This window comes from Uloborus diversus, chromosome 4, assembly GCF_026930045.1.
Source record: "Uloborus diversus isolate 005 chromosome 4, Udiv.v.3.1, whole genome shotgun sequence".
Classification (NCBI taxonomy): domain Eukaryota; kingdom Metazoa; phylum Arthropoda; class Arachnida; order Araneae; family Uloboridae; genus Uloborus; species Uloborus diversus.
In genome coordinates, this window is record NC_072734.1 from 163,347,804 (window position 1) to 163,419,021 (window position 71,218).

The following is a 71,218-nucleotide window of genomic DNA, read 5'->3' on the forward strand; positions in this document are numbered from 1 at the left end:
ATGGTGCTTTTGCAGAGGGAGGCGAGGGGAAAATAAAATCAGCGTAACACCAAAAACAGTAAAGTGAGAACAATAAGCAATCGTGATTGCTCAAAAAGTTCAGAAAGGAAAAAAAAGGTGCAAAAACGGAAAAAAGAAAGGAAGGGGGAATTAAAGGCTAAGGAAAATTCGACAACTTAAAAATAAGAAAAAAAAAGTGTCAAGCTCGAGGGGCGCAATGGCGCATAGATTGGAGGGAACATCGGGCCGATGGGCCGGCAGGCCAGTCCGCCCCTGACCTAATACCGGCTAAAAGTGTGTTTTTAACACTTCAATTAACAACTTATACAGGATCTGCTGTTTTTTGTAAAAAAAAAAAAAACATTGACACATCTCATCATGCGCCTGCAAGCGATCAATGCTTGTTCATTTCTTTAAACGAAATTGACAGCTGAAATTCAGCTTTGTTTTAAAGAATGTTCCTTGTTTGTTTTATCACTGCTATTTTGCAACTGTGTTGTTATAAACTTCTCTGAAAAGGCAGCGTCAGCACTTTTCTCCCCGATCATGATTTAAATAGCAAAAAAAAAAAAAAAAAAAAAAAAAAAACATATATCAGCGAAATGATCTTAAACTGCAAACGGATAGGGGGGAAAATGTGATCGCTTCAGATAGGGTTACCAGCTTTAAAATTATCGCCATTCATCAGCGTCTGGCGTTAAACCTTTATAGCAAATTGATTAGAAAATACGCCCATCTTTACGGTGCGATGTTTGAATGTTAACTTCGGAGAAAATGATATGGGTTTGAATTTTCGATGCTAACAAGGATGATTAACTTTAATAAAAAATTTTATTTGCTGTTTTTATACTTTTGATGCCTTCATTTTGAAAAATACAATCTGTTCACATCCGATATGAGAATCATATTTTTTTTTCTTTTTTCAAGCTAACGTTGTTTTATTAGGATGCAAATAAATGAAAAGTTTCTATATTTCTGTTACAACGCTTACCTCAAGTTTTTAAGCGAAATTCCATTTTCTTTTATGAGTCAAAAATTAAAAATGAGTCAAATCTGTTGTTTAAAATTATTTTTGCTTCAACTGTGTCGGCAGGTATTAATGATATGTTTATCATAAGCATCTAAAATGCAATTCTAAAGTAATTTTACAAAAATAAGCTCTTTTACAAGCCGTTTTTACACTTTTGATGTCTTCACTTGGAGGATTGCGTTCTTATTGCATCCGCTATGGGAATCGGATTTTCGAATTTATGATGTTTAGTACGCTTTGTTAAGAGGTAAACAAATAAAATAATATATATATTTTAAAATCACGAAATTTTAAGTTTTAAATGAAATTCTGAGGTCTTTAGGAGTGTCTTAGGTCAAAAAGTTAAATGCACAACACCTGCCTTAATTTTATTATTTTGTTTCAATTATTTTAAATACTTTATACATAACATTTCTAGAAAAAGTTAACATAATGTAAAATTTAATGTATTGATACTCGAGGGGCGCCCATCTCCCAGAGAACCGCTGCTGCATCCTCCCCCCCCCCCCCCCCCCTCAAATGCTAGAAAAACTCTCAAGAATGATATTCTCAACAGAAAACATGAAAACACCCAACAAAAAAGTTTCATTGATGCAGTTAGCGACATCTCGAAATTTTGAAACTTCATTTCGTTTTTACAAAAAAAAATTTTTTTTCACACACAAAAAAAAAGACCTTGTAAAAACTCCTGGGCGGACCCCTGTTATTTTAATTTTCTGTGGTACTGGTGAAAAAGAGGCACAGAGGTGAGTTTAACCCTTTGTGACCCGATGAGACATGGAATGGATGATAGGACATTGATGGGTAGTCCACTTGAAAATATCGCTTAGTGAAAATTAAATTTGCGCAATTTAGGGTTTTTAGGTAACTCTCAATTTTAAACTCGAGTAGAACAAAACTTTTTTAAAAAATAAATTTGATACAAGTTGTTTTTAACGAAAAATGTGTAGTTTCTAATGTAGTTAAGAATTAGTAAGGAAGTTAGATTACACAAATGTTGTGTTTTCTAAATTTAAAGAAATTTGGGTCATAAAGGGTATGACAAAACTCCTGGCTCACGGCACAATTCGTTAATGGAGAACACGGTTAAATATGGAAGCTCGGTTAAATAATGAAACTAATGAAGCAATCAACAAATTAGTTAATAAGAATCGATCCTAAATAAATTTAAAAATGATCACTGGCTTAAAATAGTTTTTTTTTTCATTTGAAAAAATAAATTTGCAATTGGTATCTACTTATCAGAGCAAACACCTAACAAACAAAAATGATAAAATGCGAAAAAACTCGGGCTGTAACCGAGCAAATCAGCTCTCTGCAGATTAGTTAGGAAATGTGCACATTAGCGAATTTTAGGCTCTAGCTGTAGCATGCAAGAAAAAAGAGAATAATAAAATAAGGACATTATTAAAGCAAGTAAATGTTTAACAACTTCTTTCTGAAAGGTCCGTATTTGTGATTGCATGCAATTTTTACCGAGGGTCCATTTTTGCGCCAGCTATTTTTTTTTTTTTTTTGAAAGACATGTAAAATGCGTTTCAGAATTTTGGAAAGGACAGATTTTTGTGAGGAGGCACTCTCTGGGACCCAAAAGGATCTTTAACAACAAACCTTCAGACTCGTTTGTTGATGCGAAGAATCTTTTTCAGGAAAGATTAATGTGTCTCATTTTCCACCGTTTCTTGTTCCTTTTTTTATCTGATTTCTCAGTTATCACAAGCGCGTGGAGTAAGTATTTCAGCACCGCAGATGTCTTTTTGATGTGGATAAATTGACCTTTCCACGGGGTAATGAGGATGAAAGATGTCTTCCCGTGGCACTGTATATATAGCATTTCTGAAAGGAGGTCATTTTCCATTTATTTTTGAATTGTCAGAATGAATTCCACAGTGCAAGGAAACTCAATTGGAAGATCACTGAACGTTGCATGCCTCTTTTATGGGATGTGTTTCGTCATTGTTTTTTTTTTTTACTTTTTTGTTACTGTTTACTTCAATTTTGATATTTGATGAAGCTTCGTAAATTATGTTAGAAAATGAGGCTGTCAATTATTAAACTGCGATGCACGTTTGTTGCAACAGTGGATGATTATGAACTGATGTGGTGAAAAAGGGCGTCACTACGGGAGGGGGGGGGGGGACGGTCCGCCCTGGGTTTCCCCCGTGTGTGTGGGGGGGGGGGGGGGGTGACTCTCAAAGTGGAATTGCAAGTTTCTGAAAAAATATGAAGCTGAAATGCATTTTTAAGACTACAAATTTGAAAAAAAATTCTAGTGGAAACCCCTTGGAACCCCCCTCTCCTGCAATCCACATCATGGGATGAATACTATACTCAGGATTAGGTTTATATTGTCAGACTGAAAATTGTATGAATTTCATGCGCTTGCATAGAATATTAAGGTGGGGGGGGGGGGGGGGTTACAGTTGCAATTTCAAAACAGTGATTTTTTTTCTTTTTTGTTTCGTCTTGTTAAATATTTCAAAAATATAGCTGCAGACTCTCAGAATGTCAGTGCTGCTTGCTTGGGGTTAGTTAAACATACTATAGACGAATAATGAAAAAAGAAGGGGCTCAGGAGATCGAAGCTGCTATAGGGACTGTACTCTGTGGAGCTCGAATTGATGCTCAACAATTGAAGTCAAACAAGAAAAGATCTGAGAACTTAAGGGAAGGAGGAATTAATATTTTGACTACATTCAAATACAATTTGATTTCAGATAGATGTCAGCGGAGATACAGTGAATACCGCAAATCATCTTTCTCAAATGGTGCTCCGAGAAAAGCTCTGTTATCGGCTTGTTTGTGGATATTTTAAACAAACATTTATAGAATATTTTTAAAATCATACATAATAATACACAAAAGGTTTTAATAAAACCATTTTCGTGATAAAAATTCGTAAAAAAAAATGAATTTTTCGACGCTGAAAAACCTGCCCCCTCCCTCTTAATTTTTTTTTCGTTTGTGTGTGCATGGGGGGGGGGGGGGTAATCACACCACAAATTGCCGCCCCGGGTGTCACCCATGCTAGGTACAACACTGGTTAATAGTAATTCTTTTCTGTTCGTTGTGTATCTTTCACAGCGAATTTAAATATCTTTTAAAAATGTCTGACATTTTGAGACGTGCTTTACTTTTCACTTTTGTAACATTTAAATTGTCTTGAATCAAATACAGCAAAAGAAAAAGGAAAGAAAGAACAACAGTGATACTGGTAAAAAAATTATAATCATATTTAAAAAAAAAAAGAGATAAAGCCGCACCAGAGCAAAAATAGCATTACGTCATTAAAAAATAAAATAATAATGAAATCAAAAAAAAAAAAAAAAAAAAAAAAAAATGCATTCGTGTTTAGGAATTTTGGTTTTGATTTGTGTATGATAACCCGATTGCTCTTTCCATACTTTTATCGGCAAACGAGCTTAACAGGGGTCTGCCAAGGAGTTTTTTTTTACAGGGTCCGTTTTTTGTGACAAATCAAATTAATTAGCGAAAAATCAAACAATTTTGTTAAAAAGCAAAAGAAATTTCCAACTTTATAAATGTAGCCATGTATTCGGGGAGAGAGGGGGGGGGGGGGATTGTGGCACAAACTGTGTCATTGAAATTTTTAGGTGAGTGTTTTTACGGTATTTTTTTTCTCTTTTCTGGGAAGAATACCATTTTTTGGGGGTTTTCATAGTATTTGCGGTGGCATCGGTCTCCGGCAGATTTTAACGCCTGATGTGTAAATATCTATATTCCATTTTACATTGTGTCTAATTAATATCAACTGGATATGTTATATGAAAAGTAAAAACTTTAAGTATAGTTAAAACAGAAGTAAAATTCAGACATTTAACTTTTTGACACATGACACTCTTAAAGAACTCGGAATTTCGTTTAAAACTTTTCCTTTTGGTGATTATAGTAAAAATAAAAGAAAAATTTATTTGTTTACCTGTTACCTCTTAACAAAGCGTAGTAAAAATCAAAATTACGAAAAATCCAATTCTTATAGCGGATGCAATTTTCAAAGTGAAGGCATCAAAAGTATAGAAACGGTATTTAAAATAATTTACTTTTAGTAAAATTATTTTAGAGTTACATTTCAAGGATTTATGATAAACATCCTCTTATATATAATCCTTTTATATATAATAGCCGATGATCGAGTAACCCGCGCGAGTGCCGCGATGCTGTGGCGCGATTTCAACAATGAAACTCGCGCCACGGCATGATAATTTGATAATGTGTTTTGGTTTTGGTAATGTTTAACATGCATGGAAGGGCTTGATTGCGACAAGGCTGAACTCGATCCCTCAACTTAACAGTTTTACTGGTAAGACTCATTTCAGGGGAATGAAGAAACGAAAAAGTGGTCAACAATGAACGGCTACCTACTGGAGTTGAGGGTTAATCCACTGGAGTTAGGGTTACAATTTTAACTACTAAAATATCATCAAAAATGGCTTCGTTCAAATATAAAAGCAGTTTTCACCCGTCGTACCATGTCGGGTGACTCTAGTATTATTAATATCAATCGACGTAGAAGCAAAAATAAAATTAAACCTCCGATTCAACATATTATTATTTTAAGTAAAGATAATTTTCCTTTCTTTGCTTCCTTACAAAGTGTAAAAATATAAATACTTTAACTCTGAAAATTTTCGCGAATATATTTTAAATTATATTTCATCAATAAAATTTCAACGAAAATAGGGCACATATACGTCAGGAGCTAATTTTACACAAAATGCGGTGTTATACAAATTTATACGAATAGATTTTACCATAACTATATTTCTTCTTCGCTACATTTTTAATTTAAATTTTATTGGCTGCTTTAGAATTAACCTTAATATGAAGATTTTAAGATTAACTGCAATTATTGAGTGTTGTAATCAAGAAATCATTTACACTTATTTTGTTCCATACTTTTTAGTGAGAACCAAGCTTATAGAAATAGTCTTAATAAAGAAAAAACCATTAGATTATTTCATCGAATCTTTTGGATTGGTGCTTTCGCGCCAAAACTTATTTGAATTTGCCGTTTACCCTCAAAAGTGTCCAACTGAGCTACGGGTCTCGACTTACTAAATTGTTATGTTCCTTTTACTATTTTATAACTGAGATTGAACAAAACACTATATTTCTATTTTTATTTGAAATTGATTACATGAAATTGTTAGGCAACAAAATCGTTTGCTGACAGTTGCTATTAGTTAAGTTAAAAAGCAAGCTAGCTGATTGCCATAATGGCAATTATTTTTTCATTAGTATCTTTTTATACATGTAATCGAAACAATTGGTAGTCAGTTTTTAAAAAATGCAAGGAGAGTCAGTGAAAAGGAAAGAAAAAAATAAACCCGGAGTCGGAGTTTGCATGTTTTCTAACGACTCCGACTCCTTTACCCCAAAATCAGTCCGACTCCGACTCTTTGACTCCGACTCCACAGCCCTGGTTAGAAGTACTTTAATGCAATGAAAAAATATGTTCTGATAACGCATAGATAACACCTCCCCCCCTCCTCCCGTCCAGTTAATTCAAAGGTTTTCATTGTTCGAAGAAGTGCAAGATGGCACTGCTTCGATGGCAATGAAGTTGCAATTTCTAAAAAACTACAAAATCGCTACATTGGACTCAAACTTGGCGCTGGGTTTCAAAAACTTGAAAAATTTTATTAATTTGTAGAACAGTTCGTTCAAAATGTTGCAAACATGTCCCCCTTCCACACTGCGTCAGTCAGTACAATATATGTGTCGATTTTTTGTAATATGAAATGATTAATAGCTTAGTTTACGAGAAGCCAGAATACAGTTGAACCCGCTTAATGGAATAGCCATTTTGCCACAAAACAATATTCTAATAAGCGGGATATTCCATGAACTGGAATCCAAACAACACATTACATTGGTTTGGTACATTGAAAATGTGATTTTAAGCGGGATATTCAATGAACCGATATTCTAACAAGCGGGCTCGACTGTATATCTTTTGCACTTCTTTGAAGGGTATGTGGGACTATTTTCTTCATCATCGAAAACATTCTTTCGCGGGAACCAGCTGGTTTGAAGGCATTTTTGCTCGGCAGCCGAGTTATGTTATGTCCCAAGTCTATCCCGTTGGAAACGTGTGACTCAGAAACGGTTCTCCAGCACCCAGGTGGAATGTGTCATGGCAGAAGGGGGGATTACGATGTTAGTCAGCGAAATTGATGAGTTTTTCCTGCCCTCCCAAATGGCCTAATGACTTTCTGAGGTATGAAGCGGACTCCCCGCCTCCATCTCAGATTGAAATCCTGTGCAGACTGCATGGCGATTCAACGGACGGCGATGAACGCTTGATGGTGGAATGATATCACACAAGTTCAGGATTCATGTGGTGTCTGAGTCTGCTGATGCATACATACACTCTGGATGCCTTGCCCTTTAATCTAATCGGATTTCTTTGTGTGTGTGTGTGTTTTTTTTTTTTTTTTTTTTTTTTTTTTGTCAATTTCCAAATGTAAGTCAATGGTGAATATTTCATATGAATAAAACTGTAGGATCCCGTTAACGATGGGACACGTTCTTCATCATTTATAAGATCACACAACCTCCCTAAAATGTTTTAAATTTATTTATTTTTTGTACCGAACGGGACAGTAGTACAATATAGTTAGTCAGTTCTGTTGGAAAAAAATGTTTGGGGTAGCTCACCTTGGGATTTGGGGGAGGGAGGGGGGGGGGGGGAACTCAGCCAAAAAAAAGTAAGGTTAAAACCACTTTACATTTGCATCATTTTTGCTATAAAAAACTATATTTCTCTACAACTACAGCACTGGTTATAGTATTATTGCACGTTGAATTTAATGGTCACTACACTGCCAATTTTGTATGAACTACATCACATATTACTGAATATGTAGAATGTTTAAATTACAGTCAACTCTCGACAACTTGAAGTCCCAAGGGACCTACTAAATCGTTCGAGTTATTGGTAGTTCGAGCTATGGGAAGTTTTCACAACAGTCTCAAGAGTTTGGGACCCAATGAAAACTTTGAAAAAACTTAATATTCGAGTTATAAGCTTCGTGTCATCGAGATTCGACTGTATTGCATTTAAATAATTAAAACAATTTACACCTGGTGCTGTCAACAGATTGATCCCGTAGAACTAATAATAAATAAACACAGACAGAAAGATCAGCAACGAGATTAATAGCAAGATCATATTTAAAAGTTTTCGATTTTTTAAAACGCATTTTTGAATGATTTATTAACATTTTAAAATTTTAGGAATTGGTACATCAGCTAAACTAAAGGTTCTAGGTTTACCCCCCCCCCTCCCCCGTTACGACCGTGGCGGACTTCATCATTTATTTTTAAAATACTTTTATTCCTTTGTGGGGTGTATACTACAAGTTGATAACTACATTTCAGTTTATATATATATATATATATATATATATATATATATATATATATATATATATATATATATATATATATATATATATATATATATATATATATATATATATATATATATACTGCTTTGTAGTTCAACAAATAGTTTTTTTAAACGATTTTTGGTTTATGTAAAGACTTGATTTTATGTTATTGAACGAGCTTTTATGTCTTCTTTCGAATAAGAAGTTGCAACAAAATTGAAACATTCTATTTTTTCTAAGTTTGTAGCTATCTAGTTATAGTACTCAGCCGATGACTTGATCATGGAGGAACACCCGTGTTCGAAAGCGTGTTTTTTGCGAAGGCGTTCTAAAATTTCCTCATAATTTAATACTCCTGCGATTTTTGCAATAAACATGTTTGCAATGTTTGTTTCGTTATTCGCCATATGCAGCTTCTGCACCAAAAAAGTGGGGGGTTAAAAGAGGTGTGGGAGTTTGGGGGTGTGGTTCCAAAACTGATTTTTTTTTTTCTTTTCTTTCTTTTTTTTTTCTTTTCATTCATTCATTCATTTTTGTTTTTTTTTGTTTTTGTTTTTGTAAAATTGGGCAAATATTGTTGATTAAATAACTTCTTAAAATGTGAAATATGGCATCAAAAGTCGGGACGGATGGCCACCGTACACTTTCCACTTCCATTTTAAAGTTCCATTCTTATAAAATGATGCAAAAGTCTATTTATTTGAAATTTTTAGTTACTTTCGTGAAATAAATGAATCTGCCCAAAAAAAAAAAAAAAAAAAATCATTTTTAAATCCATCATTAAGTTTTAACTCTGAAAAATGAGGGGCAATTCCCCTCCTTGCCCGTACGAACCCGCCTATGTTATTCGCAGTTCTAGAGCCTGGGTACGTCACCTTGCAAAGATCTAAGAATTAGCGTAAGAGTTAGACACGTCATTTTGATTTTTTCGGGGGGGGGGAGGGGGAGAGTATATACTCAATGCATATAATACCGAAAAACATCAAAAACCACGCCCACTTACTAATTTTCTAAAGTCAGGGGGGCAACCCTGATCCCAGATCGGATCCAGAAAATGTTCAAGGAGAGGGTGATTTTTTACTCATTGCTCTTCAAAACTGCATTTTCTGAAGATTTTCGAAGGAGTGTAATAAACTCCATCGCTTACCTTTAAGTAATCAAAGATGTCTACAGATGTGTGTTTTTCAAAAAATCCAGGGGGAGCCCGTGGACCTATCTTTAATATTATCGAACAAAGATCATCTAAAATTGAGGTTTTGGAATTTCAATCTCGAAAAAAATACGGTAGAAAGTTCCGGTCCCTACCTCCAGAGTAATAAGGGATGGACTACGATAGCGTTTTTAAGACTTCAGATCCGGGGAAAATTGCAGGGAAGAGTTCTCTTTCTCCTAACACCATCGAAGATGATATAAAATTGCTGTTTTTGGAAGTTAATATCGAAAATATAAATGAAGAAAGTTCCTGTATCTCGTTCAAGAAGGGGGCGATCGCCCCCCAGCGCCCCTCCCTTGTATCCGTCCTTGCTTGACCCTCCTAAATGACGGGTCTGCTAAGACCGTAAGATAAAACAATTCAATTTTACGCGGACAATACAGATGTCTCTTTGGACTGTCATTGTCTTTGTTTTATCTCTTTCAGCAGCCATTGGCCAGATACTGCAGCGCCTCCAATAGTTTATTTGAACTGTAAATTTATTTTGAATGTTAAATGATTTTTTTTCGTGTGAAACGGCCAATTTTACTTCATTTGAGTCTTTATTGTTTCAGCAGAACATTTTAAAGCCTATCCTTTCAAGTATATTGTTTGTTTCATTAATCTCCTTTAAAAATTTCCAAGGTGGTAATCTCCTTCCGTAGTTCGTAATTACACCCCCCCCCATCCCCCTTTCGTCCGATCAATCGGCTACTTGATCAGTTTTTCTTGCTCTTTTTTTAACATTGCTTTCTTTCATTAACGGACTTAAACGAAACTTTTCCTTAAGATAAACAAATACCTTTGTGCTGAACAGTAAAGAAATAACGTCAAATAAGCACAAATTGCTGCAATGAATTGAGTTTTGAGGGCAAAATCCAGGCCCCTCATTTTCAAAAATTTCCGGTCGGAGCAAAGGGGTTTATACTTAATGTAAACTACTCCGAAAAACAGCAAAAACCACGCCCACTTACTAATTTTCCTAAGTCAGGGGCAACCTGACCCCTCTAAATGACGAGTCTGCTAAGACTGTAAGGTAAAACAGTTCAATTTTACGCGGACAATGCAAATGTCTCTTTGGACAGTCATTGTTTTAGTTTTTCCTCTATCAGCAGCCATTGGCCAGAGACTGCTGCGCCTCCAATAGTTTATTTGAATTGCGAATTTTTTTGTGTGAAACGGCTAATTTTACTTCCTTTGAGTCTTTATTGTTTCGGCAGAACATTTTAAAGCCTATCCTTTCAAGTATATTTTTTGTTTCATCAATCATTAAAAATTTCCAATGGGGCAATCTCCTTCCGCTGTTCGGAATTACAGCCCCCCCCCCCTTCCGCCTGATCCATCGGCAACTTCATCAGTTTTTCCCTGCTCTTTTTTTAACATTGCTTTCTTTCACTAACGGACTTAAACGAAACTTGTCCTTAAGATAAATAAATACCTTTGTGCTGAACAGTACAGAAGAAATAACGTCAAAAAAGTACAAATTGCTGCAATGAGTTGAATTTTGAGGGCAAATTCCAGGCCCGTCATTTTCAAAAATTTCCGAGGGAGGGGGAGGAATTTCCGGTCGGATCAAAGGGGTTTATACTCAGTGTAAACCATTGAGAAGTGTAAACTATACCGAAAAACAACTGAAACCACTCCCACTTTCATGTTTAATACAATAATTTTCATAGAAGGTGGGGGGGGGGGGAATTGACCTCTCCCTGATCCTTTTCAGTGATAGGCCTGGTAAAATCTGCATTAAAATTTCATCAAGAAAGTTCTCCCGCATCTCTTGAATCAAGCATCATTACTACGCGTTCTTGGTTCACTTCTTCTGAATGTTTATTTTTGTTCTTATTAGGTTACTTGATCGATTTGAAAAAGTAAAAAAATCGATACTTGTTTATTTTGGATGGTTCTATTTTGCGTTCGCTGAACTTGCGGGAGCAAACTTATTTCGCCACTGTTAAAATTCCGCGCCGGACCGAGTTCGTTAGGAAGGCTTTTTAACTTGCTCCACGAGTCAGAGGCGGGTTATAAGTCAAGGTCAAATAACTCCGAAACAAACGGTGCGATAGTACGGGCTCTTACACCTCCCCCTTTTCCTTCATTTTTTCTGCAGTTACCAGATTTTCAGCTACGGTATGCGTTAGCAAAAATTCGTTTCTCCTGGCGCGCCGGAGGGGGTTTACCAACATATTAACATTTGCAGTAACACTTGATTGTTTTTTGCTTTACGAAACGAGCTTTTCTGGACTACTACTTTGCATAAAAAAGCCGCTATATATTTTTCTTTTTTTCCTTTTCGGTAAAACTCGGTCATTGAGGTCGTGAAGGATATCACTTTTTCAATCTGAATGTAGATTTTTGTTTCTAAAAAACACATAATTTTCGCACTTGGTTCTGGGCGGGGGGAGGGGGATGACCCCGAAATCAGAACCCCCTTAAAAATACCCCTGTGACCCTCCCCAGGTGGCTACCATTGCTTGGTGCAAAACTCCATGTTTTGATCCCTTTCACTATATCTACTTTTTCAGAGCTATTTTCTCTGAAAATACCGGAATTTTTCGTACTTATAAACGAAATTTCCAAGTATACTGGGATGTCCACAAGAAGAGGGAGGGGTGCATGGTAATTTTATTCGCGTTTTGATCTCTCTTTTTTTTTTTTTTTTTTTTTTGAGGGGGAGGGGGCACTCCTGTAATATTTATAAATGAGTGTTCAATTGACTTAACTTCAGATACTTTAAGGAAACTTGCAATCAAACTATGTTTCACAAATAGATGTTTTAATCAATTCAATGAAGAGAGAAAAAAGGAAATGAAGTAGAAATCCTTATGTAGAAATTAAATACACAACAAGTCCCTGTTTGAATAATAAACATTTCTTAGCATTTCATTTACTCATTGTTCCATGTTTTGAATTTCTTTTTGGGTTCTAGCAAAAGAAGTACACGAGCGTTTTGTCTTCAGAACTTATTTTAATATGTGATTAGTATTAGTATTTCTTAATTTAGATGCTATTTTATTTCATTATGTTATTTCTTCCCTTTTTAATGAGTAATAATAAATAAATAATGAATAAAGAGTGATTCATATTGATGTATTTGAATGATGTTAATCTTTTGTTAAAAGTAAACTCCAATTGACTCAGGTCTCCTTCCCTTTTTATCATGTGAAGCCCCTTTTGCAAAAAGGTTGCAGAAACCAGGGATGCCCACCCCCCTAATATCAAGGGCACCCCCCCCCAGTATCAGGAAGACCCCTCCTTCCCCCCCAAGGCATGAGCTTCCCAAGAAATGCAAAAAATACCACTCAAAACAACCCTTCCTAAAAATTTCAATGGCACAGTCCTGTGCCATGAGCCCCAGGTGGGCACCCCTCCAGAAACCTCTAATCGACAACTTTTGGCAGGTTGGATGCAGGGAAACTACACATACCAAATTCAGTGGCGGCTCGTGCCTTGAAAAAGTGAGGAGGCCAGATCATGGGTCCACTCGCACCCCCCCCCCCCCCCCCGGTTTTTAAAGAGAAAAAATAATTTTTTAAAATAATTTTTTAAAACTTTCTTGAAATAATTATTTGTTTTAAATAGATAAAATTATACCTATTCATTTTAAACTCTAATTTATCATTATCGTACGCTAATTACTTGAAGGTAAAGAGTCAACCAAGGAGCAAACTGTCTAACCTTGTGCAAATGAAGGCTTCTTCCCTTACTGTATGTTGTTTATTTTACATAGCCTGAACATTCAAGCTATGAAAAATAAACAGCATACAGGCATGTCAACAGTCTCTGGGAATCCTGCTGTAAGTATTGGAGTTCAAAGCGTTGGTTTTGAGGGAGAAAAAAGAACAGATAATCCGCAACAGCATATGATCCGTACCCCATTAACTTTACACTTGTTTAACAGATAATCCGCGGGTTATGCGCAGGAAAAGACTACAATCCGTTTTTAATTTTTTAATTTCAAGCTCGTACGCACACAAAAAAGGGAAAATAAATAAAAATATATATTATTGTCTGAAAATAGTGAGGGGGCCCAGGCACCCTCCGGCCCCTCCCACGAGGCGCCACTGACTAAATTATATAGTGCTAAGTGAATGTAAATGCTCCTTGTTGTGGGCATGTAGGCTCTATTTTCCTGTGTTCTACAGCCAGGATTACTGCCTGTTCTGTATTTAATCTACTTCCTTTTCCCTTTCAGATGGTGCCGCATTTTCAGACTTGAATTTTGTTGTGGAACCTAACGATGTAATTGTGATAAAAGATAGCCCAGCCATTCTGAATTGTTCAGCAGCTGGAAATCCTCCCCCAGTTATAGAATGGAAGAAAGATGGACTTTCATTAGATTTTTTAGCTGACGATAATAGAAGGTTTTTCTTTTTCTCATATACATACATTTAGCTATTGTTGTATATTTATTTTTAAGACATTCCCACTTTTTAATGTACCATGTTTTTAAAATGAACTAAAAAGTGCAAAATACTTTCTCTGAGCTTCATGTGGATTTTAAGCCCCATACAGTTTTAGAAATTCTTACAGATTGTCTGGAAAATTTGTAATTGTAAGTTTCTAATAGCTGTCAAAATACTTGTAAGCTCTAAAAGGAAAAACATGGGGCTCAAACAATGGACAATTGATGCATTTATAATTTAACTAACAATTTTATCACTCTGCACTGTAAATATTATAGACAAAGATGTATGTTTCTCAAATAATAGCTATCCTTTACATTTATAGTTATGTAGTAGTAGTTATGTAGTTAAGAAGCTATAAAAGGACCAGCAGAAAGATTATTTTAATTTTTAACAAAATTGAAAACTTTTTGCTGAATTTCTGGGATTGGGGTTGTTTGAACCCCAGAATTCCCCTTCTAGCTAAATTTTTAGACTTAAGTTTGAAAAGTATTCTACTAATGCCAGAGTTCGTGATTTTTTTTAAATAAAAAAAAAATCATATTTTTTAAAATTTTAAATCAGATTTAAATTTTTTTTAAAAATATTCTAAAATTTGTCAATATTAATTATTTTACATTTATAAACGAAAAATATTTGATACCATAGATGAATCCATTCAGGTTACTTTTAAAATTAAGGTAAGTTCTCTAACTATTCAATCCATTTTTAAAAATTTATAAATGCGTTATAATGCTTAGATAAGATGTGATTTTGTTTTATGCTTTACTTTAAGATAAGGTTTCCATCATCATGTACGTTTTTAGTGTAAAATAATATGGTTGAGCAATTACTTTTCTTAACTGTATTAGTCATGGTGTATAAGAAAAATTGCAAAATTTTATTTTGTTCTGAAGTGTAATTTTGGAGTAAAAGCAATATTGCAATAGTGAAGATCTGTTAGTACACACATAGAAAGAGGGACCTATGTAGTTTTGCCCGTTGAAGTTGAGATAGTATAATGCAATGTAGTTAATTTTAGAGCAATACATTCAAAAAATGCAAAATTAATTTATAAAAATAAAATCAACTGATTTTAATTGATAATTTTTTTAAAAAAAATCACTTGATTCAAATCAATTGATTTAAATCGGATGATTTTTTTTCAAATCACTTGATTTCAAATCATGATTTAAATCAAGCTGATTTAAATCAACAAACCCTGACTAATGCTATTAGTTAACCTTTGCTTTTTCAGAACTATATTAAGAAATGGGTCTTTAGCCTTCTCAAGAGTTTTCCATAGTAGAATTGAAAGACCTGATGAAGGTCTCTATCAGTGCACAGCTTCAATACCTGGTGTAGGAACAATTATAAGCCGAGAAGTGAAGCTTCAAGTTGCATGTAAGTTTAAATTAGCATTTTTGTGTGTTCAGAGTTGTTTATGAAAGTGTTTACTGAGTTATAGTAAAGTCGATTGCAAACAGTTGTTGTTTTATGTCCCCCTGGTCCTGGGCACCTAGACCAGGTCAATGATACAGTCAGACCTCTTTAACAGGAATTCGACGGGGACACCTAAATATTTTGCGTTAACCGATTCTCAGGTTTACCAGATTTAGTGTAAGAAGATCAGTCTTTTTGTTTTTGTGTGTCAGAAAATTTAGGAACCAACCTTTGTACAAAAATGTACACCCAAGCATTTATATTTATAGTTTAAGTAAGAAACACAAGTAATTCTAAGCATGCAATGGCTATTTGGACCATTTCTCTATGACAGTGCATTTTCAAACATCTGATTTTTCCTTAATCGCAAGATAGGATTTTTGCTGTAGTGTTGACAGGTAAAAAAAACACTTGATTGCTTTTAGATTTTAAACCTCTACATAGGCAGAACAGTGTGTCCAGAATTAGACTTTTTTTTTCACTATGAAATTTTAAATCTAGGTTTTTCACCCACTTAGTGAAGACTTCACTGTTCATCCAAGCTTTTTTACTGTAAGCATAGTCTACTGCTAAAGTTCATACTTTCTTGAAGCAACGTCGTTTCCCCGATTTTCCTACACAAGGAAAGGCATTTTTTCGCTACTATCCATATCGCTTGTGTTCAAGTGCAGATCTTTTAACTTTCAAAAGTAATTTCATGTAAAATTATGGGGATTTTCTTTTTTTTTTCAAGACCTTAAAATTTTCTTCCCCTTATGCGGGATTTCGTCTAAATCCTCTTCGTGTTAAGTGATTGATTTAACACTAATTTGTAGCTTTATCCGACGGGGAATGGCATTTATTTTGCTCTACACAAAAGTTCGCCTTAACGAGTTTTTAGCAGTGTTTGACTGTGTAATAGTATAAATAAGTGTTACGTAAGAATTGTAAAATATAATTATGCTAGTAAACAAAAAATTCATTAATTGTTAGAAATGCATCTTCAAAAAAATCTTATGTAAAAATGATAAAAGATTAAAGGAAAAAAAAACAACTTTACAATAAGAAATGACAACGTATAGCACAGTTGCAGATTACTGCAGACATGTGTTTCGGTGTTACAAGGAACGTCTTTTCCAATGCAAAAGAAATGAGCATATGGATGAAAAGGCTTATTTTACTTCTTATGCACAAAGGTATTTATTTAACTTCGAAAAACATTATTTGTTTTGGGGAAAAATCCTAACTCCCTAGTTAAAGTGATTTGAAACCTTTTCTCTTGTTTTGCTTTTCTTACAAATAGCCATTTTAAATTGTCTCATGACAAAAAGTTGTATTGATTTTAAAGCCTATTCTCGTGTTACACGCACTTCCCTGAACAAAAAAGAAAAATGTTATTCGCTTACTTTGGAGATAATTATTTCTTAATTCATATTTTTGATGCTTATCTATTTTTAGCTATTTATAAAGTTTAAAACATGTTTAGCTTTACAAAGAGCTATTTAAATAATTAGTTTATTTTTCTTTTTTTCTGTATTTCACCTTAATTTTTAATATTTTGTTTTAGCACTGCCACCTTTTGACCAGAGCCCAAACCATACAACAGTCTATCAACACCAAACTGTATTTTTTCCATGTTCAATTCAAGGCATTCCACCTGCCACTATTCGTTGGTTTAAAAATGAACAGCCACTTTATATAGATCAAACACGAATGACTATTTTGCCAAGTGGAGCATTGGAAATAGATGATGTCACTAATACAGATGCAGGCACATATCATTGTACAGCTGTTAGTGCTGGTAAAACTCGAAGAAGTGAGCTTGGGAATCTCACTGTAATTGCGGATTATGGTAAGCTTTTTAGAATTATATATGCTATGTCTGTTATACTGAAGCCCAGTAGCTCACTGCGCTCCCACGCTACAGGCCCGGAGTTCTATTCCCGGGTTGGGCATGGTTGACTCAACCATTCATCCCTTCAATGGGTTGATAAAATGAGTACCAAGCATGCTTGGGAACCACACACTGGGGTTTCTGCATTAGGCCGACTATCTAACCCAGGGTTCGCACGCTCCTTCAAAACTCCTCCAATATTCCTTCATTTTGGAATTTGTTTTGAAGGGCCCTTCAAACTCTTTCATTTTGGTTTTAACTCCTTCAAAACTCCTTCTTTTGTAGTTCAAGACCACATACTCTTCCTCTATGACATTAACTTAAAATACTTCGATCGACAACTAACGTTGTCACAAGGGCGATTTTAATGTAATAATTTCATGCATTAATTTTTTTTTTTGAGAAAGATGTGATTTACAAATTGATCATAGTTGAGTCATAAAATTTTAAGGTGAAAATTTCATTAGATGACTAAGACATTTCATAACTGAAGTGAAACATGTTGGTGATTGGCTTTTTTTTTTTTTTTCCAAGTTTTATGATTATTGTTTTTCCCTCCTCCACACTCTCAGCAGCAAAAGTCAAGTTGTCTAATTATTATTTAAATATTTAAAAATATAAGTAGATGTACTATATTAGGTGATTGATTTACTGAACAATTGTTTTTTTAACATAAAGTTATGATATTGTAAAATGGGTCATACACAATTGATGTTGTGCCTTGAGGAGGAGACGAGCTCATGAAATTGTGACAAGGGGAAGAGAGAGGGTGACAAAAAGTGACATCACACAGTTATTGTAACTATATGTTTATAAAAAATATGACATGTGACAAGTGGGAGTAGTTAGCTGAAGTGTGACACTTTGTGATAAAGACATTATTTATACATATAATGACAGCCCGTTAGTATTCATCCAAAATCTCATTTTACTCCTTCAAAACTCCTCCAAAACTCCTTCATTTTATTTCTGAAATTGAATACAAACCCTGTAACGGGGACATCTGCCTTCCATCCCAGAGCCCCTGGTCAGGAAAACTGAGTTGGGCATAGTAGGCTTTGGACCTCACTGGCTCTCGTGCCACATAGTTTGGTTTAAGTATATTACTACAGTAAAACTACAAGCGTGTACCAACAGCTCAGTTACAACATCCAGAAACTGCATTTTTGTACTTGTTATGGGCTTATTAGTCTGGAATACTTAATAACATTACATAATAGTAGTTATTGACTACTATTATGTAGTCAATAACTACTATTATGTAATATATCCATAACTACTATTATGTAATATCTACCAGTATATTCTGGAATCACCCCTGTTGTGATTCCAGATTAATGTGTTCACAACAGGGGTGAAACTGCAGTCTGTAGATGGCCTGACCAGGCTGCGGATACATGATTGTAGTTCAGCTTACAGCTTATGCAGTAAAACTATTAAAATTAAATGGTATAGGTTTTAATTTTCATTTTAAAAGTAATTTAAATAATTTTTCCCTCCACATTCTGAATCCTTTCCCTCCATTTAAAAGGATTGGCTACCTTTCTTTGATTTCACATGCTGTTTTTTTTTTTTTTTTTTTGTTCGTGCTTGTATTTTGTTTGTGCAATGCTGTCAAATAAAATTATCAACTCATTTCTTTTTGCAAAGATTTTTCATTATTGTTTAAACATTTTGACACAATGTATTATGTCGTTGTTGTTGTTGTTACTTATGCCACTTGAGAACCCAAGCCCAAGTAGTGGGTCTGCTCAATTTAAGGGAAAGATGTACGGCTTTCCTTTAATGGAGCACCTATTTTATGTGGAAGTCCAATTTGGCTCAGACAGCAGGATAGATGGCAGCACCATCTACGGACAGTTCAACAATTTAGAACTAAACCAGAAGCAGAATTTAGCACCCCCCCCCCCAGAGGTATTGTTTCACTTGGAGGACTTTGCGACTACAAGCGTATTTAAGGTCCCCCAGTCACCCTTAATGAAGACGATGGATCTTCGACCGACCGGCTAGGATCAAAACAGACCCTCCATATTATTATGCGTATTTAAAGATAGTTAAGCAACCTTTCTGTGAACATATTTGCAAAGTCATTGCATGCACCTGTTTTAGGGTTAAAAATAACCGCTTTTTTCAAGAAAGAGATCTCGAGGTTAAGGATGAAAAGTCACCCCACCCCTAAAGAAAGGCAACAAACTGAAACACTAAGTAGTTTAAATAATAACAAGAAGCTCTGACTAGAACTGAATGAACCTTCTTTCTCGTATACCAACATCAGCTTTCGAACATCTAATCGATATTCTGTTAATTAGCTACAATTGCAAATTTTGTCAAACATACATTTAATATTAAAAGCCTGATTTCTAAAAGAAAAATTTGCCTCTCTCGCAAAGGGGAGGGGGGATGAAATAGATATGTAAAATACAAATAAACAAATAAAGTAGCAGTGCCTTTAAACAGTGGAAACAAAGCTAATACAGTATAACCTCTATTTAACAATTATCAAGGAACAGGAAAAAGTTATCGTTAAATCAAGGAAATCGTTAATTCAAGGAGCATAGACATTCACTTAACTTTTCTTTAAATTGAGGAAATTGTTAAGTCGGGTATTGTTAAATCAAAGTTATACCGTGTATTAGTTGTTCCACAAAAAAAGAAAAAAAACATTAATTGTTTTCAAAAGAAAATTAAGAAGAATGCAGAAATAAAAGCACATCAAAATAAATACATTCAAGGGGAAAGAAAATCATTTGCAGTTCTTTCTTCTGGATAAAAATAAAGACCTCAGATTTTATTTTTTTTTAGGGAGAAAAATTTCCAGAGGGATAAGCATAAGTTGAAAAAATTATTTAAAATGAAGATAAACTTAAATTTTGTTCATATACTTATTATTTTTTGATCTAGTTGAAACGCATGTGAGTATTTTTGACTTTTTTAAGAGCTATTGCAGACAGTATCGTTTTTTTAAAACCACTTTTACTGATTATCCTTTGTAATCACGCCACCCTGTTTCAGGGCCGTATGGGGCCTGACGGGCCCGCCCCCCCCCCCCCCCCCCCCCCCCGAAACCCGAAATATTTTGTATCGTAAAACAGAAGAAGGTTTTTTTTTATTTTTAAATTCCTAATGTCAGAAAAGGAAAATAAAGTTTTTTTTTATTCTTAATTTTGCTACTATTCAGAATTTATAATATTTTGAAGAAATACAGAAAAAGCAGTTCTAGTTCTCATTTCACACTTGAAATTTAGACCTTTAATTAGGACTTCCTGCTCTCTTTCCCAATTCAACTAAGGGCAGTTCAGGGTTAAGGCAGGGCCTTTGTCAGTTCGGTAGACTTTTCAAGTCTACCGAACTGACTTCTGTGCACTTCCTCCTCCAAGAGCGTGCACAGAAATTTTGGGACTGTCACAAATGCTTTTTTTGGGCCCCCTCCATATTGTTTACCCATATTTTCAACTGTAGGTTTTAAAATATTGGGCCCCATTTAGCTTGGGCCCAGGCCAACAGGTGTCCCTTCTCCCCTCTGTGCACGACCCTGCCCTCCTTCCCCCAAAACTCCTATAAAACTTACACTGTACTGATTTTGAGCCGGGGACTCCCCAAGGCTGGGCCCCTAGTTTCCGATTAGGCGAGTATTTTGTTACCAAGATGTGCCAAATTCAGCTCCTTGATACATCCTGAGTAAAAAATGCAAAAATCACGATTCTCACGTTTTTGTAGCATAATTTTCAAGATCATTTTTGTGACTGATATGTTTCTTGTCTTGCATTTATTTAATGCCGAATTCAGTATCATGGAAGTTCTTTTGTTATTGCTTGTTTTTTTTTCTTACTTCTACTGCATACTGTTAATACCTTTAGTATGAGAAAAAAAATAACACTTACTCTACTCTCTTTCATTTTCTGCATTACTTGTGATTGAAAAAAAAAAGTTCGCTTTGAGAAATATTTCGTTGCATTTATTTTTAATTTAAAACGGGTGTGTCTTACAAATTTATAATCATTTTTTAAGATTGTGCAATCAACTTCTGAAAAGTGTAAATAAAGAGCTTCAAATAATTTCAACTGTTCGAGAGTCTTTGAAAATTATTTAAATTTTTGAAATTTCTTGAAAAGTTCTTCAATTTTGTATCTTATCAAGAAAATAAAGTATGAATCGTCCAAATGGCTAGAATATTACTCTTCCGTTCTTATTTTTTGAATGTCTACACCATTTCTTTGAAACAATTTTGTACAATTTTCATACTGTAGGGCATTTAATGAAAAAAAAAAAAAAATGGGGGTACGGGGAGCGATCAAAAACAAACTTCACTAAAAGCCGATATGAGCAGATGACGAAGTGCTTCTCTTTTCTCCTCTCTCGTTTTTCCTCTCTGTCCATTAAGTTCCATGATTTGTCGAGCAAGCAATTTTTATTTTGTTTGATTTTGATTTGCAAAAGAATGTATAACTTTTAAAAGACTTTGTTTGCTTATTTTTTTTTTCATATTTTTGTAGTCTTAATTACCTAATATAAGGCCTCAAAATACAGATTTTTTTTCGAAAATTTCTCGGGGGAAAACCCCCGGACCCCCTGAAATTATGGATGTTCTACATCCGAATCAAAGGGACACTCTCTTGTTATCCTTACCACTACAAGGTGAATAAGAAAAATAATAAGAATTAAAATAACAACAGTCCAAACAGTGGAATCATTAAAAATCGAGACAAAAAGGCTTCTATGTTAACATTTTTATGCGTTTGGTGTGTCTATATATACTACATGTGTGTGTGTGTTAGGGCAATGTGCTATTCCGGGCCCCTCCCGAAAAAAAATTCTGGATACGGCCTTGCCCTGTTTCACGGCTAATCAGGAGTTTTCTGTACTAGGTAAAGCTCTTGTGCTATAAGAATCAATTGAGGCAGTGAGAAGCAAAGGGATGCAAGTGGCAAAATTAACAATTTGGAGATAAAGAGTACAAATGGTAGGTGAACCCCTCCTCTGTCTTGGGGCAAGATATAGTACTATTAGCCCTGGTAGGTGTTGCTGTATAGCATGATTTAGAGAAAAAATTCAATGAAAGCCTACCTAGGGCGTAACCTTTATACGCTTTTTACTCAAAACTTGAAAATATCCACTTACACCCATTTGTTTCTCACTGCTTCAATTAATGCATCCTCTACTAAAATTTTTCATAAGAAAGCTTTGTTAGGAGCTTTTGAGCAATGTGTTCTTAATCTTTTTCTTTTGATAAAGTTTTTTTTTTAACTTTAATTAATTTTATTTTTACTCAAGATACATCATTTTTCTGTGTGATATCATACTTAAATCATTTGTGTTTAGGGAGATTTACACTTTAAAAATGATTAACTATTTTACTTTAAAATTGTAACTTAGTAAAGTTAACTTTCTAAAAATAATTTATGTGTGCATTCTCATTTACATTTACAACAGTTGATGACAGAGAATCCCCTCCAGCGTTCATTGCTACTCCTCCAAAAACGACTGTCGTTCATAAAGGTTCTAACCTCACTCTAGATTGTGCTGCTAATGGAAGTCCCAAGCCTAGAATCGATTGGTTAAAAGATGGCTCAGCAATAGATTTTTTGTAAGTTGTTGATTTAATTTTGAATTGTATCTTAAATCTTATTTCTCAAAGATTTTGTTTTTTTTTTTGTGACAATGTCGTAACGTCTCCAATTCTTTGTCAAACTAAATAGGTATGGCATCATTTAAAAGATTTTTTATTGCTTTCTGCTAAAAATAGAGAGACAATTTTCACAATTCTATTCTTTTGTCAAAAAAAAAAAAAAAAAAAGGAAAAAAAATTTTTTCCTTTTTTTTAATTATTCATTGCTTCAATGCATAGCATCCCAAAATGGAGACCAATTGGCTCAGCTGGTTAGAGCATTGTGCTTATAATGGCAAAGATTGTGAGTTCGAATCTCCTTAGGCCAAAAAATATTTTTTACTTTCTTCAGCAGAATTTTGATCCAAATCTCCATTAATGTGTAATTTAACTCACTGCAGTACTCTGAGCTGCAGAGAGAAAGTTGTTGTTAAAGTCAGGAAACAAGGCATTAATTTTAACTTGGTAAATTGTAGTATAACTTTGAAAAAATCGTTTAACCGAATAGAAGCACCCATTTAAACTTATTTTCTTGCCTTTATAATGCTTTGTTTTAGTGTGTAGCATCCTGAGATGGAGGGTCATTTACTCAATTCGTAAGGCGCCATTCATTAATTATGTAAGGGTCCTGAGGGCGAGGGGGGTTAGAAAAATGTCTACATATCCTTACTTGGGGAGGGGGTCAAACAAATTCTTGCGTAAGATTTTCGAAGTCGATATCGTATATTAGAAATCACGCAGATATATCGCGCAGTGTTATCGTATATTAGGCTTGGCAGGGATCATATTTCATTTGCGTCTGGAAGGTAAAAAATGTATTAGGAAGAGCTGTTTTTATTTGTTTCATAAAGGTGTAAAATATAATAAATGAGTCGCACTATGTGTGGTATGTTTTATTTTTAATTAGTATCGCATCATAAACATAAAAAAAATGTCGAAAAAACATTCAGCCTAGATTCCAACTTTTTAGTAAATATTTCGTTGCACAAAAAGGTTCTTAAAATTTTTTTAATAAAGATTCCAGTGATGTATGATTTGTTATTTTATTATTTTGAAAAGCGAAATTGAATCTTACGTATCCTTACATGGGGGGAGGGGGTTCAAAAATTGCCAAAATCATCCTTACGTAATTAATGAATGGTCCCTAAGAGCATATTGCTAATAACATGAAGGTCATTGGATTGATTTTTCCCATGGGCTATTAAAAGTAGTTTGTGAATCACCAATTTTTCACAGCTGAATCGACTCATTGGGGGCAGGATTTTATGAACCACAGTTGAATCGATTATTTCAGAAAGGGCTTAAGTCCAACTAATGCAACTTTTCAGGAATTAATAAAAAGTGATTATTTCATTCAGAAATGAACTGGATTCTACGAAAATTTTTATGACTAATCTAGCTATAAGTAGGATCATTACCTCACCTTAAATTACGTTTCGTTTCGTCTTTGAAATTAATTTTTTTTTTTAGTTTGGACTTATGCCCTTTCTGCAATAAATATCCTGAAAGACTAATTTCAAAATTGCACTGAATAATCATCTTGTTATTTCTTTCAACAACATGAAAATTTTCACTTTATACTCAATATCAGAAAAAAAACCCTTAAATAAAGCGATAAAAAAATTGTTATATCAGGATCTGGATTTATCGACATGTTATTTTTGGTTCATATGTATTATACTCAAAGTTTAGATTTATGAATTTGGTGTACTAAATATGAAAATAGTTTAATGTTAACCATATGCAATTGACAGCGAATACATATCATATGGCTTGCCTTATCTTTTTTGCATTTTGAAAAATGTTTTTGAATCAAATATTTCTAAAGTCTTTGTTGCTTGCTTCAGTTATGGAAATTTTACTGATATGTGTTCTGTATATGTAAGTAAATTGTCTTAAAATAATATTTTACCATTTCTTGTTGCATGTAAAAAAATTTTTGTACTAAAGTTTGCATTCTTTTTTTGTTACTGTACTCTTTAAGTTATGTATGTTTACATATTTGAATATGGTTTACAGGCATTTAGGTAGTAGATTTCGAATGTTAGGATCAGGCAGTCTTATTGTTGAAAACATTATCGAGACCGATGTTGGAACATACGTGTGTCGAGCTGCAAACTCTGTAGATTCTGTTGATACAATGGCATCTGTAGATGTTGTAGGTAAGTACATTTATGAAAAATATGCAAATTAGTCAAAATTCAAAAATTTCCCGAATCCAATACTTTTTTCTTAAAATCGGGTATGGAAAAAAGTAAAAATGTCATTTTTGCATTTTATAAAATCTTTTCAAATAGGTCAATATGACTTGTCCTTTGTTCAAGCCAAGATTTTTGCTTTTAATTACGTAAAAACTTTAAATAAAGTTTTTTATGGCATGGAGAAATAATAGACTGGCCGATATCAACTTATCAAGGAAGACAATTAACTGTCCAACATCCAAACCTTTATCTTTCAAGATTAAGGAGCAAAAGTTTAGCTAAGGTCTTTACTGTGAAAATATTGGTGCAACTAAAGAAATAAAATAAATAAAAAGGATGTTGTGGCAGATGTGTTCATTTCAAGTAGACTTTTTCAATTTTGATCAGTCTGGAATGTCAACATTTATACCCTGTCCAAAAGTAACTTCTGAAAGTGGCTAAAAACAGTATCATCAAGCAGTTTTGGGAGAATGAAGAGAATTTCCAGTACGAATTCAAGTCATTTGTCTTTTCTCTTTTACATAATTAATGTTATTTTATTTATACTGTAAAAGTGCCTCCAAGTGTGTCCAAATATCCAAATTTTAATTTTTTAAATTTTGTGTCGACTTAAATGTGATTGTTAAATGAACTCTTTACTATTTTCTGAATGTATATGTATATTTTTTGTTTTGTTTTTTCAGTTCCTCCCCACTTTATTCGTAAACCTGAAAACAGCTATGCTCAAGAAAAAGAAGATATCATTTTGCGTTGTGAAGTATATGGAAAGCCCAGTCCAATTGTGCAATGGTACAAAAATGGAGATAGAATTATTCAAAGTGACTATTTTCAAATACTTCAAGTACAAAATGAATACAATCTGAAGATTTTAGGACTTGTGAAAACAGATTCCGGAATTTATCAGTGTTACGCTACAAATTCTGCTGGAAGCATTCAGTCAACTGCTCAACTAATAGTAACTGAGTCAGGTAATTTCCAGAAAAAGCAGTTACAACATTGTCTAATTTATTTTCCAATGTTTGTGTTAAAATAAGGACAACGTCAATAGGCGAAAATACAAACTTTAAATACGCAGGCAGGTCTCAATGGTAATCACCCCATCATCATTGCCTAGATGTAAAATGAAAAACCTTGCTAGAGTGCTATTTTTGAGAAACAGCTCAAAACTAATCAGCTTTCAGCATTCTCTGCACACTGATTTGCAGTAGAGATTTCAAAAAACGTAAATTTGATCCCCTTTAGTAAAACCGAGGAATTGTGGGAAACTGAGAAAGACTCATTACAAGTACAGTAAACTCCCGATTATCCGTGGAATAGGGTTGTCATGGTAACCGCCGATAAGCGAAAACCGAGGACAATTTAAAAACAATACTACTGTGTACAAGAGCTAAAAACTATAAATAACACACGCACATACATTTAAATTTTTACTAAAAACATTGCTACATTCCATCTACTAGCATTGAATGCAAAAAATATACATATGTAAAAGCTAAAAACGAACAATAACACAATCATAAGTTTAAAAAAAATTAATGACCGTTTAAAAAAATAGTGAAAAGACCCGCGGATAATCCAAGCTGCGGATAAACTGACCGCCAAGGGCGCCCATATATTGGGGCTCAGGCCCCCCCCCCCTTGGAAATTAGAACTTACTTGCGTTTAGTACTTTTTCTTTGCAGAAATATGAAAATATTTCTTCTACAGCCATTAATGAATAAATAATTAAAAATGTCAAATTTTAATGACTCTAATCTGTCCTGAAATTTGCCTCCATGAGGAAAATATCCTGCTAAACCATGGTTGAAATTTCATGGTCCTTACAATTTTGCATGTAGGCGCCCATGCCGACCGCCAATAACCGGGAGTTAACTGTATTATTAAGATTTTTGTGTATATAAAAAGCTTTAAAAATTCCAACCTTCCAACAGTGGAAGGTTTGCAAATAAATAATCTTAGCATGGAGAAATTTAGACTTGTGACCTGTGCCCCAACAATGTTTCCCTGTTAACTACTTGGAAGTTTCTTAATTTTTCAAATAATTTTCATGTTCTTTCAACCCAAAATTTTAATGCTTGTCTTGTCTGTGCAATATAGCCTGATTGATATTCAGTTTATGTAATGAAATCACCAGTGATTAAATATTTGAACAAGATCTTTGAGTTTTGAAAAAAAATCAGCTTGTTGAGAGGTCTGAAAATTACTTTTAAATCAAATTTGCTGAGTATACTAGCAATATGAGGGGAGATCTTTGGATAGAATGGTAAAACAACAAAATTGTGGGAAAAACTGGATTTAGTGTGGGTTGTGTTGCAATTGGAAAGTTTATGAAAAGCAGTGTCAGGCACTTGATAAGAATAGCTTCTGTCAATGACCATTGACCACACTTTAAAATGATTGAGTTCTCCATTAAAAAGAGCCAGTGTTGAACAAATGTTGATGGCATGGTTGACAAATGAGGCAGTGAGAAGCAAAGGGATGTAAGCGGCAGCATTAGAAATTTGGAGATAACCATTACAAATAGTAGGCAAACCTCTCTTCTGTCCATCTGTCCAGTGGTGGCGATTGGGGCTTATAAGGAGGGGGCGGGGCAAAAAAAAAAAGACAACAAAAAACCATGGGACTACTAGAAGTAGCAAAAAAAAAAAGAAAAAAGAAAAGAAAAGAAAAAAAAAGTACAAAGTTTTGTTAGGGCTGGTTTTGAGAGTGGTTGGTTAAATGCATTTTACTCAAAACTTGAAAAAAAGTGCACTTACATTCCTTTGCTTCTCACTGCCTCCAATGTATAAAAGGCTCACACATTTTGTTTTATGGGATGGGTTACGTGCGAGGGAGGGAGAGAAACTGAGAACAGTTTTTGATAAACAATGGTGAGAAAAACTTTATTAAGGTGCTACAAAGGGCATTTAAAAACAATTGGAAAAAAAATTACGTGGATTTTAGACATTGCCGGATTTGTGGCGAGTTACCATATACATATATTTTTAGTACTATTAAGTTTTTGATAGGTTTTTTTTATAAAACTGCTAAGATGACTTTTCTTTGTAGGTTTAATAAACCTTTAACACGAGACAATGTTTTAAAGCTTTAAATTTTGCTCTTGTGAAACATGAATAAAATAAAAAAAGAAAAAAGATTACTTTGAAACCCATAGTCATTTTTGCCAAACAGAATTTGACTGTAATAAGCTGTTAAATAAACAACTGTGTGTGAAAATAAGAATAATTCTTTTGGTTTTTTATATTTTTAGAGACTTTTTCATAAATATATATATATATATTTTTTTGATGTATATACAATTAGTGTGTTAGTGTTTCAGAACTATTCATTGCATGCATTGTTGCTGTTGAGTGCATACTTTTGAAAATTCTTAAGGTTTATTTTATTTATTTATTTATTTTCAAATTTTATTTTCGTAGTATTGTTTATATGCATGATGGTTATAATTTTTATTTTTTTCTTTCCCCACATATATTTCTTACTTAAACTAATCTGTTCTCTTGTACCAATTTTATCTTCTGCTTCCTGCATCTCTCTTTTTAACATTGTATTGAAAAACATACTACAAATAGTTTCCTCTGATTCTACTACCTTTCCTTCTGTTACTTTTTCTCATTCTGTGAACATACCAGGAGAGCTTCAGTATCATAAAGACGCCCCATCAGAGCCAGTAAATGTGACGGCTGTCATTGTTGAAACTCGGTTCATCGCTTTATCTTGGCAGCACCCTTTGCAAAGAAATGAAGATATAATTGGTTATTATATATATTACAGAGATGAGTCATCCCCAAGGTAAGTGCAGTTTTGTAAAATTTTCAAGAATTCTAAATGTTCTGTAGGGTAAATTTTTGGTTTATTTTAATTATGTAGTACTATACCGATGCGACTTCTCCAGTTGTTTGCTATTTTGATTCAATGTGTGGGGTCGGTCTAGTAATTCTTTCCCAGACCACACTCATCGTGAGAAAAACATGTTACGCGGGTGTTTTATATCTGTCACCAGTATGGGAGCTGGATAAGTATAAGACCACACGTAAATACGGTTTTTGCTCCCCTTTTCTGAGAAATGTTCGAAATTAGATCTTCAGAATAGCTGAATTCTATCCGAAGCTGGACATTTGTTGTGCACATAAACTTTCTCCGTTTGGTGTGATATGATGTCTGTGACACTATAGGGAACATTTTTCAACCACCTTGTCAACATCGTCTGACTGTTGTAAATGGGGGTGCATTCCCCGCCAAACGAATCTCCGTATATAAGAGAAAGTAAATAGGTCAAAGGGGGAGGCACTCGTAGAGCAAAGAGCTGGTGAGTCGCGGAGTGGCTCACGCAGTTCAAAATATCTTTGTAACAATAAATAATCTGTAATTTGTAATATAGCTGTAAATATTGATGTCATTAAACGTCTCTAAAAGACCATGTATTCTCTTGTCGTCTTTACACAAGAAGTGGAAACGGTACAGTACCTCAAAGTGACATCCCAATCAAGCATGCTTGTGCACATACACTTAAGCGTGTGTAGCATAGTGTTCATTCAGGACTTGAGTCCTTGGGTCCCAAGTGGATTTGAGGAGTTCAGGTTCCTATGACAGTACACTTTCAGCAGGGATGAATTGTTCAATAAAAATGTTTGCATTTTTAAGTTCATTAAACCCCTTCCTATTGAGTAACACTGCTCAACACTAAAAATGCATCTGGCTCAAAATTATCTGTTTCCAAAGTATTTTGCCTTGCTAAACCCGAAATTCACCATAAAAAGTTGAGTTTCCAAGTTACAGAGTTAACTGTGGTAGTGGAATCTCATTCATGCTCTTTTTTCCTGGCAGATAGGAGCAGCCCCCATGGGTGTGACTGTCTCCATGGGTCTTTGAAAATCTTATTATGTAACATTTAAATTTTCAAACTAGGATTACTTGGGAGAACAGCACCCTATTTTATAAAATACAAGCATTATTTCTGCATATTGAGTAAAACATGTTTGCTGATTGCTTGAGGCAAATATCCCTCTCAATCAATAGGAATAATTGTATGCTCTCTCATTTGGGGCAACTTAGAGCTACAATTTCTCAATTTTGAACTGCTATATTCATATTTTGATTGTTCCTGTTGGTATAAAATTAAAGAAAAATGTTAGTTGAAAAAATGTTAACAATATTGTTATTAGCTGAAATTTTTTTAATGATACTGATATTGGATATCAGTGTTAATTTAATATCGATAAATTCCTATTCAGGGAAAGAGTCCTCAACTCAACTGTGAAGAGTGTTAACATTCAAAGCCTGTTGCCAGATACTACATATTTATTTCGAGTCATTGCATACAACAGCTATGGACCTGGTCTGTCGTCAAAAATACTTTCTGTTCGTACTCAGTCTGATGGTATGATAAGTTATGTTTAAATTGTATTTATTTTTGGATTGTATCTTCGATTTAAAGTATGAATTCAATCAATTGCAGTTAATTCAAATGCTATTTCTTTACTTGCATTTGCTCTCTATAATATTCACTTATATCTTTTATCAATAATTTCTTCGTTCAGAATAATCAACATATGAAATACACCGCCAACTCAGTCATTTACAGCCGAGGACTGCAGTTTCGTGCTTATTAGCACTCATCAGCCTGGCATAGGAAAGTGACTGAGCTGGAGATGGAAAACCTCTTAAGGAAGCCAAGAAAGTACGAAACTGTAGTCCTCAGCTGGAAATGACTGAGTTGGCGGTGTACTTCATGTGTTTCTGCTTTAGCCCTTGCTAATGGTTGGTAATTTTCTGAATCTACATATGCCCACAAGAAAAATTGAAAATACTCTTTTAAAAATTATTTATCATTATTTCCTTAACTTTTTTTCTATGATTTATTTCAAGAACATACCTTCTAAACATGTGTTTAAATCAGCTTTGTTTTTCAAAGCATTTTAAGAATTTACTGTGTAAAACCAGTAGTGTGTGTTTATAAATCATTACTAAGTTGGTATTTTTGTCCTTTGTCTGGGTCTTTTTAATACAATAACTAAATTTACATAACTAACATTTCTCTCCAGGGTTCTATTCAGATGCAAATTGGGTCTGCCTTGCGGCCCCTTCACAAAATTCAAAATGATAAAAGCGGCCACTTCACCAAAATTTCATTTCTTAAACTTACACCTTTAATGTAATTTAATTTACAAAAATGGTTGTTTCATCTCTTTTAAGCTCAACCAATTCGTCTGATGACAAAACGTTGGTTAAAAAAAAAAAAAAAAAAAATCCAGCTTCCAAAATATTTCCCAAAGGAATATCAGATTAGATTTCTGACAGCTTGCAAATCATGCTGTATGTGATATAACAGACTTTTTGTCACCAAAAATATAAAAGAAAAAATGCCCTAAAAAGTTTTTTTTTTGCATTATTTGGACCTAAAAATAAAAACCTGGATTGACCCTTGTTCTCATAACTATTGAAGAGCATCAAGTGAAAAGAACAATAAAATTTTTTTAATATAAATGTTTGAATGAAGTTTTCAATTAATTATTATTTTGTTTTGTTACACATTTACTGCCCCAGATTCTTTATTATCACTACAATCAGTTTTTATTGTTTCAATTTTTATTCTAGTTCTTGTGCCTAGTTCTCCAAACTCTCTCCTGGCAATACCTTTAAGCTCAACATCAGTTTTAGTTAAATGGAAACCTCCACAAGAAATAGAAGACCCAGTTGAACATTATAAGCTTTTTTATGTTGAATCAGGCAGCTCAGAGGAACATGAAATTCCTACAAAAAATACAAGTTATGAGTTGCATAATTTGAAAAAATTCACTTCATATATCTTCTGGGTTACTGCATTCAATAGTAATGGACCAGGCTCAAGTACAGATGAAGTTAAGATACGAACATACTCTGATGGTACATAAAGCTTTACTTATTTGTTAAGTTTTGTTACAATTTGACTGATTTAAAAAATACAATGTGGAAATAAAATTCACAAATTTATTTTGTTTATGTTGTCATCTCAGAGCAACTGTAAGACATCTAATCCCAGGAATAACACTAAGATATCCTACCATTGCTCTGAGGCGACAATGTGTTCTATGTATTCATTAAAATGTTTCCAAAAAAAAAGCTATTTTTAACTGCTTGCTACCATATTTAACTTTTTAATTTCGTAGAAATGTACGACTTCTTGTTCTTTGCCTATTAATGCAGACAGCTGAAATCCAGACGCAGATGCTTCTTGATTTCAGCTCTGTTTGATACTGACCGTGCACAGGGGGAGGGGGCGAGAAGGGACACCTGTTGACCCGGGCCTGAGCCTGAAGGGGGCCATTTTTAAAAATGAGGGTGAAATATATGAGGGCAAATAAAAAGTCTTTGAGCCTATTTTTTATTTGCAAAAAAAAGATACCTACAGGTATTTACAAATAGGTAGTAAACTATATCACTTACACTAGTTCTCTACAAAGTCACCACACCGATTCAGACGTTTGTCCCATCGCAGGACTAAGTTAGAAATCCCCCTATGGCAGAACTCTTCCGGCTGCTTGTGGAACCATGCACCGTCGGACCACGTTCTTGGCTTCTTCGTCACATGTGAATCTCTGTCCTACCAGAAACTTCTTCGGTGGAGTGAAAATCACTAGGACAAGGTCTGTACTGTTGGTGCATTTCCCTGTGAATTGCTATGGACTTTGTCCCTTGCTCCATACAAAGTGAATAACACTTCACTGATGTCTGAAGAACAACCATCATCTTAAATGAGCGATAGCAACTTTGCTCTTCCGAGCAAAAAGCAGATACGGCGGATACGGTTCAAGGAACTGTCACTATTGGGAATGTATATTTGTATTCACAGCTGTACTTTAGGCACAAAGACTTTTTGATTTACCCTCGTATGTAAGGACGTAGGGGTAAACCGTATGAAGGGGAGCCCGTAAGAGTTATTTGTGACGGACCCCAAAATTTCTGTGCAGGCCCTGCTGACATCTTTTCTATTCCAAACTATCTTCCCTATAAATACAATATTTTTAAAAAAGGGGCAGGTTCCCCCCCCCCCCCCAAAAATCAGATTTTAGAAGGATTGTTCAATGTTTTTTATTGACTTCAGCTGCTTTTTTTTAGGAGGAAAAACAAAACCTGTTCTATGGAATAACTTTGAAAAATCCTCCTTTATGTATTTTTACAAAACAGGATTATTAAAAAATTATTAAAAAATAGGTTTTTCCCCTTAAACTTTTGAAATATTTTTTTCAGTATGAATGTTAAGTTTGAAAGTCACCATCTAAAAACAATGTTTCATAATCAGTTCGGAAAAATGGCAGAAAACTTGATTTTTTTTTTCAAAATAATGATTATGATTAATGGAAATTATAAAATTAAAAAGATATTTTAGTTTGGAATAAGATACTTTAAAGTATTATTAGATTCATTTTTGAAATTGGTAGTAAATATTAAGGCACTTCCTGTTACTTAAAGTAAAAAAAACCAATTTAGAAGGCTACTATATCATCTGTTGCTATAATTACTTATATCATTTTCTAGTACCAAGTGAGACGCCTCAAAATGTTTCTTTGGAGCCTGCTAATTCTACTGTAAGTTGTAAAATATATTTCTTATTGTTTACATTCTTATGTGAACTTATTGCTTAAAATTCTGTTTTCTGTTTCATTTTTATAGAGCATTTATATTCGGTGGGAACCACCCCCTCTGGAATCTCAAAATGGTATAATTACTGGATACAAAATTCGATACAAGCAAAGTGGAAAGAAAGGAGGGGACACCTTTTCAACAGATGGTAGTCGACGTTCATATACTTTAACAGGTAAGAAGGAAGTAATGAGTGTTTTTTCTTTTATTTTATGGTGTGCCATGAAGTTGATTTGAATGCACTCTTCTCTTAATGTTGAAATTTGTGATTAATTTCTTTTCTAGGTTTAGAAAAAGGAGTTCAATATATGGTTAAAATAGCAGCGTTATCTGTTAATGGCACTGGTCCCTTCACAGAGTGGAAAACTGCAGAAACATATTACAATGATTTAGATGGTAATTTCTTTTTTAAAGATTAAGCTTTATTTCATTGATCCTTAATGCAATTTTGTAATTCTGATTTGGAGTTCAATTTAGTGGGTCAAAAATCAACTCATTAGAAATGTAAAAGTATCAGTATTTTGACCAATTTGCCTTTTTGTTCAAAGCTGCACAAATGCATCACAATTAATATACAGTACAACCTCGATATCTCGAATCTCTCCGGAAAGGAAAAAATTTCATCATATCGAGTTTTGGAGTTATCAAGGTTTAGAAAATATTACACTAGTAAGTCTCACAATTGCACACACATATACGATGCATTTATATATGTACTATGCAACCACTTTGGGTAACAATTAACAAGTTGTTTTGAAATTAGTAGCACTTTCGACTTTCTTTTATCTACAGACTTTTATCTTCAAGCATATTCAGTTAAGCTTTTCATTAGCCATGTTGCAGAGTATTTATGCGGAATGATGAGGAAGCCATTTTTACTTCAGCTACGAAAAATTCACCACCTGCCCTCAAAGTGGGCACTTGTTCCAAAGAAAAGTACAAAGAGGCTTTGCGGAAAACACTGAGATAAAGAAGACTACAGCACCCCATTATATCTATATTCCCCTATTATCTTTCTCAAATCCTTATTCTTTTACTTTCCTGGAAAAGAGAAGCAAAACTACATGGAGATGCCTCCAAAACTGGTTTTGCAAGAAAAATTGCCGAGAAAAAGCAGCAGTTAAAAGTTGCTTATATGCGAAAATTTTGACATATCAAGGGTTTTGAAAAATAAATTTTGAGATAACTATAGAAAACACATAAGAATTTTTTTATAAAATGCAGGAGAAAGTTTTTCTTTCTAGATATCAAGACTTTCGAGATAAGGAGGTTCAAGGTATCAAGATTTGACTGAATTTCAAATTTCTTCATATAAATAGACTTACAGTAGACCCTCATTTTATGCGGGGGTTATGTTAAATGAAAATGCTGTGTAAATCAAAACCGTCTAAATTGATACCTAATAGTTATGTTAAAATAGGGGTTAGGTTACATAGATAAAAAAAACTACTTCATTCTAGTGATGACTAATTGTGTAATAAGTTTAATGTATGTAAGTTTAATTTCATGTTTTTTGTTTATAAAGATGCGCTGGCAATAATAGTCATTTGGCAGTCATTAAGAATTTTTCTCTGCAGTTCTTTGCAGAGCATTAACGCATTCATGACCAACTGATTTTTTTCCATGATAGAATCTTCCTTCACTAATAAGTCAAAAAGATCATTTCTATTGTCTACGAATGGCTCAAAATTTTCAACGTGAACGTTTTTGGTTGTGTGTCACCGATGTCGGTATCCTCGTTGGTTTTGGCCGCCTTTTAACCCCTAAAAGTTTTCTTCCAGTGAGTTCTGAACTGTATGAGTTTAATAAGTTTATTTCTGGAAAGAGCTTTGGAACCAAGTGCTTAAAATGTCTCCAGCAGCCCAATTTCGATTATTAGCACGCCAAAATGCAGTTCATTACGTGTAATCTGCAATCTTTAGGGGTTTCGATTTTGAAAGAGGGGAAAATTTTATCTGTTTACATTGACGCATCCGTGTGAAACCGAAACTCATCCGCGTAAAATAAAATTAAAGTGTCAAATCTTAAACAGCGTATAATCGAAACCGCATAAAACGAGGGTCTACTGTATTTCTTCTTGAAATTGTAGTGTAAGGAGATTTTATTATAATATATAATATACAATTGCAACAAATCTTAAAATTATACCTGCTTTGCTTACTTTAAGTGTTAATGATGATAATGTTCAATTTTTTTTTTTTTTAAATATTTCATTTCTTGCTAATTATTTTAGTTCAGTTGTTTATTCATTAGCATTACACTGTTCCCCCCCCCCCCCCAATGAACATTTTTTGCAGTGCTTCAATTGGATATCTGATCTCATATGGAAAGCGAAATATATATTTATATGGGCTGAAATGTTACTGTAGTCTTTTTAAGTGTGAAAATACTCCTTGAATTTTTATAAAAGCTTTCATCAAAAATATTTCTTTATATATGTATTTTTTGTAGCTGTCAACTTAAAAGTAATGTTTTCAATTAAGGATTTGCTTTGTTGTCAGAAAATTCTTCCCAAACCTTTTGTGCGGTTGGTACTCACCAATCAAAATTTAATTTTAAAATAACAATTTCACGAGCAAAAACTTATTTTTTATCTAAAAATCAACAGAAAATGTATTTATCTCATGCCCCCTAGAAGAACACTATCCAGTCAGATTTAAACACAAAGAGATAAAGAGAGACACTAATCACAATTGGTCAATTTTCGACCATGAGCAATTCTAGTTCATCTATATATATAAAAATGGATGTTGGTAAATTTTTTGCTTAGTTTGTTCCCTAAGATCTCAGGAACTACCCGGCAGATTTGGCTGAAACTTTCACTGTTTGTTCATTTTCGTACTGGGAAGGTTTATAGACCAGTTCGAAAAAAATGCGATTGATAGTTCCTTTTTTATTCCAATTTTAGTCCTAATTTTCGTATAAATGCCCCAATATGAGGGTGGAAAAAAAACGTGCACATATTAACATTATGTGTCCATCGAAAGTGCTAATTTTTCTGCTGAAGATGGCATCTGTTAGAAAGTTCTAAGCTGTATAAAAAACGAATTATGATCTTTTTAGTTCCATGTTTGAAGGCTTTCATCAACCCAATTCATTATTTAGTGTATCATCTCAACTCCCACTTGATAGCTAGAATTGTTGTACTGTTAAATATTTTTGCGTTTTTGAGGCTTTTCTCAAGTCAAATCTTAAAGTAGCGTTTTTTCACAAGATTGGCTGATAATAAATGGATTTGGCTGATTATTTTTAAATGGAACTTTAATGAAATTATTGTTCTGCTTTTATTATTTGTGCTGATCAGACACTTACTCATTATCCAATCTACCAGTAGAAATCTTGGCAAACTCTTTGCAAAGATTTCAGTAGCTTATGCGAATACATTTGGCAATTTTTTCAACTGTCGCTGTTTTTGAAGCCAATGTTTCTCAGCTTTCACCATGTAAACAAAATATCGCCTTTAAAAATTTTTTAATACATAAAATAATCCATCAACTAAATTAGGCAAATCCAAAAACAGCACAAAACTTCCATTAATTTTTCTTTTTGCACAATTTTAAACATTCGCCAAATTTTACTACTCATTTTGGAAACATTTGGGATAAAACTGTTTAGCGCCATTTTATGGTGACCAAAAGTATCTCAGCATTTGGCGACAATATCTCTTTAATGAAAATTAGTAACATACTGTTTTACAAAGTAAAGAGGGGGAGCATCATCCAAGGTATCCCAAAACGATTCCCGCTAATTCGGTAACAGTTTAAATCGCACCAAGATCCCACAATGATTGAAATTTCCCAAAATAGCTAAAGCAGGTATAAGGGGGCTACATTTTTTAAAAACAGTTCGTACTTCAATAGACGTACAGAAAAGGTAGGACTCCATGCAAAAAAAAAATTAACATGTATTAACTGATAAATCTTTTTAAACATGTGAAGTTTAATTCCATGTTTCGGAAATTCTTCAAATTTGTATATGCTTAAATGCCGTGGTTTCGTTTCTAAATGAATACTATTTTGCTCTTTATACTTATTACTATATTAGTTTAATGAGTAAGGAAAAAACTTGATTTTTAATCACGTCAAAAAGGTGTGTTTTGAATTCTTTCACTTAAAACAGAAAACAAGTGCAAGTAACAAGTGTTTCTCATAATTACTACTGACCCAGGCAACACTGGGCATTTTTGCTAGTATTAATATATTTCTATTTGCTATGTAGAAAATATCAGTGTCTCTTTACTGCAAATTATATCTTTGATGCAGCCTTAAAATGCATTTAAGTAGTTGTAAAAAGCCTTTAAATTTGTTTGGAAGTTTCAAATAGGAACCCTTTGTTATTATCATTATCATTTTGAGGACAGTTTTTTTTTCTTTAATTTTAAGTGAAATTTATTTATTTTGTTCTTGCTAACTTTGTATATTTATTTATTTATTTATTTATTTTTTTGAATTACGTTTTAGAAGTTCAAGTTCCTGACAAGCCCAGTTCCTTACGTGCCAGACCATCCTCAAATTCCATTTTTGTTAGCTGGGGTCCTCCTAAGGATCAAAGTATCATTGTTCGAGGATATACTATTGGCTGGGGGATTGGTTTGCCTGATGTTTATTCCAAAACTCTTGATGCAAAGCACAGATATTTTAATATTGAAAATCTTCGTAAGTTTATACTTTAGTTGCTTGCATAAAGATATTTGTTAACCTTTAATCTTTTCTTCTGTTTACTAACTTGGTTTCATGTTTTTTTTTTCTTTTTTTTTTTTAAATTGAGAAAAATTTAGTTTTTTTTTTGACTGCTGAAAGTGTACATGTTACATTTTAATAATGTTTCACGAGAAAGTCTTTGAAATAATCAATGCTTACATAAATTTAAAGTCATTAAATGAAACTGAATCGAAGGGAAAAATTAATTTCTGAAATCAAAGGATAACTTTCGTATTTGCTGAGATTTTTGAGACAAACAATAAAATGCTTTATTTAGTTTTGTTTTTGAAAAGTAAAGTTTATCATTGGATGATCCTATTTTTGAGAACCTAAAAATCTGCTTGAGACAAAATTATAAAATCGATTCTGCTTTTCGTTTTTATGTAATCTACTTAAAATTTATTTATTTTCACCCAAAACTTTTTGTGCAATCTTTTTTTGTGCTTTTTTTTTTTTTTTTTGTGCGGTCTATGAAAATTTCACACAATTGACTAACCTATCTTTAAAATGAGTGCTTAATAGGGTAATTTTGAGCGATTTTTTTTTAAATGCATTTTTTATGCTGCCCCTATCTACTGCACAAAAATAGGTTTGAGTGTATCTATTTATTAGTTTTAAAGTTTGCATTAGCAGCAGTTTACAATCTTGATTTCCCCTGTAATGATTATTCTACAAAGAAGCTTTAATAGATTTATATCAGGAAAACATTGCCAATTATCGCACACTATTAAACATGCAAATTTAAACTTCTTTTTATATCAATTTTAATGAAAGTTTTTCAACTAAATATATACAGTAGAACCCCACTAATCCAAACTAATTTGTGGCTGGTGCCTGCTCGGATTGTCAAAAAATTTGAATTACCTGAAATTTTGATAAAAATTTAAAAGAAAAAGATGTATTTTAAACAATGTAAATTACAAGTATTCAGTACTACAATCTTTAAAATTCTTTGATTCAAAAGTGGTAGATGAAGAAATATTTCTGTAGTTCAGAATAAACTACAATTTAACTGATTTTGAAGCAGCTGTTTAGTTGGAGGATATTCTTGTTTCTCCATTTTTAAGCAGCGCATCAACAGCTGTTTACATTTTATGAGAAATAGAGCATAATATAGTTTTTTTTTTTTTTTTTTTTTTTTTATAAGAGTGACAGCACTTTGTCAGATAAAGCTAACAGATTTCTTTGCCCAAAGATAGTTAAAATAAAAAATAAATTTGAAAACAAAAAAAAAAGTTTTTATTAAATGAAAATGATTTATGAACTATCTCATTAGTTTCTGTTATGTGTTCAAAAACATTTTAAGTCACTTTAGGTAATCTTTATACTTTTCGAAAATGAATTTGGTGTGCTCTAACCAGAATTTCATGTTGACAGTATTGCGGTTATACTGTTTGTTTTCTTTCTGAGATGTCACTAACCCCCACATTCCTCTATTAAAGTTTGATTAGTTCAAGTTGCTAAAAGTTGCGAATGATTTGGATAACAACACATATTACGTCTTGTATTATATTAACTAATATAATGTATATTCTGGTGCATGTCATATAATATATACTATAATTCAATTTACTTTGAATTATTATTGCATCAATTTTTTACTGAAATTGATAATAGCATGTTTTCGAGGTTCAAAATGTATCAACAAGTCTACGCTTCTACTGTTAATAAAAACTTTTTTTTTTTTTCAAATTTATTTTTTATTGACTGTGAACACTTGATTGTTAATAAGTGTTCACAGTCTTTGAGAACTTGACCTGAAAAATGGAAATATTTTATATTTAAAACTGTTTAGTTGCTATTATTTCCTTGTAATTTTCTTTTATATAATTTAAATGTGTCTTTTTTTCATTCATAACATTTTATATGTTTTTAATGTATCTTGTTTGTATTTAGAACCTTCCAGTGAATATGTGATCAGTCTCAGAGCTTTTAATCATGCTGGTGACAGCATCACCATTTATGAAACAGTGAAGACTGAAGTTGAAACAAGTAGGTTTCTGCAAAATAGCTCACATTTATTTTATTTTTGCTCCATGATATTTATTGTTATATAATGTTCATTGAAATGTGTTTTGTTAATAATGATGTGACCATTTTGTAATTAGCAAGATGTTCAGTGTTAATGCATACATGTTTTTAGGTAAAATAAAAAGATTTCTTATAGAATGAACCGTTGCATTCCAATGTATGTGGCTTAAAGTTAAAAACTATTGCAAATGTTTTTAAAAAGTGGTGCAATTATGTATTAAAAATATATTGGTACTCTGATAACTTTTATGCAATTCGGTATATTTATCTCTTTATAGCACCTGAACCATTTACTCCGATGTTGCCTCCAGTTGGTTTGAAGGCCATTGTTTTATCATCCTCAACAGTTGTTCTTTATTGGACTGATACTACATTATCTAGAAATCAGCTTATAACAGATAATAGATATTATACTGTTCGTTATACTACATATACGTATTCCCTGATTCCAAAATACCGTTTCTTCAATTCTACTGATTTAAATTGTATGATTGAGGATCTGAAACCAAACACGCAGTATGAGTTTTCTGTGAAAGTGGTGAAAGAGCGTAAAGAAAGTACATGGAGTATGAGTGTTTTGAATACTACTGAAGAAGCTGGTATGACTTTTTTTAATGAATTTTTTATAATTTTTTTTAATGTGCTATGTTATGTTAAGTATGAAATATTTTCCATTATGTAAGTACACCATACCAAAAGTATTGAATAAATTAAAATTTCAGTCTAATATTGTTCATACCAACATTAATGCAAAGTTAGGTTTTATTGATTATAAGCTCTCCCAACTTTTTCAAATCATCTTTTTCTGCATTAAAGTCTTTTTTTTTAAATACAATGGGGGCAATATATGTTTTAAATAACTACTGTTTCATGTAACACATACAATTTTTTAACTGAAAATTTAGCTCATATATTTTTAATGTAATCAAACTCGTTTACAGTGGCACTACTTTTTATGACACTTCCACTTCAGCTGTAATGTTTGTAAATCTCTGGTTCCTATAGATTCTCATTTGAAACAACATTTTTTCAAATCTCATCACTTTTGTAAAAGTTAGGGTGGCAACCTTGATTTTAACATTTTTAACGTAGTTTCTTTTTTGGCTTTATTGATTTTCAAGTAAAATTCTAAGATCATTAAACTACAATTGGCAAACTAGTGAAAAAATAATTGACTCTGAGATTAATCACGAAATTAAATATTGTAACAAAAGCAGCAATATAGATACATTCCCTTACCGTGTATTTACTTACTGCTGGGAGAACATTAGATGCTTAAAAAATAGTCTTGTAATTTTACAAAAGCAAAGAAAGTGATGTGATTATCAACTAGTATAGAATTCTAATGCTAAAAACGATCTGAAGAAAATATATTGCCGTACTAGGTTTTTAATAGTAATAAAGAGGGAAAAAGACGTTTTTAAACACTATCATACAGCAATTTGGTTGCATGAAAATTGGTATGGTTTGTTTCTACTTTGCTTTTAATGTCATAAATGCAGGCACCCTCCAATGTCATTAATTACAAAAGAGGTTAACTGAATTTTTGTTTTCTGCTGAAATTTGATTTTCTCCTTTTTATTTATTTACTTATTTATTTATTTGGTGTTAAAGTACTATAAAGGAAACATTTGATAAACATACAATCATGATGCACAACATTTTCATCTTTTTTGTTTATTGAATATTAAACTCATATGTTACGATACTGTTAGTCTTTACTTAACATGATCTTGTTAATTTCCTTTAAAAGTAATAGACATTGAAAAAGAAATTTGTGACTAATATTCAACAAGTTTATGAAACTGACTTTAATTATTTGTTCGATTTACATTATATTTATTGGAGATACTTAAATTGCTAAATTAATAATGCTGCTTGTTATATACTTTAAGCTCCATCATCTCCACCAAGGGACCTAACAGTTGTGGCATTGGAAGATGATAGTTCAGTAGTTAACCTACACTGGCAACCTCCAAAACAACCAAATGGCCATATAACAGGTAAGACAGTTAAGTTGTTTTTGACTATCAGGAATATGGTGAAATTAGTAAATTTTATAATGTCAAATTTCATGTTGGGCATTTAAACATGTGCATCTAACTTCTTATTGTAAATGTTACCGTCAAAGTATATAATGCAGTTATTTCATTGAATACCTAGTTATTCCATGAAATAACTGATCGTGTCCGTTAAAGTGTGTAATATGTTATTAATTTGACACTTTAACTAGTTATTCTATGAAATAACTAGGTATTCTATAAATTAACTAATGAGAGACAGTTAAAATGGAAAATAAACAGTTTATTTAAAATGAAATAACTCGTAGGTATTCTATAAAGAAACTATTGATAGACAATTAAAATGAAAAAGAAGCAATTTATCTAATTTATGCAGCATATAAATTGTATTTATGGAAACATACCATAAAATCATTTGTTACAACAAGGATTACTAAAATGACACTTGGAATTACAAAGAACATTATTTCTAAAACAAAAACATGTTTTGTTAACACATTGGGTTTACATGAACGTTTGGGGGTAACACAGGGGTGAAAGGTAAATGTATTTGTCGTCTATATCATATGTCGTCTATATATAATGTAGATTATTTTACACTTTAACAGGCTGCTGATCGTTGTTCTATGAAATAACTAGTTAAACCATGAAATACAAGAGAGTTTTACTCTTTAACAGACATGATCAGTTATTCCTGAAATAACTAGGTATTCTATAAAATAACGTATTTCATACTTTAACGGTAACATAAACATATTTTTCTTCCCAATTTAGGTTATGTGATATTTTATACTACTGATAAAACTCAAAGAGATAGAGACTGGGTTGTTGAAGGAGTTGTTGGTGATAAAATGACTTCCGTTCTCAAAGGACTGAGTTTGGATACTACATATTATTTTAAAATACAAGCAAGGAATAACAAAGGATATGGTCCACTTTCATCTGAAATAGCATTTCATACTGCTGCAGGTTAATTTCTTTTTTTTTTCTTTTTAAATGTGAAATCATTACATGATTAAGTAATTGCAAAGTCCTAAAGCTGATTTAAATTTTCCTGAAGTCTAAATTTAGTCTCAAAAAGTTTAATTCAAAATTTTAAATTTTCTTGACTTCATCAAATTACAATTGTTATTCTAATGAAGTGCCTTGATTACAGTATACTCGCGGGGGGGGGGGGGGTTTACGCGGTTTCGACTATGCGCGGTTTGAGATTTGACACCTTCATTTTAATTTACGCAGATGAGTTTCGGTTTTACGTGGATGCGACAATGCAACAGATAACATTTTCTTCTCTTTCAAAATCCAAACTCCTAAAGATTCCAGATTATACGTAATAGACTGTATTTTGGCTTGCTAATAACCAAACTTGAACCTCTGGAGACATTTTATGTGATTTGTTCCAGAGCTCTTTCCAGAAGTAAAGTTATTAAACTCGCACAATTCAGAACTCACTGGAAGAAGAGCTTTTAGGAATGACAAAGGAGGCCAAAACCAACAAGGATACTGACTTCGGTGACACATAACCAAAAACATTCACATTGAAATTTTTGAGCCATTCCTAGACAAAAGAAATGATCTTTCTGATATGTTAGTAAAGGAAGATTCTATCATGGAAATGATGCAAGTCATCATGGATGCGTTAATGCTCTGCGAAGAATTACAGAGAAAAATTCTTAATGACTTTCAAAAGACTATCATAGCCAGCTCTTCTTTATAAACAGAACACAAAATTAATTTATGTTTTCTTTTTGCATGTTGTACATAAAAATCGGTATAAGTACACATTAAACTTATTATACAATTAGTCTTCACTAGAATGAAGTATTTTTTTTATCTATAGAACCTAACCCCTATTTTAACACTACTATTAGGTCTCAACTCTCAATTTACGTGGCATTTCCGTGGAACGTAACCCCCGCGTAAAACTAGGTTCTACTGTACTTAACATTGATAATATTGAATTTAGACTTCTGGGGTTGCAGCCCTTTTTTTTTCATAGTAACAAATAGAAAAATTCTGTCTGTGCTGTTAAAACATGCACACTGCCGTGCTAAGTGCAAAAGTTGTCTCTGTATCCGAGTTCAAAATGAAAAATTGCCGTTTAAAGTTGTGTGCCTCCATTTATTTGATACAGATGCAACTTTTTCAGAATTTTTTAAAAAATATTTCCCATTCACAAATGGCCATAAAATGTTGTACCTACGTAAAATATGTGACAAAGAATCACCTGGTAACCATAACTCATTTTTAATAAAAAGTGCTGATAAGACTTTTGTACTTAGCAGGACAGTATATTTTTCTGTTAGAACATCTCCTCTCTGTACACTGCCTGTTAGAATACTGAGACAAACAAATTCAGAATATTCCTGGAAAATCTCTCTGCCTGGTCTTACCCTACAGCTTTAAGTACACAAGTCATGGGTATATCCAGAAGAGCAGCAAAGGAGGGCAACCACCCCTCCAATGTTCAAAATAGAAGTAGATTTTTTTTTAAATTCTCAAAATATCGATTCATTGATGGCTGCTTCAATTTTTATCTTATCGATGAATTTGGCTGTAGTGACTTTGTGCTTGATTTTGAAAGTGGGTTAAATTTTGTAGGGTTATTGTCACAATACTGCTATAAAGGCAACGCAAGGTAATATAATGCCAAAATACTTCCCTTTTCCAGAAAAGCATTCTTTCTTTTACAAAAGTGTGTCACACAAACCCCTCCCCATATACCCAAGTTTAAACTCAGAAAAATACCTCCCCCAGGCCCATCATTTCAGAATTTTCCAACACGAAGGGAGGTTGCTAGGGTGCATGACTTATCTATGTTGTGCTAAGATGCATGACTTTTTATAATTTTTATCTTGTTTTTTGATGTTTTAAACCTGATAGAACTTTAAAAGTACTTGTTTTTCTTATGTTTCTGTGAAAAGGTAAATTTATTTATTTATTTTCAAATGTTTTTAAAAGCAACTATTATTTTTGTTTTTGCATGAGTTTTTTTATTTTTTCATACAATGTAGGTTTAGCCCTTGCATCAGGATCTGCTCTTTTTGGTAAGCATTTTATAATTTTTTTGCTTTTGAATTTGATTTCTATTTGAATATCTTCCTTATAAGATAAAAGTATTTTTTTTCTTTTGATGTTTGTTAAATTTATGATTTCAATTTTATAGGTTCAAATTAGTTTTATAATTTTAACTAGAAACACACAATGATCAAAAAGTTAATATAGTCAAAAATACCAAATGTTTGAAAATTACATATGATCTGTTTTTCAAACTCTTTGAAAGTATTATTCATGAAGATTAATGCAATGAAATCATGAAAATATCTTACACTTATTGACAGGTTTATGATGTATTCCTCCTGCTATGCCGATTTTACCAGAATGCATTGCTTCCACCTTGTTGGGCCAAAAAGCCAATTTTCCATAACTTGTTCTATGCTTGATCATTTTTCACTTCTGCAGACATTTTCTCTCATTATCAGGGTTTAGGATGGTTCAAATTTCTTGCTACATATTTTCATTGTGTCAAAATGCTTCCAGGGTTTGTACGCTCCTTCAAAACTCCTCTAATACTCCTTCATTTAGGAAATTATTTTAAAGGGCCCTTCAAACTCCTTCATTTTTAGTTCAAGACTACATAATCTTCCTCTATGACAGTAACTTAAAATACTTCGATTGACAACTAACTTCGTCACAAAGGCGGTTTTAATGTAATTTTGTGCATTTACTTTTTTTTTTATTTACAAATTGATCATAGTTAATTCATAAGAGTTGAAGGTGAAAATTTTATTAGAAGACTAAGGCATTTCATAAGTGAAATAAAACATGCTTAAATTGTGTTTGACTATTTTTCCAAGTTATTTGATTATTGATTCTCCCTCCACCACTCTCAGCAGCAATAGTCAGGTTGTCTAATTATTATTTAAATATTTAAAAATACATAAGTAGATGTACTATATTAAGTGATTGTTAAAAAAACAATTGTTTAGTTAATCGCAGTTATGATATTGTAAAAAGAGTCATCCACAAATGGCGTCATGCTTTGAAGAGGAGACGGGCTCATGAAATTGTGACAAGGGGAAGAGAGAGAGTGACAAAAAGTGACTTCACAATTATTGTAACAATATGTTTGTAAAAAATATGACATGTGACAAGAGGAGGAGTTAGGTGAAGCATGACAATTTGTGATAAAGGGGGCAGAGGGTCAAATATGTTGGAAAAAAAAAAGTGTGACATCATTTAATGACACTCCATTAGTACTCCTTCAAAATCTCATTTTACTCCTTCAAAACTCCTCCAAAACTCCTTCAATTTATTTCTGAAATTGAGTACAAACCCTGACTTGCAACACCACGACTAGAATCCCCCTTATTCACCATTACTTCCCGGTGCAATAATTTATAAATTCCCAGTGCAGAAAATGAAATTTTGTATGACTTCATGCGTTAAACTTTTCGGACTGCTGGAATTAAAAAGTTTCATTTTCAACTGCTTAACTATTTTGTTGAAAACAATGACTTACGTACTGCATAAAGAAGTTTTATTAATTAGAAATGTTTTTGAACTTTCTAACATTGTTTTACTATTGAATGTGTTTATATTGTTTCTTTTCTATTGGATAATGAATTGTCAAATACTTTTAAAGATTTAAATACTTAAATTAATAATTTTGTACTCTTTTAGATAATAAAGGATTCACCAGCAGCTTATGGTATATTATTATTACTTGCATTTGTGGAATTACATTGCTTGTAATAATTGTTGTTAGCGTTGTAGTTTGTCGGCGCCGTAACGGATATTTAGCAGCTGATAATTTTAAGAGGTTTGTAGTTGCTCATATTGTTGTTACTAAATTTTTTTTATTGAACTTGAATTTTTGATTGAAAATTATTTTTCATTTTCTTAAAAGGATTTTAAAAATTGCTTTTAACTTATTCGTTTCAGTCAAATTGATAAAATATCAAATTTAGAGTTATATAGAATTTTTTTAAATTACTGATTGACAATCAGTAATTTAAAATATATTACAATCAGTGATTGTATTATTTTTTGTCTTAAATTTTGAATATTGCTCTTTTATTGTTATTTTCTTTCATAGTCAATATGATCCTTACTGCCCACTTTTAAAGTTTGATTCTGAAATTTTTTTAGTGTGGTGTAAAACGTTTTGTCTAAGGCTGAAACTTTTATATGAAGTGGAACCAAATCAACACTTATTATTTTATTATTGTACTAGTGGTACTCGCACGACTTTGCCCGTAGTAGAAAACTAAAAGATCTTTTGGTTCGCCTGTATATTTACAAATAATGTGTGGTGAATTTCTCGCCAATTGGCTTGCCCATGTTACAGTTCCACGTTACGATAACTTGGTAATTTACTCGTCCATCTTATGACAATCTTTCTCGGGAAAATGTTCTTAAAATTAGAATAGAAAAAGAATAAAATCGAACTTGTGAAAAATTGCTTCGAGGTTCACACCCCATGCTACAAACTAACTTTGTGCCAAATTTCGTGAAAATCCGCCAAACGGCCTAGGTGCTATGCGCGTCACAGAGATCCAGACAGAGGTCCAGACAGACTTTCAGCTTTGCTATTAGTAAAGAAAATAGTTCACGCTTTCAAATAGTCATAGGTTACGCATATAGAAAGTAGTTCAAAGCAAAAAGAGAAAACTTTTCTGCAAGTTCTCTTTTCCCCCCTGCAGTAAAAACATATTTGGTAATCTGTACAATTCAAAGGTTTGAAAGGGGTTATCTGCCCCTTGTCACAGATTGGGTACATATGCAACATCCAAATTTTTAACATCAGGAAAGCAAGATCTCACTTATAGAGCATTCAAAACTGCAGGACTCTTATACGTGCTATGGAAATAATTTTAAAATAAATAGAAATCATTCAAATAGATATGATTCATTCAATCTGTAGAATCACTCTCTTGTCATGAGACCTCCCTTGTCATTTAATGTGTAAAATTCTTGTTTGGGGTTAGACGTGTTTCAAACTTTTCCCCCCAAACAGTTTATTAGCATGAAATTTTTAAACTTGTACTAGTAACCAACTAGCTAGTTTCTTTCCCTTCCTTTAAAAAATAATTAAATAAATAAATAATAATAATATTCTTTTTTTTTTTTTTTGATTTCATCAATTCTTGTTTTGTGACTTCTTTTCATGTCTTTAATTATGTACATTCTGTTTTTAGTTATAAATCATCAAAAGGCAATGCATCAAAAAATAAAAATGCAACAAAAGAATTAGTGCCTCCAGATCTTTGGATACATCATGATCAAATGGAATTAAAATCAATGGAAAAGTCAAATGTTTCTGGTTCGAACATGACACTTACACCTATTCAGAGAAATTCTCAGGATTTGGGTCAAGAACCACTTCTAAGCACATTAGAAAAGAAGAAAAGTGCCTATTTAGGTAATATTGAAAGAGGTTCTGATGATTTTTCATTCAAAATATATGAGAGAAACTTGATCAGAGATTTCCAAGTTTAAAATTATTATTTATTCTTTTTTAAATTGTATTACTCCAATTGAAGACCTCGATGCAAGAGGTAGACAGCTCCGTTAAAAAACCTTCAGTATACACCAAGAAAAAAGCATGTTCGAAAATTTGTTTTAAAAATATTTTTTCTTCATATTCAAAATATAATATCAGAATTTGCCTCTATGAAACCAGTTTCAATGATTTTTGAAAAAAAAAAAAAAAAAAAAATGTAGTGCATTTGATTTTACAAGAAAAAAATTATGGTTAAAAATTTGCAAAATATCTTTAATATACATATGTTCTATACATTCCTGAAAATTTTGAAATGTCTAAAGCAAGTTTTACTAAAAAATATATTTTACAGTTCATTAGATGTTGATTTGAAATTAATTATGAGACACCTTTCCATGTTCATATTATATAAACTTAACGTACAAAACAAAGAACTTGTAACTATTTTGAAATTAATTGATTCCCCCCCCCCTTTTTTTTTCAAACTACAACTTTTGAAAGCATGTTACTTTGTTTTTATTTAGTTTTTTCTTTAGATTTTAAATTAGCTGTGCTTTTCTTTGAATATGTTATTTCTATTTTTGTTTTATTCAGTTGTAAATTATATTATTTTATTTTATGATTTTAACCCAGCATCTTTTGTGTTTTTATTTTCATTTTTAAAAAATCTTAGATTCCTTACATGATGAACTATTGCCTAACAGTGATAAATGCATTGTAAAATGTCGTCCAATTCGTGCAACACCCATTAAAATTTCTCTTGATCATCAGAAACCACTGTCTAAAGAAAGTAAGTTTGAGAGTAAAATGTATTTTTTATCAATATTTCCAGTTTTAATGTTTATTTAATTTGTCAGACTTTTTTGTTAAACTAACTGCTATAGAATTCATTAATATAATTGTTATCTTTAAAGGAATATAGATCTCAAAAGTGCGTTCTAATTTTTGAACTTTTATAGCAAAATTGGTTTTGCAGTAGCATACAACTAACTCTATTTTTCAGCTCTAAACCAGAGACTCCTGTTTTTTATGTGTACCTCTCAATTTCGTGTTTTAACAGTTTTCTTCTTTTTCAACAGTTTTTTCAATCTATCATCAAAAGGTTTCACTTTCATGACAATAAATGGGTTTTTAATCCGCAATTCACTTGGATCTTCTCTTTGCTATTCATTCGAAAAAAAGTGATTAAAAGCTTCCTCAAACCTAATTTTATCTGTTTTTTGAATGATGACTTACTGATTTGAATTGAAAAAAAGCAAGTTTTGCGGAACTCTTGAGGGATTTTCATGGAACACTGAGATTCTGCTTAACACAGTTTAAAAAGCACTCTAGGAGATAATGCTACCTCGCTCGCTATAGTATTCATCATCAGGGAATGATATGCATCTCTTAATGTTTATTTAAAACCAAAACTGTTGTAAGATTTTAATTAATTAGAAATTATTTTAAAATTAGAAGTTAAACATTTTTGTAGGCGGAAAACGGTAATTTTGTCCTGCACGTGACACCTCATATATTTCATTAAAAATGATAATTTAAAATGGTAGTGAAAAATTTTTTATTGCTTAACAAATTACAAACGAACGTGTGATTCCTTAAGCAAAAGATTTTGCAATTACTTTTTTGAATAATTACTTTTTAATGAAATATATGAATCGTCATGTGCAGAACAAAGTGACTAATTTTTGGTAGCAATATATGATTTTTCTCAATGGTTTAAACTATTGTTTCTCAACAAATGAGATATCGTCGCCTCAGAGCAACAGTAAGACATCTAATCCCAGTAATAACACTAAGCTATCCTACACTTGCTCTGGGGTGACGATATGTTTCTTTTACATTCAGTCCTTTGCTCTCAAAAATCTACAAATTGTTTTAACTTAAATATATTAATAGAGAAAAACTATTAACTAGTTCATAAGGAAGTTAAGAGAGGTTGACTTTAGATGTCCAGCATGTGACACATGCAAACAAATTAAATTTTAAATTACAAAATTGTTTAATGAAAATATAACTGTGTCAGGAGTATCTTTGTATCAAATGTAAAGATTTAAAAAATTGCTTACCCCTGTTTAAATAAAATATCAAGAGAAGTGACAAAATGTTAATGAAGTTTTTGTCCCACACTTGACAGTGGAAAGGCATAATAAAGTTGTTATTTAAACAATTTTTTAAGCATTCTACAGTTTTTTTTCGTTTTTTAAATTATGCACTAATGAAGCAATTTTGTTTTACATCAATGAAAAATTATTGCAATAATTCATCATCCTTAGCAGTGGCAAAAACTCTTTTGTTGTTGCCAGAATGTATACTTCTGTAATAATAATGTGTTTAAATATGAATTTTGAAACTGGTTTATTTAAATCTTGTTTATTATAAAAAAATTATCTACATTTTAAATTTCTTCACAGCTTCTATTGTTACTTCTGGCAGTGGGAACATTGCTCAAAATGCTTATGAAATGGGAACAAATAGTTTGGGTAGACCTATGTACCCACGAACTCAGTATAACATTCATCGAACACCAACTTGTCATGAAGGACATCAAGCAGGTATGTGGCTTTTTAGAAAATTTTAGAGCCTTGAAGTAAAATCTAATTTGTATGCAATGAACATATTCTTTTTCAATATGGTGCAATGAGGTAAGATTTACCGCAGATGTCCAAAGGAGCACTCAATTGTTAGAATTTTCAATATGTTTTCGTGAACAAAAATATGTTAAAGGGAAATAATCCGCATAAAAGAAAAACTGAACCAAGAATGAGTAAAGGTACAGTATAAACTCGATTTAACGATTGTCAAGGGACTGGAAAAAGTTATCGTTAAATCGAGGAGCCTAGACAGTCAATACAGTCAAACGGGGACCAGTGAAATGTGTCATTAAATTGAGGAAATCGTTAAATCGGCTATCGTTAAATCGAAGTTATACTGTGTTTGAAGAAATTAATATTCAATGGATAATAAGTAATAAAATTTTTATTTAAAAAAAAAAAGTTTGAAAAGAACATAAAAATGTAAGAATTGCCCACACATGTTATTTTGCATTCAAAAGGTGGTTTCTTTTTGTTCTGAGACTTAAAGCCCATATATTTCTATTTGCATTTTTATATTGTTTGTCAGTTTCATACTTTGTAAAGACCAACATTTTATTTAAAACTTTTTGATGGTGATCAAGCGAATGGTTATTGAAGGCTGAATCATTTATTCAACAAAACTAACCCTGCCCTTGTACAGGGCTCCCAAATGGTCCGCTTTTCCAGCCAAGTCCGTTTTTTATGGTAAAGTCCGCTTTATAGCATTTTGGTCCGATTAGTCCGCTTTTATATTGTTTTTTTTTTTAAATATCAGATTTAAAAGTTACTGTACACCCAAACACGCCGCCGCAGCGCTTGTTAAACAAGGTTCGTACCCCCATAAAAAACCTTGAAAAGTTCTTGGGAGGAAAAAAAAGAAGTCATTTTCAAGTGCTTGAAAAAGTATGAAAAGTTTCTTTATTGCTTAAATTCTTTCAAAAATCATTGGATTGTGCTTGAAATTCTTAAAAAAATATTTCATTAGTGCAATTTTCTGAACATATTCGATATGATCTATCGCGCAAAATTGCTTTCGTGTTTGAGGTTTCAATCCTTTTGCATCTTGTTAATATTTTGATGCTTTTTACAATCCAAAGTAGTGTTGACATGTGCTTACCTTAACTTAGCTTATTTTTCATTTAATTTCAATAATTAACGATGGAATTATTTTGGAAACCATGGCAACATTGAACTTACTCGGACTTCGCGGAAAATTGCCTCTCGCGTTTGAAATTTCAATCCTTTTGCATCTTGTGAACATTTTGATGTTTTTGACAATTGGAAGTTATTTTGACATATGCTACTATAGATTAGCTTATTTTTCATTTAATTTCAATAATTACCGAATGAATTGTTTTGGAAGCAATGGCAACATTGTACTTACTCGAACTTCACGGAAAAATGCTTCTCGCGTTTGAAATTTCAATCCCTTTACATCTTGTAAATATTTTGATGTTTTCCACAATTGGAAGTTATTTTGATATATGCTACCTTAGTTTAGCTTATTTTTAGTTTAATTTCAATAATTAACGAAGGAAATATTTTGGAAACCATAACAACATTGAGCTAATTCGGATTTCGCGGAAAATTGCATCTCTCGTTTGAAATTTCAATCCTTTTGCATCTTGTGAACATTTTGATGTTTTTGGCAATTGGAAGTTATTTTGACATATGCTACTATAGATTAGCTTATTTCTCATTTAATTTCAATTATTAACGAAGGAATTGTTTTGAAAGCCATGGCAACATTGAACTTACTCGGACTTGACGGAAAAATGCTTTTTGCGTTTGAAATTTCAATCCTTGTGCATCTTGTAAACATTTTGATGTTTTTGACAATTGGAAGTTATTTTGACATGTGCTACTCTAGATTAGCTTATTTTTCATTTAATTTCAATAATTAACGAATGAATTATTTTGGAAACCATGATAACATTGAACTTACTCTGACTTCGCGGAAAATTGCTTTTAGTGTTTGAAATTTCAATCTTTTTGAATCATTTAAATGTTAAACTAATTTGCCCAGTCGAATGTTATTTTCCAATATGCCACTTTAGATTAGCATGTTTTATGTTTAATTTAGTAGAAAATAAATAAATTTATTTTATGGGAAACATGCCAACGTTGAGCTTGGTTCGTGAAAATTTGCTTCTTTGAGCTTTCAATCGTTTTGCATCTTGTAATTTTTTTTTATTTATGGCAATTAGAAGTTATTTTGACATGCTATGGCAGATTAACTCAATTTAATTTTTATTTAAATAACTAAAAAAAGTAATAATGTTTGTGTTTAATTCAAGTTTATTTAGTTTTTCAAACTTGATTTTGATTATTATTAGCTTATTTTCGGTTATTACTGTTTTTTTTTTTTTTTTTGTGTGGCGGGGGGGGGGGGATATTAAATTTAAACAATTGAGCACACAACATTTTAAAGTAGCATTTGTATATGAAACAAAGTTGAATTGTGTAAGTTTATGAAGTTGACTTTGTGTATATCATTTCATTGTCATAATGCCTGCTTAACTGGGGAATTTGTTTCCTCCCCCCCCCCCCCCCCACCATAAAAGTTCAAAGCACTCATGGCCCTGCGATCATGGAGTATTTTTTTTAATGTAAGCTTTAAGATTCTTGAAAATATACTTTGAGTATGAAGATTGCATAACTAAGCCTCATGTGATCTCTTCTCTTTGTGATTGAGCATTTCAGACATTTTTAGGAAAACTTTCAATACAGTAGATCTGTTTGGTGTGTGATTCATATTAGTTGAGAAGGGATATAATGCTATTAAGAAGCAATTTAAGACAGAATAACACAAAAATAATTTTAAACTAAAGAAAGATGAAGCACAGCTTCATCTATTCTTCAATGAGACTACCAGCATCCCAGGTTCAATTCAAAATGTATCATTATGCCTATTTAGTTCTAAGGAGGCTGCCTTAAGTGCTGAGCTAAGTGCCTCCCTCCCCCATCCAAATATTTGTAAATATTATTATTCAATGGATAAAAAGATCAGTTGTGCAGAAGGTTATAAAGGAATTGTATCATTGAAAATCAGTATTATGATTAATTAACAAATTATTTTCACGAATTTAGCCCAGCAGGCAGCTAATTTGCCTTTTGGTGCTTTCTTGGGTTTAAATGAATGGTCCTCTCAAGGTCCTCTTTTTAATCCTAACTGGTCCTCTTTAGTCCTCTTTTTGATTAAAAATGGTCATCTTTTACCCTTTTCTAAAGCTAAAATGTGTTGGGAGCCCTGCTTGTAAGAAACACTGTTACATTGCTACATTTAATATTACACATTTGACAAAAAATCTTAATGTCAATAAATATTTGGCAAAATTAATTTTGAAATTTGCAAATCTTTTCTAGCTGAAAGGAAAAAAAAACAAGAAAAGGAGAGCAAAAAAGAATGCTAAACTTTTCTCTTGAGAAAATGAGTTTCATCTCTTAATATACAGTGAAACTTCTGTAACTCTAGACGCGGATAACTTGACTACCATTGTAATTTTATGTTTCTTATGGTTGGCCCAATGCTAATTTCAATGGGCAAAAACCTTTCTAACTTGACACATTTGCAGAAACCCTTTTAGCCGACATTCAATTGCTATTCTTATCCAATTTTTGCTACCAACATTCTTTTATATTGACCTCTTCTCAGGGTTTTACGCTATGGTTTCTTGGTCAGCTAATTCTTTTCTGGAAAGCTCTTTTAGAGAATTCCATCCTTTAACCAGGGGACACAGCCACCAGTCTGTGCTGTTAGGGCAAGGAAGTCCTCTAGAAAAAGAAAGCACCTTGACATGTTTTGCACATGCTGCTCACATGTTGTGAGTATGAAAATGGGATTAAAAGTTAGGGGGTTAACTTATACGTGGGGCAGAGCTTCCGAAATTTTTTTCCCAAACAATTCTTGGGGGGAAAAACACTCAAACACGCGAACATTTTCCCGTTTTCAGACCAACTCTTTGAAGCAGATGCTATAGAAGTAAATACTTACACATTCTGCTATAATTTTACTTGGCCTGACTGTGAAGTAAAGACTAAATAATTACAGTGAACGTCCGATTACGCGAGAATTGCGGGAATCGACGTATCTGCAAATTTTCCCGATTGTCAAGAACTAATGCTCATACTTTTAAATACTATAATATAATGTGACTATGGCACAGAATTTTCATATTAATTCAAAATAAAAGCAACAAGCAACAGAAATCGTAACAGCGAAATCGAACCCTTTACGAAAATAGTGATCGCAGAACTCAACCCTTTTTGTGCAAAAGAATAATAATTAGAGGTTTTTTAACATAAAAATGTTCATTACATTTCAATTTCCCCCTTTTTATAATTTTTACATTCAAAATTAGAGGTAAAACATTCCTGATTTTTTTCAAAAAGTAGGGGTTCGACTTATACTCGAGTGTATAGGGTAGGACTTTCTATCTTTAACAAACTTGACTGACAAGAAACTTTTTCTCCTTTTTTTTTTTTTTTTTCAGAAATGGTGGATCCTCACGAGGTATTCAAATAATATTAGCGATTTTATTATATAATTTTCAAAAGAAGAAAAAAAGAAAATTTATTTACTGTAATTAATTTTGATAATGTTAATGTAAGTAAGAAAGTGATGCAGAAACTCTTTACGAATTAAAATAATGGAACCTTAGTAAGTTGACATCCACTTAAGTCGACATGTTTTCATGTTCCCTTGGGGTGTAAAGTTATCAAGATCCTTCTGCATATTTTTTTATGCAATCGTCACTGATAAAAAAACATTTAGTCACTAGAAGGTTTATGTCGTCTGACACTGTTACATTAAAGTAAGCAAAATATCCGTAGCTCGAGGCATATATTTCCTGAATATTTTTGCAGTATGATAAGAATCAAAGAATATTAATAAACATCAATTTTACTAGCCTGTGATAAAATTGCAGCCTCCTCCAAAGTTTGAATGTTTCCCTTTGTTCAAAATAATCCCTTTCATTTCAATTGCAATTATATCTTCCTCTGCCTTTGGTTTTATTTCTATAAAAAAAATTAAAAGTAGTCAGCAGACCCTGATCATGCAGTCTGAATTTCTGAAGGTCTGTGTTATATTTCTATTTGGCACAAAAAAACCCTCAAAAAGTCTATCGGTATTGATAGAACTCATTATTTTCGAACTCCCATTTTTACAAACTTTTTTTTGTTGTCCGAAGGAGTAAGTAAAATTGAGTGTCAACTGTAGTTTATCAGTTTTGTTTCATTACTTTAAATGAATTCCTTACATTTCCATTTTCTTTGCCATGGGAAGCTATTCATTGTAGGCACTTGTATGTCCACTTTTTTTTTTAATGTTCATCTTAACGTTCTTTTAAGCATTCCATCTCCGTTCCCTACTGTTTTGTTACTACCACTTTATACTAAAAGCATAAAATCGCTTTGTTACCCTGCTGATCTTCCGTATAATATTGTTCATTTGTGTCTTAATTTTGCTAGTTACACTTGGCGATCCACCACCACCTCCTCCTCTTTCTGTTATATCTCATGGTCCTACCTCTTCATATGATTTGTCTGAAAACTCTGTACTGGAGAGCAATAGATCTGTCACGTTTATTCCTACCTTGCATGAAAACCCTGAATCAGGAAGCTCTAATACTCTGACAAAGAGGCAAGCAAGTCACCAGCATTCCTTAAGGAGTTTTACAACACCTACAATTTCTTCTCAAAGTGTTCCTCCAACGCCTCTGCCCAAGCACATTTGTAAGTTTTTGATTATTTTTGTTTACTTAACTCAAAAATGAATTTAAAACTTTTACTCTTAAGCAATGTTAGAAATAAGCAATCGTTAGTCGCATTTTGAGACAAAATTTTTTTATTTGGCACCTTGATTTGCCGCCTAGATACCTTAAGTTTTGCATTCCATTGCAGCTTTTCTTTTCCAGCTCACCCTGATTGAAATCTGCAATTGACGTAAAAAAAAAAACATGAAAGTTTTCTGTTTTTTTGAAAATCTGCTTTTTTAAAGATTTTTTCTTTTTTGCTGTTTTTAAGATCAGTATAAAGCTGTTGAGAAAATGTGCCTAAAATGTGGATGGAGGTAACTTGAAAAAACCTGCAGTTGTATTTAAAGTGTATTTATAATTTCAACCACTTTTTGTGAAAAATAAATTTGTTTTGGCAACGAGCCAACATCCAACATATGCATTGCTGAAAATGGCTCGCTATGTTTGAGAATTCAATCCCTTTGCATCCTGCTATTGTTTCATTTCTATTGAAACTCCCAAACTATTTTAGCATCTGCTACCTTTAATCTTCTCAATATAATATTGATTTTAGGAATTAAATTATTTTCCCCCTATATATATATATATTTTTGTTATTAAATAACTGGTAATTTTTTATTTCATTGTGCATTTTAAAGTATTTTTAATGCATTTCATAAAATCCTGATGAATGTGTATAACTCTAACTGCTTGTCCTTATTGTGGTAATTTTCAATCCACGCAACGTTTGACTTTTTTTTTTTTTTTTCCAAACTGGCACTTTCATGTCTGTTTCAAAATACATTCAAACTGCAATCAATTTTTTCTTTATATAAAATCATTATCTTCTTTTTAAGTTTTACAGAGTTTTTGAACTATACTACCAGAAATTAGTAGCATATCTGTGTAGTAAGAATATGTTATACTCTGATATATATATATATATATATATATATATATATTTGATTCATGAAAAAGAGCACCTAGGTTGCTCATTTTTGATGCTTTGAAACTTATCCTAGGCTTCATTGTAACACATAAAATTTAATTCTTGTTTCTAACACTGCATATTTTTATCACTTTCTTTTGCCATTAATGTAATGTATTAATGTATTGCCTTTAAAGGAAAATTCTGTGCAGTATCATAATTTTCATAATAAAATAAAATCAATTTTAAATCCCTTTAAATCAGTAAAAAAAAAAAAAAGAAAGAAAAGAAAGAAAAAAATTGTGGAATAAACTACTTTTGGCATGCCATGTTTATCAGCAAATTTAACTGTCATAGCATTAAGCAAAGGCCAAGTTTGATGCTTTCTTGATCACTTATCTTTTAAAAAATTAGCACAATAATTTCTTTCTGATTTCACTGATGTGAGTGAGTGATTTACTATTGCTCAAATTATTATTTATTCATTTATTTATTTATTTGCATAGAGAAAAAATGAAAATCTAACTTTCTTCACTTGTGTATAGAAAATTTAGTTTATAATAATCGAAAGTTAACTGTGCTATAAACACAAATATTACAAACTAAACAAGATCTAAATTATACCTAAATAATAACAATCAAATGCCGTGAAGTTTTTACTTGGTGGAAAATCTAAATTTCATTTTAGTATGCATGATTTATTATTCATGTTGTTTGGCATACATGATCTCATTAAACATTAAAATCAATGGTTTGGCTTATAGCATTTGGAATTTTTTTTACATTTTTAAAGTTAAACATCTGTGCATTTGAAAGCTCTTAAAATGTTTTTAGTGTGATTGAAAACATATTGATGCTTCTTTACATTACATATTAAGTATGTACATTTTTGTGCAGCTCTCAAAAGTTCCCAAGTATCTAGCCCTCATAAAAAAGTAACTCTTCATACACCTGGTGAACTAAACACTGCTCAGTCATCTCCACAGTCTTCGAAACATCATGCAGGATCTTCTACTTCTGAGTGTTTACAAGAACATTCCAGTTCTGTAAATCGTGAAATGCAAGTATGTGAACTATTTTGTTTAACTATTCCAGTTAAAAAAAATATATTTTATTTTGTTTCCTTCAGAAGTTGTTACCTTATAATATTTTTCATTTGTAAAAGTCTTTCTTTTAAAATTACATGAACTCATATGTCAAAGCTTTTAGTTTGGTTAGTCTTAAAGTCCTCAATTTTTGTTCTATGTAAAAAAAGGACCTTTTAAACATATTTTTTAAAGAAGTTTTATGAAGTATTGTAAATGTAGAGAAGGCTAGTTTTAAACTTATATAATGTTTTGTTTGTGTCAGGAAAAAAAAATGCAGTAGCAGTAATTTAATAGAATGTTTAAGAGGAACAAAAATACAGCAAAAAAAAATTTTAAGAGAAGATAGAAACATTTTAACTGTCCACACTTCTTGGTTCTTTGCAAACAACTGCAGAAAAGAGGGTCATCATAGGGTCTATCTGCTGAACAATATCATTAAACACTCTCTTCTTGACTGTATGTCAATGCCTGAAAGTCATGAATATTCTTTGCGTTTTATTTGCAAAAATTAACTTTGCCGACTAATTTGTTAAAAGTTAAAATGCAACAAAATTTTCATATCAAAGGTGAGTCTAGTCTCTAACAAAGAACTGCCTGGTCCTTGCTAAACTTTTAACGTTGTGTGATTAGGGAAAGAATCAGTGTCTTGAGAAATTGGTCAGTAATATGGATGCCACTTTTCTGTACAGAAGACAAAATTCCATCTTTTAAAAGATTCGGCAAACAGACATCCACCCTTCAATTAAAAAGTGCTTTTAATTCAAGGTGGCAACCGAAAGTGCCAACTGTCGCCAAATTGTTTAAGAGACGGAATTTGGTCTTCAGTACCCAAAAGTGGCACCCAAGGTCATCAATGGATAGTGTTGTTGTATAGAGGTAGCCGCTCATGGAAGTTTCACTTTATTTATATATGTGTAAGCATTTTGTATGTTATTTGTTTTATCATAACCAGTTTTGATATTTTCATTTTATGTAAGTTTAAAAATTTTTTTGTTCCCTTAAAAATTTGTTTTTTTTTCTTTTTTTTTTCTTTCATAAAATGCATGTTAAATTAACATGTTAGAGGTAAAGCTAACATTAATTGGTATTTATCTTTGTTGTGTACACTTGATATGCTCTGTTAATATTGTATCTTGTAAATTTGCCATTCAATCATAAGTTAAATGCATAACTGAATCTTTGATATTCTTTTCCAGGCCTCAGGAAGCACAGAGCATCTAAACCAAGAGATGGCTAATCATCTTGAAGGTCTTATGAAAGACTTAAATGCAATTACAGCTTCAGAATTTCAATGCTGAGAACTGAATTTATATATTTGTTGAGCTAGTATGGTGCATGAATAACTATAGTTTATTTGAAAAACTAGAGTACTGCATAATTGTTTAAAAATAGCTGGAAAACAAAGGTAAATAATTTTTTTTAAAGAAAAATTGGAAAAGAAATTTTGTATTAACCGGAAAAATAGAAACACTTAGCGTAATTTATTTGCTGTTATGAAATTAAGTGTTGCATTATGTTAGCTAAGTTTAGTCTTTAAACTATTACATTTTATGTTGTTTGTTTACTATGTATATATATATATATATATATATATATATATATATATATATATATATATATATATATATATATATATATGTAAATGTCCTTTGCCAAAAAATAGCATTCGCAAAACAATTGCAATATGACATCATTTTTCAGAAAGTAATGGGTACTATAACGTGAAAATTATCAATTATGCATTCTAAAAATCATACTTACAAGTGTGTGTTCTAAAATTTTCTGAGAAAGTTGAATCTTATCAAACAGTGTTATGAGAACCTTGTTCGAAGAAAATATGTTCTCAAAAGGACTTTAATCTTGCAATGTTATGTTAACCAAAAGTTGTAGAGCCATGCTTTGTGAGGATATGTACGTGTAGATGATGAACCTTAATAACTTAAAAAACTTACTACTACAAACTTAAATAAAGCTTGCTGATCAGTGGTGATTTAATTTAATTGGGGCTTTACAAAGCAAATTTTCTAATTAACTATGCTCACTTGAGCTAACTTAAAAATTGACTGAGATAAGTAAATAAATTGGTATTGAGTTTAGTGGCATAAATTACATGTCGTTGAAACAGAACCTTTATTCTTATTTTTAAGATTTGCCACAGATAAACATGTAAATAGGTAAAAAGATTTCCATTAAAGTTATTAAGTCTGTTGAAATACAGAATATTAGTTGCTCCAGAAAAAAACTATTGTTTCTACTTTCACAGGGTTCGTACACACTTCTTGGAAAGCTCTTTTGGAGTGAGAAACATTTTCAAATATGCTTAAAACTCCTCAAATTCACAAAATTCTTCAATAATGAATCTTAGTCCTGCCGCTTGAATGAAATAAAAAATTGACTTTTATCCTTAAAATATATTCTTGATGGAGAGATATGTTGCTTAATAAATTTAATTTTATGTTTTTGTTATTTAAAACAATTGCTCGTTTTAAAATGCAGGCTAAAAGATACTTAAAATGGCAAAGCTAAAAGAAATTTTATCAAGCAAAATTTTGAACTGTAGTGTTAATACTGCTAAGCTTTTTTGTAATTACAATTACTTTTATGTTTACCAAAGTTTTAAGAAATGCTACATACAAAATTCTTTAATTTATAGATTCTATTGCCATCTTAAATGCTTAAATATATAAATTTTTAATAAACTACCAATTTTAGTTAAAAATTCTTCATAAATCAAAGACAAAGTTTGAGAAAAAACTGAGGTCTCTTTGCTAGACAAGAAATAAGTTTGCATATTTTAAAATGAAATTAAAATAAATGAATAAAAATAAATAAATAAAAGAATTATTTTGTTCATGGTAATGGGTTGACGGGAGAAATCAATATCCAACTTTATTGGAGAAAATCATGAATTATATTTACTGGTGTCTTAAAATGCTAATTAAATAAAAGTGCATTTTAAAAAATAGCTGCTTTAAGTTAGGTTCTTCCACATTTTCTTATTTTCACTGATGAATGAGATGCTTTCAGATTTTCCCCAATACCGAGCTCAGTTGCCATTGTACATCGGTGGAATTTTCTTAATTTGGTTTACTTGAAAGCCATTTCCTTGCAAAATCGCCTTTATGTCCCTAGAAACTCATAATTTAGGTTTTTGTCCAGAATGTCTAATTGGTGCAGCTTTTTCATCACTGTGCATGATACAAGAGTGTGGCTGGCATACATTTTGTAACTATTTTAAGAAAGATGGAAGAGTTTAAGTATTTTGCTTGAATATTGTCAGTAACTGACATTTTAAGTTTTAAATTCTGATGAGTTTGGGGTTCCTGGATTATAAAATTTACTTCATCCATTCAGACTTTTTTTCCTAAGTTTGTATGAACCCTGCTTTTATTTAATTTGGTAAGCAGAACTTTTCCCCATGAAATATCTAGTCAAACTTTCAAAAAAGGGTGAAGGAACAAAAACAAAATATGTTTTTTCAATAAGAAAAGGTGCCAAAAGTAGTGTGCATTGACAGAGCAATACTGCTTTTTAGTTCCAAAGGCTGTAAAATTTTCATGTATGTTTTTTTTTAAATTAAATTTCCAGGTTGCGGGGAGGGTGCAGAAGAAGAGAAAAACATCTTGTACACTGGGCTCATTCATTTCAGATAATTTGTCATTAATAACACATTTCTTACTGCTGAGGATGAACATTCCTGAAATTCAGTGCTCATTATAGTTCAGACACATTCCATTAAGAATAGCATACTCTTTTTAACTTCTATCTTTTCATAATTTTTCAAATCCAAATGAGATGTCTACTAATAGGATCAAATGTTTTGATCAAAAGTTGTTTATTATCATGCCTCCTTCTGCAGCTTTTGCAACTTGAGCAGATGATTTTCGAATCGGTATGCTGTATGACATATACATTTATCTGTTAACTATTTTTAATATCCATTTCTATAAGCGTGAAGTTAATATTTTGTGAAATGTTTCACCTATACAAATTGTCTTCCCAATATAAAGAGTTGCTTAGCCTGTTTTCATAACAAGCATGAATGTATGATTCATATGTAATTTTTTTACATGCAAAATATTTAATCTGCTGTTTTCAACTGAAAAAAAGGTAGAAAATATTATTATACATGTATAACATGTAATATTAATGTGTAATTATAAAAATATGTAACATACCGTAAGTGTGTTGATTCATTGGCTTGATTGTACAGCTAAAGTATGAAAAAATATTTGGATTCGTTGAAAATCTTGACAATGTTTCTTACAAGTCTTGTTTAAAAAAAATGATAGTAATAATTTTTTTGCTCATAGTATTTCATTCATAGCATAACATGTAGTGTTGGTGAAATGCTGTATAAGTAAAAGCTTTTTCTGTTAGCTTTATATATATTTGATGAAATTTTATAATGGAGAATTCAAATATACCTTTTTTATTGAATCACTAACACTTATTATACATCAACGATAACAGCAACAAAATCGCTGTTACAGACTTTCAACACACATTATTGATCTTAATTTAATTAACATGCTCTCATGTTGCTCATGCTCGATATTTTTTGCTCTCGATCATTAAAATTTTCTTTCACCCAAAGAACCGTGATTTGTTGATTGCTCTGTAATGTAATAATAGAGCCCAGATTATGTGCACTAAAAATCACAAAAAAATGTATGCCTTAAAAATACATAAAATGTGCATTAAAAACTAAAAAATATGCATTTAAATGTTTTCTTTTATTCATTCCAAGCAAGTTCCTACATTGGAATAAAAATGTTTTCTTCATATTTACTTTTTGTTACTGAGGCAATAAATACATATTAAAGCAATTATTTATACAGAAAATAGTATGCACATTTTTTTTATTACAAGTAATCATAGTATAATTTTTTATTTGAGCTTGTCTTTTTTCCTTTAAGATCTCTTCTGAAGATGAAATATCCTTTGGTTTTCTACAGGCTCTCTCTAAAGTGAAAAATGCAGTAATTGCATTGCTTTAAAAAAAAGTCGTTCTTTTACCTTTATATACACTAACGTCAAAAAGGGCTAAAATATGGAATTGCATTTTTACAAATGCATTTACATATAATCTAGGCTCTAGTAATAAGGTATTGATAAATTTTCACAATTGATGTGATATCCATTACAATGAATATATTTTGTTTCCCTGCGGTTAGTGATAGCGTAACTCCAGATGTAGATCAGGACTACAAATGAGACAAGTGATCGAAAGAGCGATAAAAAATACATTCCCATGTATATTGGGGGATGAACAGTCAGAATGTTGAAGCATGTTATGGACCAATTTTAAATTTGCAAATTTATGTGATAAAATATTTGCTAGCATATGTTAATATGATGCTAAGTTTTCCTGCGTATAAATTGTGTAACAATTTTAAATTCCATCTTTATAAATGCTTCATACTTTGAATGTTTAAAACCTCGTTGAAATATAAAATGTCGTAAATAAAAGATTCATTTTTGGTGTTATAATTATGTTTGAAAAAGATATTATAAGCTGCATAAATTCTGCTTTATGACTTAATACAATAATTATGCTGTGTATGATATGTTTTCAGAAAATGTAATATGTTTTAGTTTTTTATTACTATTATAAACGAAGATTGGAAAACTATTGTCACATAAATGTATCTTAAAGATGTAAAGTAATTAAATCAAGTTCATTTATCATTGTTAAATTTTTTTTTTCAACCGATCCATTTTGTTCAATTCTTTAAATTTTGCTAATGGCAACTATTAAAACTTCAATCTCATATTTGAGTAACATTGTTTTGTTTTAAGTCAATGTAACAATGTAGTTAAGTCTCCAAGTTAACAATGAGCAGCAAAAATAATAAATAACTTTAGAATTTTTTAAAATTCCCCCTTCATTTTAAAGTTACTTTTAAAAGCCATGAAATGTAATGTTTCAAAAAGAATTTTCTACTAATCAAGAGTGAAAGAACCTATGCAGTACAACTTTAGAAACGTATTGAACACTAAATTTGAGTAACAGTTTTTGAGAAAAAAAGGTGGCATTCCGAATTTTGCGAAAATTCAACAACTTAAAGCAATGCCTCTGTAATGCTAAATGCCCATCACTTTCTCTTTTTAACACTGAACAAAAACAAACTCCAAGAGGAACGAGTTGTATTGCCATCTGAGTTCTTTGAAAGTAATGGCAGAGAAATCAATAGTTGGTTAGTTTTTTAATTTTAATTTCAAAAAATTTGAATTATTTGGATGCATTGTCATTGTTGAGTGGCGCCATGCGCCTGACTATTACCATATATGAGCAGTTTACTTTTTTGAGACAAATGCGATAGGCATTTAGTATACAAGAGGTGTTGCTTAATGCAATAGCTTAGGCTTAGTACCTTAAAATAATCTTTGAAATGTCATAAAATGTCTGATTATTAGTGACTATAACAGGTAAAGAAATAAATAGTATTTTTCAAAAAAAAAAAAAAAAAATATGTTCTACAGGCTGCAAAGTTCAAATTTTTAGAATACAATGAATTTTGTATAAAATGCAACATTTTTGGTAAAAGAAATGGTTCCTTATAATAAATTTTATGAGCTTATTTTCCATTTGATGCATTCAAAGAAATATTTTTAAACTGTATTGTTTCCTATCTTTAAGCATCATTATCATTCCATTTCAATATCGTAAAAAAAAACTGAACTTTTTCAATGTTTTTTACTTCTGACATCTGTGTATGTTTAAAAACGTTACCTTAAACTTAAAAACTGTATTGTGATAATTATTCTATTAATCAGCACCGTGATCAATGGTACACACGTAGCATATTGAGATTAAAAAATGATACCAGGCTTTTTATTGACTAAGACATCAATGATGATAAAATGCAAAACATAATTTCTATTTAAAATTGAAGATTTTGATATCATTTATGAATTTAATTTTCTGTGTACATTTACGTATAAGTATAAATATGCATATTTTTTACTGTCATTGTTAAATTGAATTATAAGAAAGGTACATTATAACAAAATCAGAGGAAAGAAATTATGCAATAAACCTACAGCCCAGTTATCCCATTCAGAGACTGCAGTTTCAAGTTTGTTATGGACTCATCAGTCTGGAATAGGGAATAAATAACTGAGCTAGAAGCTGATGTCATTTCATTGAAGCTGAGCTTGGTTAATCCCTATTCCAGACTGATGAGCCCATAACAAACTCGAAACTGCCGTCTCTGGGTGGGATAACCAAACTGTCGGTATATTGCATGTAGTTCTGCCTTATCCCTGACTTAGGGGTGGTAACTAACTGCTGAAAGTATGTTTAAGGAACAGTTTTACTTTTCTGCAATTACCTTTCTTTCTGAAAAATGCATAATACAATCGAACCTTGTTAAAAGTAACTCAAAGGGAACATTGAAATCAATCTGTCTTGTCTGATTAGCAGCAAGCAATATGATGGATTGAAAATGTAGTTTGTCTTAGCAGTAATTCGTTTTAAGCATGATTGAATTAATGAGGTTCAACTGTATTGAATTTGTATGATTGACGCATACAGTATGTTTATGTAGTCATAATTTTGACTTAGTTTTACATCATGCCCACTAAACTTCAAGTTACAAAAAATATCATTTCTTAGTTGGAGTTGTACCATATGCATTAATTATAGAGAATATAAATAGTATTTATTTATTGTAGATCTGAAGATAGTTAAGGATTTATAACATTAAAAATTCTTTGATCTAAGGAAAAGATAAAACAAAACTCCTTTTCGCTGAAGTGCTGTGTGTACCAGAGACACATAAAGCTGGTCAATTTATCAGGAATATTATACTTGACAAAATTCTTTTGATAAACTTTTTTTAGAGACTATAATTTCAGAAATATAGTTGCACAGTTATCGATTTTTTAAACTCTTCTTTTTATTTATTTATTTATTTTTCCATACACTACTAGATCTTATTTATAATCAATGTGATATTGCTACGAACAAATGGTTTTCTACTTAAAATGGTTTTTTTAAAAAAGTTTTTTATATTTGTCCAAGAAGGTTTTTTGCATTGTGTTCTCAAACAAAACAACTTAAACATCAGTTTAAGCAACTTTACATTTTAGAAATGCATTATCTGTCAAAATATGTTTAACAAGATTAAAGTAAACTCCTTAATCAGTGCAACTCTGTTGCTAGACATCTATTTTGATGATTTCATTATTTAAAATATTCTTCTTAAACCAAATTTGTCTTATTGTGCTTTCTTTTAAACTATACTAGTGCCAGTGCTGCTGTAAATGCATTCAAATCTTTAGTTTTTTTACTATTTTGCTTTGTAGATATTGATAATGCAGTTTGTTTTGAACTTGTTTTTCACAATGAATGTTATTTTCAACTTTTCTTGTGTTGTTTTATTTTTGCTCAATTATTTTCTGAATCTCAGAATAAACTTTGAAAAATGACGAGTGAATTGTTTACTTTCATAAAGGTACTTGTCAATTTGTATAGTAATTTTAATAAATCCAATCATTAAATTTTACTCGGAGTATTTTGCTATTTTGTATATTTTCAACTTCTCTACTCCATAACTGTTGATTGCAGCAAGTTGAAGTCAATAATGCACACACATTTTTTCATTATTTTCATTGTCATTCAGTAAAATTCTAATTATGTGATTAGCAAATTGAAGATTTAAATATATATATATATATTATATATAGTATACACAACCTTTAGTTAATTTGAATAATTTTGATTTCTGCTGTTATAGCTTTAACACTGCTTGTACCAGATAGCAAGTCATGATATTTTTAAGGTTCCCTGCTAAAAGTTGAGGAGTTGAGGTAAAAAATAATAAAACTTGAAACTAAATTTACCCTAAGAATATGTGGAAGTTTTTTATCTGTCCTTGATTGTTTTCAGTATATTTATCTATAAATTTTTTAAAGTACTGTACTCATTATATTGTTTTTTATCAAATAAATAAATAGCTGTGCTGAAGTCTTATTTGTTTAAAAACTGCATTTATTCAACAATAATGATTTAAATATCTGGCGTAATGGATGGTATAAAATAGTTATGCATCTTGACAAGTGCCCAGTTCTCAATCCTCAGGAAATACTTTTTGTCGATATTTTTACTGTACATATTTGTACATTTGTAGCATTTTGTTTCTTTAGTTTTTATTTATATTTTGTGCCATCTTTTTATATATGAATGTATATATTGCTCTTTTTTAAGTGGAAACTAAAGTGCCAATAACTATTCGTTTATTTTATGTTCTGAATATTTCTAACAACTAGTTACTATATTTATACTGCAATATTTCTTATGCATACGCTTCCTTAAAATGTAAAAACTGCTCTGACTTTTTATGTTTGTTGCATTATTACTTATATATTTTGTGGCTAAAAAGCTATATAGTTTTGAAATTAGTTGATATTTCTTCTAACTGAAAAAGATATAGGTGTTTCTTCTATGATCAGAGTAGGTTGTGACAGCATTTTCATAAATTTCAAATGTCTATTTAAATGAGTGAAAACTTATGAAGTACTACATGGATCTTAAACTGGAATTTTTTTTTTTTTAGCATTTTTACTGAAATAATGAATTGTTGTGGAAGCATTTTATTAGCATTTAACTAGAAAATGAAATGTTAATAATCAATATATGCTTTTTGCAAGCAGAGTGCCTATATAACAAATTGCCTTAATTGACGGTACCAAAATTTTCTTTCTATTTTACATTATAGTATTTTTTTCAGAATTAGATCGTAGATTTGCTGTGATTTTATAATGGAGGAACTGCATATTTGTAATTTTTCAATTGGTGCAAAGATTTGAAAAAGCTCATTTTTAATGTATTTTTTCTTTAATGTGCATGGATTTGTATGCAATTGTATTATAGTCATAATTTTTGTACATCATAATAAATTTTTTGTTACTCTAGTTGTTTTTATTTCTGAATTGGCAAATCAAACGCATTTTAACATTTCTCATGCCTGTTTGGAACAGAGTAAATATTTTTGTAGTTGGATGATTGGATGAGATTTAAGTAATTGCAACGTACCTGCCAAAATCCCAAAATCGCAAAGCAAAAAAAATTATGAGTTTTTCCCTAAAAAAATTCAGAAGAGATCTGGAAAATGTGGAGAATAAAGGTTGCCATATTCTGATGGAGGGGGGGGGGGGGGGGGGAGAGACTCACCATTCACTGAATAAAATGGCAAGGTTCGCTGGTGCACTGAAAAGGTGTCTAAAAGGACTCGAAGTGAAAACCACTTGGGCAACTATTTAAATGAAAATAAATATAGACAAAAACAAGTAATGCATTCAGCTGCAAAAAGCACACACATCACCTACGATTATTTTACAAATTAGAGGATAAAAAATAAGTAATAGAAGAAAGATTTTAAATTATCTTCAGGTTTCATACGTCCAAACAAAAGTAGCTAGTTAGAAATGAATGCATGCAAATTTATGTGACAGTTAGACAAAAAACTAGAAAAATAATCCAATTCTGCAAAAAGAGAGAAAAAACACTATGGAATTAAACAAAGTGATAATTTTTCAAGAAAAGAATAAGGATCTCAGTCGCTAGTAGTATAAAACTAAATTTCAAGTTTCCCAGATTCAGATATTGCAGAGAAAATGTTCGAGTAAAAGGAATAAGATCGCTTTACTACCTGATGAAAGTTGTTTTGAATTGTATTCTTCCTTGTTAATTTTTTAACGGAGAAAATTATGTGAACGGAAGTGATAAAGTGGTATTTAATGTGTTTGGAATATATGCCAGGAGTGTCCACCTGGGGGGGGGGGGGCTCATGGCGCAGACTGCCATTGAAATTTTGAAGGGTATTTTTCCCTTTGTGTGTGGGGGGGGGGGGGGGAGGCACTCCTGTATATGCCTTTCTCTTTCAATCTTTTCTTTGAGAGGGAGGGATGAATAAATTTCAGTTAGCTGACAGTTCTGATTACTTAAATGTCGGACAGATGAACTTTTATAAAAAAAAATGAATAATTATAATATGTGCCATAAACAATTTTAGCAAAAGAATTATAATTGTTTTAATGTGTGGAGGCTAATTGCCAAAATACAAGGTTTAAATGAATGTTCTCCCTTAACATTACTCAATTAAAATTACACTCAGATCAGATTAGAATCCTAAATGTTAGTTGAATTTTATAACATTGGAGTAGTTTAAAGTATTTAACTACGCTTTACACACAACTGCTTAAAAGAAAGGATGGAAAAAAAAAAGTGTTATCCATATATAATATACTAGTGGTACCCGCACGGCTTTGCCCGTAATAGAAAAATTATAAGGTCTTTTGGTTTGTCTGTATATTTACAAATAATGTATGGCGAATTTTCTCGCCAATTGGCTTGTACCCATGTTACGGTTCCACGTTATGATAATTTCGTATTTCTCCAATTGGCTGGTGCCCATGTTACGGTTCCACGTTATGATAATTTCGCAATTTACTTGTCCATCTTATGATATTTTTGTTCTTAAAATTGGAATAGAAAAAGAACCACATCGAATTTTCGAAAAATCGCTTTGAAGTGCACACCTCCATGCTACGAACTCATTCTGTGCCGAATTTCATGAAAATTGGCCGAACGGTCTAGGCGCTATACGCGTCACAGAGATCCAGACATCCTCCGGACAGAGAGACTCTCAGCTTTATTATTAGTAAGGATAACCCGCTTCTTTGTTCCTTAAATGATTAAAATAGTCTAAAAACTATTGACGACGTAAAAAGTAAAAATGTATTGCTTTCCATGAATAAGTAGACGAAATTTTCTTCAAATAAAGAACCTAAACAAAACAAATAGGTTTGACGACCCTTCATCTGGAAATTGAAACTCTGAAAACGAAATTTAAGATTCTTTGT

General features: G+C 31.9%; 1 protein-coding gene across 1 annotated transcript; it reads left to right on the forward strand.

The window, feature by feature from the left end:
* Positions 1-3,584: 3,584 nt before the first annotated feature.
* LOC129220965 (neogenin-like) lies at positions 3,585-60,645 on the forward strand. Its single transcript, XM_054855400.1, has 26 exons — positions 3,585-3,828; positions 13,830-13,998; positions 15,278-15,423; positions 17,009-17,293; positions 22,766-22,919; positions 24,960-25,102; positions 25,825-26,109; positions 28,714-28,933; positions 30,376-30,521; positions 31,739-32,026; positions 33,659-33,708; positions 33,794-33,938; positions 34,049-34,159; positions 38,224-38,418; positions 40,360-40,455; positions 40,773-41,093; positions 42,390-42,497; positions 43,290-43,484; positions 45,530-45,562; positions 47,199-47,337; positions 48,716-48,939; positions 49,694-49,810; positions 51,432-51,572; positions 57,066-57,329; positions 59,157-59,323; positions 60,544-60,645. Exons 1-26 carry the CDS (start codon positions 3,585-3,587, stop codon positions 60,643-60,645), a joined length of 4,488 nt encoding a protein of 1,495 aa, XP_054711375.1.
* The last annotated feature ends 10,573 nt before the right edge of the window (positions 60,646-71,218 follow it).

Excerpts from the sequence above, each read along its gene's own strand:
- LOC129220965 (XM_054855400.1), top strand. The coding sequence starts at position 3,585 with ATGAAAAAAGAAGGGGCTCAGGAGATCGAAGCTGCTATAGGGACTGTA. Across the intron at positions 15,424-17,008 it reads AGTGAAGCTTCAAGTTGCAT|CACTGCCACCTTTTGACCAG; the intron begins GTAAGTTTAAAT and ends ATTTTGTTTTAG. Across the intron at positions 59,324-60,543 it reads CTGTAAATCGTGAAATGCAA|GCCTCAGGAAGCACAGAGCA; the intron begins GTATGTGAACTA and ends ATTCTTTTCCAG.